Source organism: Malania oleifera, chromosome 3 (genome assembly GCF_029873635.1).
Source record: "Malania oleifera isolate guangnan ecotype guangnan chromosome 3, ASM2987363v1, whole genome shotgun sequence".
Classification (NCBI taxonomy): domain Eukaryota; kingdom Viridiplantae; phylum Streptophyta; class Magnoliopsida; order Santalales; family Ximeniaceae; genus Malania; species Malania oleifera.
Window position 1 is genome coordinate 120592270 of NC_080419.1, and position 72089 is coordinate 120664358.

Genomic DNA, 72089 nt, shown 5'->3' on the forward strand with positions numbered 1-72089 from the left:
TCATTTATTTTAAATAAGGGGTTTAGAAATAATTTATTTTAAATAAGGGGTATAGAAATAATTTATTTTGAATTTATGTGACAACCCGAATAAAAAATGGAATTTGAATAATTAAGAGGGAGAGAAATAGAAATAGAAACAGAAGGAGGTCATAGACTTCGTCGACGAATGCGTTTGGGAGGATACAAATAATTTTAAGAGATTTACTAGAGGACTCGTCGACGAACACAGGGAATTTGTCGACGAGGGTAGAAGAAAATTCGTCGATGAGGACTGAATTTCGTCGACGAGAAAATGCCGAGAGAGGTTATGAGGCAGCCTGAATTTCATCAACGAACACGAGGCTTCATCGACAAATTCACTGAAGGATTCGTCGATGAAGTGACGTGTCTCGTCGACGAATTTGGCAGTATAAATAGTGAAAAATCGAGATATTTTGTCATTTTCAGCGCCCCTCTCTCTCTCCTCTCTCTCTCTCTCTCTCTCTCTCTCTCTCTCTCTCTCTCTCTCTTCGATATTGGCCTCACCAGTCGCCGGATTGAAGATTTAAGGCTACCACGACACTCCTGGCGAAGTTCTCTTCGAGTTTTCCAGAACAAATTGTTGAGAAAACGAAGTTGGAAATCATCCCTGAGTTGATGTAAGGTTTTTTAAGCCAAATTATACTTTATGATAGTTATGGGAAATGATGTACGCATGAAAATACTGATATTTAATACTGGGAGTTTTGAGTTTCAGGGTATTGATCAGGAAATCATACGGGGGTTAGCCTAGGATATTTTAGAGGCTTTCTCAGTAGTCAGGTAATTGAATAAACTAAAGCAGTTAATTTCCATGTGAAATTATGATTAATTATGAGTAAATTTATTTTCAGAAAAGCATATGTTATATTTGTTTGTTACGAATGGAACGTACGATTGGGAAAATACTGCTATGATGTTAAGATATATAAGTATGTATAAGATGCTAGAAAATCTCAATTTTAAAATATAAAGTATGACTTTAAACAACACATGTGTGGCATGAATATTATTTTTACGTGAAATGCATTCTGATATGAAGGGTTAACGAACAAAACATGTATTTAGGTATTATGAAAAAATGAATTATGTTGTGATGATTTTGACAAATATATGATAAATGATTTATTCTCAGAATATATATACCTGAAACGATTTTGGCGCAAGGCCATGTATTTATGTTATCGGCACGAGACCATATATATGCTATCGGCACGAGGCTGTATTTATGTTATCAACACGAGACCATATTTATGTTATCGGTACAAGGTCGTATTTATGATATCCGCACGAGGCCGTATTTATGTATGATTTCGGCACGAGGCCATAATTACTATATTTTCGGCACGAGGTCGTAATGATGTTATATATATAATCATGTATTATATGTTATTACAACCGGAATGTTAGTTTAGTTCAGTTCAAGAGCTCGGTACCGTAGCTATATGTGTAGATCAGATATTTGCGTTAGATTAGTGCTAACCATCCCACGAGGGGATGGGAGATGGATAGTCGATGTGGCTTTCAGTTAGAGTGTGAAAGTCCACCTTGGATTCCGGACCAGGGCGTGGCGGGCTCATCGTACTTATAGACATATTTGATTCGGTAGTGGTCGGCTAGCCATTGTCAGGTCCCGCCTTCGGGCTGCACAACCCGTCATGGGGGGTAATACATGACACCAGCTAGCTATTCATCTTGAGTATATGTTTTCAGTATTATCAGTATAACAGATGTTTTATGTATGATATGATGATTTTTCAGTATGATATGATAAACGTTTATGAAATATAAAATGTACTGTATACGTATAATTGCATTAAACATTCATGTTACCACACAACTGTATTTAGTTTATTTTCTCTTACTGAGAAGTGTCTCACCCCCAAACATTAAATGATTTTCAGGAAATTCAGAAAGACTGGCGGGCCAGGGCCACCGTTGAGTGATTAGAGCTTCCCTACTAGAAGGGTAAGACGTTGAACTAGGATCTGGAGTTTTGTTATTTGATCCTAGTGTTATTTTTTACTTTTTGGAGATTGTATATAGTGACAGCATTTTGATGATATAGTAAACTCTGGTATTATGTCTTGTGGTTGGATGTTTGAAAATTTATTTTTACTGCTACTTAGGTTTCCACTATGGATGACAGGTGTTCTCGTTACTCACGAGTTTAGGTTGACCATTTTATTTATTACGCTACAGTTTGCATTAAGAAATTGAAGGTCGTTACAATTTATCTCACATTCAAGTCATCCTTTTCTTCCACAATTTTGCAAGACTCAAAAGGTAGTAAGTTCTGCATAGTTATAAATGTATTTTAAAATATATTTATTTATGTTAACAATTTCATATTCATGTTATCGATATTCAATTATTTGTGAAAAAATTGAAAATCAAATTTTATGATTTTCAGTTATTTGGTAACCTATTAATAGAAAATTGCAATATTCATAAATTATTTTTTAGATTAAATCATTCATTTTGTACTCATTTTAAATAAAAATAAAATAAAATGAACATATATAAAAATAAAATAAAAATGAAATGTTCTAAAATTTTTTTTAAAAACTAAACAATAACAAAATCCAATTAAAGTTTTTTATTTTACTATTTTTTAATTCTCATGTACAATAAGATTGTTCTTGTGAAGTAAACTTTGAAAATATAATAATAAAATAAAATAATTACAATAATTTTATTTTTATGATAATATATGAAAATTTTTATTATTTAAATTACATTATTTTAAATATTGTTTGACTTAAGGACAAATATGAGAATTTACTAACTAAAATTTTAATTTATTTTATTTAATAAATATTAATCAAATAGGTTGTTTGTCTCTAGTTTTTAATTTCTATTTTATAATTTTTTTTTATTTTCATAAATTTTTACAATGATACCAAACGATAAAATATTTAGTAAAAAGAAAATATCAAATTGTAAGTTACCCAAACTGAAGAAGGGGTAATAATTCAAAGGTAACTTGTTATTTAATTATAATAAAAGATGAAGATGCTTGAAACTTTGGGTTAAATGGGTGAGAATTTCATTAAGAACAATCTTGGACCTATTAGAAGAAGCTTGAACTACAAACTTTTCCTAGAGAACCAAAAGCCAATATCCACAATTTAAGAAGGGTTCAAATAGTTTTTCTTTTGCAAAGTTCCTAGATGAAAGTTTTTTTTTCTACATAATAAGAGCTCTTATCTTTGAAAAATCATCATTTATTTATTTATTTTTTTGTGTTATTGAGTCCAAAAAGATATGTTCTACTTAGAACAAAATATATCTTTCAAATAAGCAAAAATTTACAGACAACTTTTTTATAATCTATTAAGATGTTTTTGACACTTATAATATAAGCTATATAGTGCGCTATCTAGTACGAAAAAGTAAACTAGTTACCGTGATGAACAATAAAAATGGTAGGATTACTTAAAATAACTTAAAATGAAATAACGAGTAATAATTTAATAGTCTTGAACTTATTAGAAAAAATTATTCACAATCACATAAATTGACAAAAAGAAAATTCATATAACCTCCAGTCCAGTTAAAAATACCTTAAGCTTTAGTTGTTGTATTATTTTAATTATTCTTTCCCCCACCTCACTTTTAAATTGCGTATTTAGAGATAGTTAGAGAACTCATTCTTAATTAATAATAGGCCTAAAATTAGGCCACCATTTGAGATAATAAAAAAAGAGTAGATTTAAAAAATGTACAATTAAAATAAGTTGTTTCTATGAATTACAAGCTAATATTTGAATCAATTAGGTTCATGTAACGACTATTTATTTTTTTAAAAACATAGCGTCCCTTTTGTCATAGAAGAGATATCCGTAGCACAGTGACCAATAAAAATAAAAGAAGAAAAAAAGTTTATTAGCAAAATTCTATATTTATCAGAATCATTTTGAGAATATATAAAAGTTAAAGACCTTATAAGCAAAATCAGAGTCCTGTGCGCAGCAGACTAATAAAGACTCCGTCGATAAGCCCTAAAACCCCACGCCACTTTCTCTCTGTGAGCTCCGGCGAGAGCTCCGGACGGCGATTCGCAGAAATGAGCAGCTCATCGGATGAAGAAGAGCAGGCGATGAGGATTCCTCTGAGCCAGCGGCCGGGGTGGTCCGACGTGACTCCGGTCCCGCAGGACGACGGCCCCAACCCAGTGGTTCCCATAGCTTACAAGGACGATTTCGTCGAGACCATGGACTATTTCCGTGCCCTCTACTTCGCCGGCGAGCGCTCCCCACGCGCGCTTCAGCTCACCTCCGAGGCCATCGACATGAACGCTGGCAACTACACTGTAAAGCTGCCACACCTGTCTGCGTACCCTGATTCGTACCTCTTTCACTTCCTCGGGGAATTTTCTATTTCATTGTTTTAGTTTTTGGAGTTCATGGGATGTTTGATTCGTGGTTCAAAAATGGTTTTTTTCGAAAAGCTGTTTTTGGTTTCTCCAGGCAGTGGGTTGATTCCTTCTTCATTTCTGAGAAGGGAGAAAAAATGTATTCGTTAAGTTTCGCTCCACTTCTTTCTTTTAGTTGGAGCAGAGAAAGAGAAGGGAAATTTATTTCTCTCTCCTTTTTCTGGGTTGGTTTGCTTTACTAATTAGTGGAGAAGTGGAAATCTTCTGTTTTTTCTTCAATTGGTAGTAGAGAAATGGAAAGAATGAAAAAGAAGTGGAGACGGAAAGAGAAAAATTGCCGTTTTATTTTTCTCCTCTTCTTCCATCCACTTCTCTCCAACGCGACATGTGGTCAGCATGCTTAACTATTCAATTTGGAATTCTTTTTTTTGATCAAATGGTAAAAGTGTATATTGATCAAAGTAAGTATGTACAAATATTCTGGGCATACCCAGGCCAATCAAACAAGGTATTACACCAAATCGAAAATACATCCAAAAACCCAGGCATACCCAGGATCCAAAGAGAATCAGCCAATGTCAATACATTCAAGTCTAGGTATCCCTAGAAGAAATCATACTATTTCTTCCTCACATAACCGAAACAAGACAACTTTTAACAATCGAATTACATATTGACTAGAAACATATCATATTTGTTAAAAACTGCCGTGAAGGTGTGTCTTTGAATTACTTTGACTAGCTCCAAAAGAGAGATTGAATGTCCCTCAAATCTGAATTTGTTCCTAAAGTTCCAAATATAATAAACTGTTGCACCCAAGGCAATTTTTCGTCCAGCAACTTGAATGTTTCTGCCCTTTGCTTCCTTGTGCATCCATTTGACTGCAGCCTTGATGGTGGTCATACTCCTTTTTAAGCCTAACCATTCCCTAATGATCCTCCAAACCTCACCTGTAAATTTGCATTTAAAGAAGAGGTGGTCAATGGATTCTGTTTCTGTATTGCAGTAGGTGCATCTCTGGTTTGTCTCCACTTCTAACAGTTTATCACAAGTACGCAGTTTTCCTTTCAGAGTCAACCATAAACAAAAAGCATGTTTAGGTTGGGATCCGTTGAACCAAACTTCCTTTCTCCATGGAACTCTGGGCATTTTTTCTCTCTAGAATTCGTAGCATCTGTGTGAGCATAGATCCCACCCTTACATCAGCTCAATGGCACATCCAACACTCCCAGATTTGACAAGAAGCTGATCTCTAATCTCTAGAATTTTCTTGAAGAGCTGGGAATCCTCCTTCTTTGCTGTAATCCCCCAAATATTGTTGTTCTTTAGGTAATTATGGCGGATCCATTTAGTCCATAGGGAGTCCTTCTTGGAATGTATATTCCAAAGAGTTCTAGACAGTAAAGCTTTGTTCCAAGAGCCCAGATAAAAAATGTCGAGCCCTCCCTCATCTTTTGGAAGGCAGATGTCGTGCCAAGCCACCAGGGGTTTCTTCTTGCCACCCCATAAGAAGACCCTACACACCTTAATAATCTGTCTAAGCACATTTAAGGGGATAGGAAAAATGGCAAGCCAAAAACATTCCACCCCTTGAATGATAGAATTCAGAATTTCCAATTTCCCTGCATATGATAATGTGTTACCTGGCCATACCTTTAGCTCGTCTGAGATTCGATTAATTAATTGACTATAGTGAGCCGAAGTTAATCTTGAAGCCAACAATGGGACCTGCAAATAATGAAATGGATAGTCCCCTATCCTCATACCAGTAATATTTAGAATCTGCTCCAGTTCCTGATCTTTGATTCAATTTGGAATTCTTGAAATATCGCATGATTGATGTGAGTTTAGATTAAATACACCTATTGTGGTTGCTATTCACATCCTAACTTATCCGTGCGATACTGCAAGTGTTTTTGGTTCAATTTCTTGATCATGCTTTTAAATAACTTCAATATAATTAAGGATGATTGATTTTTGTTTTTGATTATCCAAAAGCTTGCAACATTGTTGATCATGTGAAAGAGACACAGTTGCAAACTATCCTTGGAATCATATTTAACTAAGACTCAATTAAATTCATTTAGCAATTCAATAATGCTATTAGAGTGGGTAGAATTATAAGTGAATTCTATTGAAAATTCTTTTGCTTTGTATTGCAAATGGAAATTTTTATTTGCTCATTGTGGTCCGCTCCGGACCCGGCATATGCGGGAGCTTTGTGCACCGGGCAGCCCTTTTTAATTTTCCCTATTTTATCCTTTACTTAAAAAAAAAAAAAATTTAAAGAAGGTTTCTAAATTGGGGCAGTATCAATATTTTACTCCCACCCATTCTCATCAATTTTGACCATTTTTGGTTAGAGTTGTTACTCCCAACAAAAATGCGCTTTTTTTTTGGAATTGTGATTCTTTTTAAGACAAAGCGTGGTTTACCCTATTTCTTTCTTTGCACACCAAGCACCAATATAACAAAAATGGAGAACTTCAAATGATATAATTTCAAATCCTTTCATCCGAGTAGTCTGTAGATTTTTAAAATAATGAACCTTGGTGTCCATGAAAATGAACATTTTCAGAGGTTTCCAGGGCTGAAAAAATTTCTGCATGATATGGGGCGATCGAGGAAGCTCTTGAGAAGCCTTTTGAGTTAGTATCAGGAGATTTGGGACTGAATTGATTGATGGAATATTTTTCTTTTTTGTAGGTGTGGCATTTTAGACGTCTAATACTTGAGGCACTTAATGTTGACTTGCATGATGAATTAAAGTTCGTTGAAGGCATTGCCAAGAGTAATCCCAAAAATTATCAGATATGGTGAGATACAATATCCAAATATTTTATGTTGCTCTATGCTTCCCTCTAACATTTGTGGGTTAAAGTTTAAGCTTTTAATAGAAATAAGTAGAGTTAGAAGCTGAAGCTGCGTGAGAGATGGTTTGTAGTTTGTACTCCATATGCCTGATGGGACCCCTGTATAATTTTTTTAGCCTCCAGGAACTGAAGGCAAACTCGAATAGAGCTTCTTTTCAAAGAGTACTTTTGATAAGATTTCCCTCAAGGTTTCTTTTTGTGTTGACATGTCAAGTGAACTGCATTGTATTTATTCTCTAATGTAAGTGGCTTGCAATGCCAGTTGCAATTGGGACTCCTTCCTCAATAATGAGTCATTTCCAACACGACCAAATGTATTCCCATCACTGTTGAGAAAAGGAAAAGGGAGCTTGCAAAACATATATTTTAGATATACAGCCTGGATATATAGATGCATGAGCGGTATGACGCATTACAGTACGGATCATGCATTCATGGCTTCAAGCTAAATGACCTGAAAAACAGTGTGTGGCTTGTGCAAGGGTGATGGTGTATTTCAATCATGTATTTTAGACACTTTGAAGATGAATGAACTTGGGAAAGAATTCGTCACAGGCTTACATAATTAGCTCAGAACTAGGGCTTACATAAACAAGAGACAAGCATTGCTTTAATAGATCACAGGCAGTCACATTAAAAGGATATTCTTCATTCTTAGTTGAGAATTTTTGGACCATACAGTAATTTAAAGGTTGCAGAAGGAAGTAGAAGGAACAGGGCTTGTAGGTCTGAAAGTTTTACTGTTCACTGCAATTGAGATTTCTTGTTCTGGGATGTTTGTTTTTGTTATGTTGAGCTTTTATTCTTAAATATCATTAATATTGTATATTTTCTTTATCCTTCTAAGCATATTTGTTTTATTATTTATCAAGGAGTATTCTGAATATTTTTACTTGCTACACAATGATTTGAAGGTTGTGAAATTTTATTTACTATTGCCAAATATGGGGAATCATTTTTTTGAGCATTATGAGCTCACATTTCTTCTCATAAATAAAATGCAAGAATATAATTGAGCAGTCCATGTGGATGGGATAGCTCTTAATTTTGATTCATTTGCTAGCAAGATGGCTCTGGTCATGTCATCCAGCACCAGGCTTGCTATATGCAGTTAATGGGTGATGTAAAAATAGCAAGTTTGTACCCACTTTAATTTTATTTTGACCATATAATTAGATTCAATTGAATAGGCAAAGATCCTGTGATGAAATTGACACAATTCACTTGATAAATTTCTTTTTTCTTACCTAGCTTTTCTTTAATTGCTCAGCAAATGTTTTGTCGTATTAGACCTTCTAAAGAACTAAAGTTTAAGTTGCAATTATTTATACTTTAGAGGCTTCTTTAGAATGATTTACAATTTATCATTTGATAGCTGTTTGCTCAATTTGTGTTTAAAACATTGTGAAAAACTTTCCCTCTGCAACCATATATAACATGGTTTTCTTTTTGTCTATTAGTTTACTTTGGAGGACTTCTTGTCCTCCTCCTGTTGTATCCTTTTTGATAGCTGTCAATACATTATTCTTATCCATTTCTAACATAGTTTTTTACGACACGTATTTCAATGTGCTATTAGATCTTGTTTGAATTCCTTTTTAAAGTGGCTAATTGTGTTATTGAGCAATAAAATTTAATAGTAATGGTTTGCAAATGTCAAGAAAGATTTTTGGTTTGCTAAGGGAATGTATCGTCCTCAAGAGAAAGGTAACTTGGGCATCTTTGACTTGATTGGTGGATATAAGTCTTTGTCCACAAGGTGGTTTTAGAGGGCCCAATACCTTGTGGTGTATGTTCCTTCTTTACTTTTTTTTTTGCGTGCTGTGCTTGCTTAACTGAGGATTTTGAAAACCTAATTGATATGTTTCTTTCCTTCATTTCCTATTGTCTCCCTCTTAATTTCCTTTATTTTTCCTTTAGTTTCTTTATTCCCCTTTTTTTCCCCATCCCTATTAGGTTTTGCGTCGCACAACTTGTAATATTTGTAGTTTGATAGTTGCAACTATAATCTAACTCATTGTTTCCTTCCTCTCACTTGTTACGCTATGTTTGGTACGCAGAAATGGAATGGAATGGAATGTCTATTCTAATATTTATTTTCATTCCCATATTTGGTGATATTTTTCAAAGTGGGAATACTCATTCCCTTGGAATGCTCATTCCCACGTCCCACCACAAGTGAGAATAGGGATTCCAAGTTGGGAGGAAAGCTGATTCTAACCTAAAGTTGGAATTGCCTCCATCTCCCTCTCCGACTCTCCCGATACTCCCTCATCTCCTCTCATCCCTGACTCTCCTTGATACTCCCCTCACTCTCTCTCTCTCCAGCCTTCCAGCTCTATCTCCTCTCTTTTCAGCTTCTCTTTACGGGGATGAACTTCTGGGAAATCTGGTTGGAAGTGGTGCATTTTGGACACAATGATTAGGGCTTTTCTTTGCTGTTTCGAGCTCTATTTGCGCTGTATAAAGCGATCAATTTGAGCGATTAGCAACTGGTTGTCTTCAGTTCAGTGGCGTTTTGGTTCTGCAAGTCGTGTGTGCTGATTTTCAGGTGGAATTTTGAATTGTAGCTTAATTCTGGGAAATACTTTCATTTGAGAAGTTCAAATTCTTCCAAATATATGTGAATGTGTAGAAAATATTGGAACCAATTTAGAGGTAAAATTCTCAAACTATCAATGCCTTAAATTGTTCTTCAACTGTGTAACATAAATGTTCTATGAGGATTTGATTCAGTGGACTCTGCCACATTTGGTTTGGTTTCTGTTAAATTCTGATATTTTTACATTCCTATGAACTGTTAAACAGAAGGGAAGTTAATAATTCATTTTGCACAGAAGCCAGCTAATTTCTATTTTGGTACCCACTTTAAATGACATTGTACTAACCATAAATGGTAGAGCTATTTGCATCAGTGCCCACTGAGTGAAATGCAAGTTTAGCATTTGCATTTACCAACTGCATATGTAGGTTTGTTACCAGAGTAAGTGAAACCAATGCTCAAAAAAAGACAGGCATTAGGCAGTGCAAACAGAAGACCTTAAACCAAACCCTACATGTTCGAGTGGACCTTGGAAGCATGGACATGGACATGGATATAGCACAGATGAAACAGAATGGGCACATTAATATGGAAACATCCATGTTGAGGCAGTATACATGCAATCAGTACAAGGCCAAAAGAACAGAATTGATTATATGTAATTAAATATTGAGTTTTTAACTTGACATCTGAGTCTTGCATAGAGGTTGGTGCTCGACTGTTTGATGTTCTTATATTACTATTCCCTGTTCTTATTTCTCATTCAGGTTTAATTGCCTACAAACCTGCAGCTATTCTGTTTCAGATGAAACAGAAAGGGCATAAATAGTCACACCTCGGTTAGGATAGCCTTGCAACCAAAAAAACCGAGGGGAAAGAAAAGAAAAATGAGAAAACAAGCAATTGAGAACAAAACAGAACTGCTTTCCTGTTAAAACACACAGAAGGAACATAAATTTTTTCTTGAGCTCTGCTCCATGTCACTAAATGGCTGCTTTTTTTAAAGTCTAGAAGCTGTAATATTGCCCAGTTGCCCAATAAACACACAGCTTTCACTTTCTATTATCCTTTATCATTATTTTTAGTAAAAAGAACTAGTTCATAGCTGACAGTTTACCACCACAGCATGCTACTCATGAAGACAGTAACTAAGCAGCTTTGTCCATTAGTATCAAGAACAACTTTTTTTATTAATAGTAGTATCAGAATTCATTGAAAGGACTTTAAGGAGTTTCACCCAAGTACAACTCTTAAAAGTAGTTGGAATCAAGGAGCTATCTATAAAAGAACCAGAAGTTTCTCCTTAACTAAAAATACAAATCAGAGAACCACTTCTCTTCAGCTTTTACAAAGAGCTTCAACACTTTCCAAGGTTTTTGCATTTCTCCTCTTCCGAATTAACATCAAAGTGCATTACGAAGTTCTTGTCTCAAATCTAAATCTGCATTGATCCCCTGCTGGTCTAATTGTTTTGAGATCCCTGTTTAGTTCATGTGGTCTATGTTTATGTGTCTGCTGCATGAAGATATTATCCTAACATGCTGGTCCAATCAGCCGATTGATTAATCAGTGAAGTGTTTTGTTTCATTACCTGTTGTGGGCATTTCAACAGGGCGCCAGCTACTATATTTTGAAATAATGCGTAATTTTGATGTATTTAAAGAGTCGTGGTGATTTCAGCAGTGTTAATCTCTTAATGCTTCTTGCTTTTGTTAGTTTCATCTCCATGATCATGCTAGAGATATACTAGCTAGTTATAATCAGGGCTGTGTTATGATAGGAACCCAGAAATGTGGTGAACTAGGGTCACCTGGCATGAGCCAGTATGATCTGATGGGTTGTCTGGGTTGGGCTGCCTCTTTTTAAAAAATATGGGCACTGGGCTATTCGAAAGAATGGAACCTTGAACCAATTGTTTATTCAGAAATGCCTCCAATTTTCAGTCCTTAGCCCCCAACTTGCAGACCAAATTAGTTTTGCTAATTGAAAATTGAAGTATAGGTGGGATGTACTTTTTATTTTAATTCTGGTTTGAGATTGAAAATCTTTCAGTAAGTATATATCTGACAGAATGGAATGATCATTCCATCCCATTCCATAGGTGGCTCTGAAAAAAATATCCATATATTATACAATCATTTGGTCCAAATTTTCTTAATACACGCCTAATATAATATCACGACAACGCACTTAATAAGTGTGCCGTTACTTGGAATACACAGCTAACTCTTGGTGGGGGGAAATCACTGCAGCCTCTTAGCTTATTCTGCCTCCACAGTGATGAAGACAGAAATCATCTATTCTTTGAATGTGATTCCACTATATTCATCTACAACCAAAGAGAAAAAAAAAAAAACCCAAGTCTTAAAATATCTAGACCACTTTCTATATGGGAAGAGGAACTCAAAAGAAAATCCTAATTGGGTAGCAACCCATCAGGAAGTGTTTTTTTGTCTTGGTATTTGGCTAGGACCTCAAAGCTTTTGGTTGTAAGCCTGGTGAGCAACTGCTTCTTCTTTTTTTTTAATTGTTCAATCACTTAAGTATTAACTCATATAATTAAGGACAAGGGCAAACATAATGATGATATGTTTAGGGAAACATTAGAATTTAATTATGATGTGTAAGGAAGCCTAAGAGCCATGATGAGATCCAGTGGCAGCAACAGCAGCAGTAGTTTTGCTTTTTGCAAATGCAATGTTTTCAGTTGGAAGTAGATGGAGATTATTGGCTATTCCTTTTACGGTCCTCTTGTCATATTAATATTTTGAGTTGGGAGTTACTCTGCAACTACAAAGTAGGATCATAAATTCATGGTTCTGTACAAGTGTTTGTGTTGTCCATTTTTTTTTGTTTTTATTTTTATTTTTTATAGCTATTATGAAGCCATAAAAAAGAGTTATTTATTAAATAAAGTGATTCTGGGAACATGAAACTGTAATGGTGAAGTGACATTGTCCCTTTGGTTGTGTCCTGCTTTGCTCCGAATGGTACTATTTGAATTGCTTACCCTACTGATCTCAATTTAATCTGTTGTCCCCCTTTTCTTCTTTTTCTCTTTTTTACACCAGAAAGTGATTATGGGAACATGAATCTGTAAGGGTGAAGATCATTCTTAGTCAGTTTTTTTATGTAGATATTGGTTTTATGTAGATAGGATTTTCTTTTTTTAATTTTATATGCTCGTAAAACATTTGAAATGCAGGCCTAGTAGAGCATTTGTGAGGAGGAGTGAGTTAGTTATGGTTTCTGGCATGAAAAGGGGTAGGGATAGGCCTAAAATAACTTGGAATGAGGTAGTGAGAAAGGATTTAATAGTTCTTAATCTAATATAGGAAAATGCTCTGGATCGGGTGAATAGGCGGAAAAGGATTCATGTAACCGACCCCACCTAGTGGGACTTAAGGCTTCTTCTTGTACTTAAAACATGTGATATTGATAGAATGAAATTGTTGGGATTTACTTTGTCAATTTTTTTCTTTAAAATTCTACATGTGCATTATAATTGAATGCTTTATTTTTTTTTCTTAGTTAAAAGTCGTCTTTAAAAGAGTTAATTTCTTTAAAAATATTAGTAGATATGTACATTTTAATGTATTTTTAAAAATTGATAAGTACTCCATTTCATTATTAATTATTTATGCCAAACATGAGAATGAAATGGAGAATGGGAATGCCCATTCCATTCCAGTGTGATTCTATGTTTGTCACAAACAGTGGAATGTGAATGGTCATTCTATTCCACTCCCCATTCCATTCCAATTTCCCATCCATTGCATTCTTATCCCATTCCATTCTTGCGTACCAAACATATTGTTATATGATTAGCTTGAGATCCCATATGAAGTTTCGGGATGATTTGTTGTAGTTCATCACTGTTTCCCTGAGCCTTTTTCATCTTATTGCACCACCATTTCCCAAGGCTTTATGGTCATACATGGCTACTTTATGATTTTAATTGTCTATTGATTGAATTATTGTTCTAAGTTGTCCAGTTGATTCTTTTCAACCAAATTTCAAATTGATTCTAAATTTCTGAGTTTTTAGGACATATGGTTACACATGTTGGGTGTAATGGATGACTCTTAATGGTAGATTTCTGTAGGCATCATCGGCGATGGGTTGCCCAGAAATTGGGAGCTTATGCTACTAGTAAGGAGCTTGAGTTCACCAGGAACATACTTTCTCTTGATGCTAAAAACTATCATGCCTGGTCCCATAGGCAGGTACATTGTTATGCTAAAAACATGATTTAATGCTATTCTAGGTCTTAAACAAGTAAATTTTATCATGACTTTAAGCATTGTTGGTTTAGATCCCTTCACTTTCTTTTTGAAGTGAATTTAAGATTGAAACGTGGACTTGTACATTCAGTGGGTTCTTCAAGCACTGGGAGGGTGGGAAGATGAACTTGAATATTGTCGGCAGCTTCTTGAAGATGACATTTTTAACAACTCTGCTTGGAATCAGGTATGTTGGATGAAATGCCATATGCCTATTGATTAGAACTTAAATCATATAGCAAACATGCAGAGGTGTGGTTATTGCTGTTCTTGCTAGCATTCCTTGTTATTGTGATCACTGTGCCCACCGGAAGCACTATCCAAATTCTCACAATCCCATTTAGTTGTCTAAGCTTTGTTGACAGGGCAACTCTTGTCCCAATTAGAATGTTTTTGTTTCTCACATGGTTAGCAGGTCATGCTCATTCCTGCGAGCATTGAGGGTCGCGTTCTTATCGAGAAAACAATTCTCATGTAAGTGTATGTCACTATAGCCCCGTTGATCCTGGATGACACCATGTGATGGAGTTTTGACATAGCAGATGCACGTCTTAACTAACCTCTTACTCAGGAGTGGTACATGACACAATATTACATTGCATCATCTATGGGGCTTCCAATCCAATATGGAATATCCAAGCAACTTTCATGGATGCCACAAGTTTGGCTCTAGGCTCTCCTTGGGGGCTCATTTAGGTAGGAAGCTCACCAAGTGCTCCCCTTATAGTGCCATTCTTAGTGTGGCAGGAAGAATCATTTATAGGTTTGAGGAGCCATCACTTATTGATGAGAATACCATTTGGATATCTATAGGAAAATGTGCTTAGGTCATATTGACGTCTAAGTTACATCCATTACACCTACATGACCAAATCCATGGTCTCCATGTGCTTCATGACACATCAATAAACCATCCAAGGCATGCAAGTCATGGACCTAGCAAGGTGAGACTGTAACATTCCCCTCACTCCATCTGTCAACGCCCTGGTTGATTAAAAGCAGCAAAGCCATAACTCTCAAGTATAACAACTTAGTTGAACTTGTATGTTCTCAATGAGCAAAGGCTCTCCAATCCAACTTTTTTTAACAAAACTTAGCGTGAATGCCACTCATCCAAACTCAAACCCTAGTTCCTGTAAGAAGATACACCCTGAGGAGACCAAATTGAAACTCTTTCACCCGACTTCCATATTTAGAGTCATTTTCCTCCAAAGCATGATTTATATTGCATGTTCCTCCAAGAAATTAGTTGAATTAATTATGAGCCACTACTCATCCAAATCACTTCAACATCAAATTCTCGAATTTATCTGTATCTTTTTGTTTCCTGTAATTTGATGAACATCCCCAATTTTCCACCCATTGAAACTTGACTTGGTATGCCCTTTGAATGGTGGCTCACTTGACGAAGTGTTTATTCAAGCAACTCAAATGAATGGTTCTTGCAACTCTTTCCACCACAAGGAGCTCAATTCTAGTTCCACTTGTGCTAAGGGAATAGGTGATAGTTTCATGCCTTTAAGACACTAAACTTTCATCCCTGGTTGCTGAGACTTTCCATGTTGTATACAAGTAAACAAGTCAAGCTGTGTCTACAAAATTCAAACTCAGGGATCAGTTTCTCCCAATTATCCTGGTGCTGTATCATGCCCCTACAGGATTTTTCTGCCCCTCTGCCAATGCGTGAAATCAAATTGAAGTCCTCATTTGTAAGCAGGCGGGCGTTCATTGTCGCACTTTGGTTCAAGAATACCACAAAGTGTATGGTGGCCACCTAAGAATACGAAAAAGCCCTCTTACCAACGCAATCTTAGAGCCCCCTGGCAAAGGTAAATTCAAGGTCCTGCAGTTATATAATGGACAAATGTTCATCTGTCAATTTCTTGAATGGGTCCTTGTGAGGTTCCACTGGAGTTCTAAATGCTAAATGCTTCACAATTGTTCTCTTCCATAGATCTGTGAATTTCATCTCTGACCGTGAATACGAGTTCTGTAGATTAATGAAAACAATTGGCCATTTCTATATAAGAATTTCACCTTGGACTATGGAATATCAGTGCCATGATGATCTCTGTTTATTTCATAGTTGAATTTCAAATGTCAACAGAATTCTATGATGTTACATCATACACTTGTCTGGGGGATCTGATATTCTCAAATTGAATTCAAATGTCAACAGAATTCTATGATGTTACATCATACACTTGTCTGGGTATCTGATATTCTCAAAGCATCCTAACATATGAGCATAACTTAGCTAATTTACACTGTAATATAACATAAATAATAGGAACGCCAAAATGACCAATACACACCAAGGGCGGATTTATCATCCCCAATCAATGTCTTTTTTCGGGTTTCAATTGTAGAGTTCATGCCAGTGCTTTTTTTTTGGTAACAAAAGAAGGTGACTTCATTAGAATAGAAAGAATATACAAAGAGGAGAATTAAAAATCCTCCTAAACAAAACAAAAAAAAAAGAATAAAACAAAATAGATTGAAAAACAGCCATCAGACTAGTAAAACTAGCCAACCGCATTGAATATGAGAAAACCTCACTGCTTTAAAACAACCAGATGCAACACACCAAAGTGAGGCTAAATAATGAATTTCTCCCATAACAAAGAGGAATTAAGCCATTTCCCTGCAAAAATTCAAGCTTTATGTTCCAACTACAAACCTCAGAAAACCGCAAAAGCCACACGCCTCCACAAAACAGCTGCTTCCTTCCTTCTATCAAAACCAGAAAAAGAGATGACTGGCAAATCTTCAATTGATTCCAGACAAAACCAACGTTTTTCCAAGAGACCAAAAAGCTTATTCGAAATATTCCAAGAAAAAGTGTAATGCAAAAACAGATGAGAAGCTGTTTCTAAACTATCAAGACATAAAAGCACACATTCGGAGAAATTGCCTTTGAAGGTCTCCTACTCTTCAGCAGATTGTCATGTTAACTCTATTAAAAGCTACCAATAAAATAAAAGCCTTGAGTTTTGAAGGAACTTTGCCCCTCCAAATAGTGCAGAGGAAAGGAGATATTAGCATCTGACAGAAGATCAATGAAAGATTTTCAAGAACTGGCCCACTTTAATACCACCTGTGTTAACTGGAAAATTTTCATGACCATAAGGATCACCTTTGCCCTGATCTGCCTTGATATCACCAAAAAAAAAAAGTGTGCTTGGGGGCCGAAAAGGCTCCTGAAGTTTTGTCCTGCTACATCAAAATGTATGAAAACAGGACTCATTTAGTGGTCTAAAACTTAGTTGATGGAGCAACTACTTTCCCAACTCCCAATGGTCATTGAGAAAACAAATCCCAAGTAGATAAAGGGCTGTGCTCATTTCCCACAAATCCCTCTTGCACCGTAGAACAATCCTCATGTAAGTGTATGTGTTGTTAAACTTCCTTAGGCTGAATCCATTTGTAGAGTGACATCATACATTACTCAAGATCGGACGCAAAAATTCAGAATTGTTCAATGGCCTAATCAATAAAAAGACATGTGATCTGAGGAAAAGCGGATGAGCGTCTCAACCCCTCACTCAAGAGTGATGTGCCACACACCATTTCATAGTGCCATTCATGGGATCCCAATCGTACATGGAAGCTCCAGCATCCCTCATGGATGCCAAGAGTCCGCTGCCAAGCTCTCTTTAGGGTGCTCACTTAGTGCCCACTGTAGGAAGCTCACTGCTATCAAGGGCTTTCTGTGTCACCTGAGATAGGAGGTCTGACGAGTCATACTCACATTACAAGAATGCCATTTGGATATGTATGAAAGTGCTCTTTTGTCTTGTAGACACCCAAGATACGTATATGACACCTCCATGTCCAATCCGTGGTTCCTATGTGCTTCATCATGATACACACATATCTGCCAAGGCTTCTATCATGAGCTTTCTGTGCAAGTCACAAGCATAGGAACACGAGATTACACCTTTCATCCTTCTAATCACAGTGAAAATCAACCTCCAGCAGCCACGAGTGATTTTAATGGCGGATTCTTTAAATTTGGCTTTTTTACTTTAATTTTTTAATTTCAGGGCTTGCATTTGCATAGATTGGTCTTTTTTATTTTAGTTTGCAGTAGACTTTAATAATTTATGAGCAATGCTGTGCAAATTCATTTTTAATATTCCGGAATCCTGATGTGGCATTCTATCATGGGTTGTCAATTTCTTAAATCAGCAAGTCCTTTTAAAAAGTGCAGCCTGCATCATAGCACATCAAGTGATTTCATGGAGTATCAGTTTGGAGTGAAGAGCATGAATAGCATTTTACAAATTATTTATTGATGCATACAATCTCTGAAATTTATATTATTTGGGTTGGAATTTGATTTTCGGATTGGTACTTTCCCAATTAAATAATTTGTAATGCATGCTGAAAAACCCCCACTCTCGCTTTGTTCCTTATTTGTGTATGTACACCCCCCCCCCCCCCTCTTCGTACATTGTCAATAAATGAAAAAAAAAGAAAAGAAAGACCAACATTGCTGGAGGTGGATGGAAGTCCACTGATAAAAAATTTGGCTTCCATGTCATCAGAACTACCTTTTGCAGAGAAATCCTTGGTGGAACTTGAATAATTTTATTTGCCTCATTTGAATTTATTTACTTATTTATTGATACTCAATGTTTTCATTGAAGGTACTTGATCAGATTTTCTGTTTATGTTTTGATTTTAATATGGGTATTCAGAAACTTGCAAATATTTGTTATTTATTTGGAGAATTTTTTAGGGCTTCCTACGATAATTTCAGCATACAGCATACAGTTTGGTTTCTTTCCCAAATTGATTCTTCCTCTTTGAATTATTTGGGAAAAAGTTTTTCAAAAAAATGTCATTTCACTAATTCCCAAATTTAGATTTGTCCTAGCAGTCTATGTCATAAAGACTTTGTGAACATGGGATTGGAATTTGTCTTAGTGTGTTATTCATGGAAACTCCAAACCAGATGACATGGGGAATGAAGAAAGCTCTCTGGAGTATTGCTGTTTTAGCAAATATTTAGTTTGTTTGGTTGGAGCAGAATGTTAGGATCTTTGAGGTTTCAGTTACTGTTGTTGATTTGGTTTGGAGTAGGGTGGCATTTATTGCATTCCTTTGTTTCTCTGCAAATGGCTGTAGAGGGATTTTTTTTTTTTCTGATATGCAAATGGATTGGAGATTTTTTTCTTCATAGCCTTGTGATGTTTAGTTTTCCCTTTGCTATTTTTTCCCCTTTCTTGGCTAGGAGATGCCTTACCACCCTTTCTATCTTTCTTTTTTTTTTTTTACCTTCTCATAAATTTCTTTCTGTTTCTCTGGATTTAAACATTAATTGCCTATTGTGCCTTTTCTTTTTTGGTTGGTATCCTAGAGACAATGAAGTATTTGTACCTTAGTACACTTGCGATTTGTCTGGTGGGTTAGGCGTGTGAAGGCAATTCAAGGGAAATTAAGAGTGTTTTTTCCCTTACCTTTTTGGAGTTGGTGTTCTCTCCCCTCTCACTGCCCATCCCTTTTGTTTTGGCATGAGTGCTATCCTCATTGTGACAAGGGAATAATCATTTGATTGTTTGTTTGTAACAGAGGTACTTTGTTGTAACAAGATCTCCTTTACTTGGGGGCTTGGAGACCATGAGGGAGTCTGAAGTAAATTACACAATTGAAGCCATTGGAGCAAATCCTGAGAACGAGAGCCCATGGAGATACCTGCGAGGTCTTTACAAGGGTGATGATCAATTATGGGTCAATGATCCCAAAGTGTCCTCTGTTTGTTTGAAGGTTCTGAATTCCAAAACCAACTATATTTTTGCTCTGAGCACTCTTCTGGATCTTCTCTGCCACCGTTTCAAACCAAACCAAGAGTTTGAAAATGCTGTTGGTGCCCTGACAACTTCAGACTCTGCACCACAGTCGAGCTTTGCAGAAATGGTTTGTTCTGTGCTGGTTTGCGTGGATCCAATGAGAGCAAATTACTGGAAATGGCGCAAAAGCAAGCTTCCTCCAGATCAATAAGTGATTCAGTTTGGATATTGAGTGGCTTCTTGTATGTTGTGAGATTGCAGCGATTTAAATTTTTACTTACATTATTTACCATAACTGTCTTCTGGGAATGCCTTTCTGGTGCTGTTGAAATCATGGTAGAGGTTTGCATCGTGCTGCTGCTTTTATTACTTCTCTATAATGTTTAAATGAATGAGGACTTGCTTCTTGTTTTGGTTGCTGTTAAACTTCATTTTGAAAATTATGTTCAATTAATCTCGATTTAGTGTAACAAGAAGTCTTCCTTTGGAAAAGACAATGTGACAAGTTATTATTAATCCCATGGCAATCCATCATTCAGCTGTAATTTTCCAATGATCATATTTATGGCAAGATGCCAAAGTTCTATTATTCAGCTAAACCTTAGCTGAAGCAGGAAAAAGAACATCCTTTAGGATGCGCAAGCTGTTAATGCATGATTATTTATTGGATGCAGTTCATGCAATTCTGCTGGTTCTTCTTAAATAAACATTATTTTTTCTGGGGTGGGGGGAGTGACTTTGTCACTCTCTTCTTTCAGTTCTTATGTTATGTAGATTTTATTTGTTAATGTCAAGACCTTGATATAATTACAGTTCAACACATTAGCATGCATATCATTGTAAGAGAGAATGTTTTTTTTTTGCAAATGTTAATTTTGATCTTCTAATAACAGCTATTTCCTCGGCTTTAATCTTCTAATCACATGTTAAGGTTACATAAGGTTTCCTGAAGTTCTACCAAGTAATAAGCGTCCTTATAATTCTACAAGGCTAATTTCCTTGCACAAAAACACAAGCAAAACACCTTCTCATACATTGCACATGATAAACATGATATACTGAGACAGGATTTTCTGACACCTGTGGAATTCGATTTGTACAACCTTTGGGACAAGGGCAAAACCAAACTCTGTTTTTTTCCTCATAAGATGATGAGATCAAAGCTTAACAGCAGCAGATTTTTCAGTGCTCGTGGATGGGCTTGACTTCTCTTTGAATGCAGATGGGCAGAAATCACTCACTCTGCACAAATCACAGCGTGGTCGGCGCGGAGTGCAAATTGTCTGCCCAAATCCCACCTGCTCAAAATCAATCCCAAACAAGCAACACAGTTTACCATGAGTGCCCCCTTGTTAACAGCACCATAACAATCCCATGCCATTAAAAGAACAACAAATGCAGAATCTAAAATTTGAGGATAAAAGGTTGCCAAAACAATTTACAGAAGACAATGGTGCAGTGCACTTATCAAGGGAGCCAAGGCAAAAGATGCATGCGGGAGCATTTTAACATCACAAACTGAAACAACTGATCAAATTCTAAAACCAAAATAAATTGTATTAGATAGCCAATATCATTCACCCAGCTTTTTTATGCAGCACATTAAATGCAAGTGAGACTGAGCAAACTTGGCCACCCGTCTACACCAGATTATTGTTGCACTATCCCATATTCCATCTGCAACAAACAATTACTTGTAACTTCGTACGTTTCTACATAGCACTTTGATATTGAAATGGTTGTCCACGTGTAGCAAGCCTTGCATGCATCATTTTTGAGATTGACATGATATAATGTCTCAAATGTGCCGTCTGAAAAAGAATTGGTGGTGGTGGATATAACCCAAGCTTAAAATTGTTTGTTGGAAGGATCAAAATAATGATCCTGGAACCTGTTTTAGTTTATGAATACCTGCACCAGTCGGTCCAGATTGCAGATATCTTGGGCAAGAAGAAACCCTCAGTTAAAAGAGTTTGATTTAGCCTTCCTAAACAATATAAAATCTAGAGGAAAGTGTGCCAAAAAATATAAACAAATATTTCTAGTAAGATCTAATAAATCTTTTATGGCTTTAACAAACATGCTCACATACAATGGTAAATTAACCGAACTTTAACAGTGCAATAACATAACATACTTTGTTATAGCATTTTTTTTTTTTTTTTTAACTCAGGAACTTAAAAAAGTTCTATATTAGAAAATGTATTAAAATTTTGCATATGAATATCCTAGTAAGTTTCTTACATATCACTAAATAATTTAAAAATAGAACATCCTAAAACTATGATTCAAGTCCACATCATGAATAAGTACTGCATTAACTTCACTGAATACTGTAATAAAAAGAAGTTGATAGTGTTAATGGTTATTTAGTCATTTAGCATTGTTAGAGTTTGGTTTGTAACAAGTGTAAGTTACTAAGGGTATTATGGTCATTCCAATTGTACTTGACATATATTATAAATAGAGAGAGAGACCTATCGTTGAGTTTAGGTCTTCCTTTTTCCCCAATTCTTCAACATGGTATCCAAGCATGATTCTGGAACCTAAACTCTTAAGTGTTACTACCACCATCAAACCAAAGCCTGAAACCTAAAATCTGCTGCATGTCTATCTTCATAGAAGATTTTTCAGTGATACTATAACCCTAGAAAACAGCCAGCAGCAGCAGAAATTCAGACCAGTAGATGGAATGTTCTGGGCGACACTGCCAATTCAAGAACATCAAATCCACTATAGATTTGTCAAAACCAACACCATAGCCACCCACAGACACTGCTGATCTATCCCCCACTGAAATCTCACCTCCAGGCAGTGTCCCATGCACCCTCATGTGTTGGACGAATGCTGCCAGGACCGACCCCGTGCACCAGTGCGTGAAGCCACTTTCAGGCATGGTTTTGACATGAACTGATCCAGCAGTAATCCAATCTCTCTATTAATTTTTGGTCATTTTCGTGATGTTTTTTGCCCAAAGATCTCACCTTTTTTAATTCCTCAAGTGCGGCACCCAAGGAATGGTTGTTTGATGCTTCATGAACCAGTTTATTGATGGTTACTGAGTATAGTGGGTATGAAACAGTGGGAATTGTTGTGTATTTTGATTCAATGATCTAATTCCTTCCACATATCAAAATATCAAGCTGTTGGACATGTGTTTTGCTCAAAGATACAATCTTTGTTTAGCCATGCACAAGTGGTAATTCGTCAGTAGTTGTTCGGTGTTAGTAACAGTCCTGGTGACTTTCTTAGAGCAGTGACGGTGCTCATAAGATGTTTTTTTGTGAGGCTATGGCAGTGTTATATATTGATGATTTCTCCATGGCAGTTTCAGTGGTTCACTTCTCCAATTGTTTCAGTGCATTGAGTTGCTTTCTTAGGATTGTGTTTGAGTTTCTTGGTGCTGCGGCAGACTTGTATTGATTTACTTGTGACTTGTTCACGGTTGGTCACCTTGTTCGTGGTTGTTCCAATTGTTCCAACAATTAATCTTATGGCCATTGATATGAGTTTGTGAATGTTGGTATGGAGTTTGCAAATCCCAAAAATATGGTTCCTTCGTTAATCACTTGTTTGAGTGAACCGCATACTGTGACTATATCAGAGGAGTATTCAAGGTTTCTACACTATCAGTTGTCTCAACAAGACATCTTCTCACATTGTGTCTTTTGCTCAAAAAGCTAATCCTATAGGTATCCTTCCTACTAGTCCTTGGGTTATCTATTCTACTGCCACTGACCATATAACAAGTGCAACCACTTCTTTTCTAATCTCCAATATCCTAAAAATCTACCTTGAGTTACCCTTGCTGATGGGTCCACTATTGCTGTTAAGGGGATAGGAACAGTAAATCCTACTCCTTTCATTTCTATTTCTTCTACTTTATACATTCCTAATCTCCTATCAATCTCATGTCAATAAGTAAGCTTACAAAGTCACTAAATTGTTCTGTCACATTCTTTCATGATTTTGTTGTTATTCAGGATCTGAAGGCGAGAAAGACAATTGGCACAGGATGCGAGACTCATGGACATTACCACTTTAAGTCACCTTCTCCACCCATTGCCTACACAGTCGAAACTACACCACTTCAAATCCATTCTCGCCTTGGTCATCCATCCTTGGACAAGTTGAAACAACTGGTTTCTACATTAAGTTCTATGTCTAATATTGAGTGTGAGTCATGTCAATTGGGCAAGCATCATCGTGTTCCCTTTACTTCCCGGGTCTACAAACGAGTGGTTAGCCCTTTCATTCTAGTCCATTCCGATATATTTGGGGTCTTAGTTGTGTCACATCAAAGTTGTGGTTTCGATACTTTGTTACATTTGTTGATGACTACTCTAAGATGACTTGGTTACATTTAATGAAATATTGTTTTGAGTTGTTTGATATCTTTTGTTCCTTCTGTTCCCAAATAAGGACTCAATTTAATATGCCAGTTAGGATACTTCGTAGTGATAATGTTGAGTACTTTAGTACCCAATTCTATACTTATATGACTAGCTTTGGTATGATTCATCAGTCCTTTTGTGCCCACACTCCACAACAAAATGGGGTTGCAGAGTGGAAAAACAGACATATTCTTGAAGTCATTCATACCCTATTATATCAAATGAATGTCCCCAAAGTTTTTTGGAGTAATGTTGTGCTCACAGCTTGCTCCCTCATCAATAAAATGCCATCCTCTGTCCTTGGCGGCAAAATCCCACATTCTGTTATCTTTCCCAAGGCTCCTTTGTTCTCCCATCCTCCTCGTATATTTAGTTGTGTCCTTTGTCCATAAGTTAACTCCAGGAATGGATAAGTTGGATCCTCATGCTATCAAATTTATCTTTTTGAGCTATTCCTATATTCAAAAAGGATATCGATGTTATAGTCCTACTTTATATCGATTTTTTTCTCTGCTGATATCACCTTCTTTGAGTCTACGTCATACTACTCTGATTCCTTGAGTTATGTTGATCTTAATGAGTATCTTCCTCTACCTTGCCTTCCAAATCCAAAGCTAGTATCTATGCCCAATCATCCTACAACTTCATCCAGTTTGAGTCCTTCTCATTGCTTGAATCATCCCAATTTGTAGGTATACACACAGCGACTCAAGGGAAGTTCTTCCTTCAGCTTCTACTACTGTGACTCTAGTTCCCTTGTCGGATGACCTTATTCCCCATGATGTTGATCCTCCTATAGCTGTTCAAAAAGGCAAATGCACATGTACTACCATCCGATCTCTAATTTCGTTTGTTATGATTTCTCGTCTCCCTCTTATTACTGCTTTGTTAATACTTTATCTTCCGTTGCTCTTCCAAAATCTATTTTTTAAGCCCTATCCCATTCTAGGTGGAGGACAGCAATGGTTGAAGAGATGCGTGCACTACATGATAATGATACTTGGGATTTGGTACCTCGTCCTCCTGATAAGTCTGTGGTGGTTGTCGCTGGGTGTACACTATGAAAGTCAATTCTGATGGTTCTGTAACTCGTTTAAAGGCCCACCTGGTTGCTAAAAGGTATACTCAGGTGTATGGTTTGGATATTGAGACACATTCTCTTCGGTCGCTAAACTTGCCTTAGTACATTTGTTCATTTCTTTATCCACCACTTGTCATTGGCCTCTACATCAATTAGATGTGAAGAATGCTTTCCGACATGGTGATCTTCATGAGGAGGTATATATGGAGCAACCACCTGGGTTTGTTGCTTAGGGGGAGTCAAGCTCAATATGTCAACTTAAAAAATCATTGTGGATTAAAACAGTCTCCAAGGGCATGGTTTGGCCATTTTAGTGTTATAGTACTTGAGTTTGGCCTTCATCGGTGTGCAGTATATCACTATGTTTTTTATCGTCATACTCCATCTGGTAGGATTTTTCTTATTTCTTATTGTGTATGTGGATGACATGTGATCACTAGTGATGATGATCGGGGCATCCAAGACCTAAAGCTTTTTCCTACAGAGTTAGTTTCAGACCAAGGACTTGGGACCATTGAAGTACTTCTTGGGTATAGAAGTATCGAGATCTTGTACAGGAACTATATTGTCACAAAGAAAGTATGTTCTTGATATTTTAGATGAGACGGGGCTATTGGGATCCAAACCTATCGATATAGCCATGAATCCCAATAGTAGGTTAGTGCCAGATATGGGTGATTTGTTGCCTGACCCAGGTTGGTATAGGAGATCTGTTGGAAAGTCGAATTTTCTCAAAGTCACCCAACCAAATATATCCTTCGCAACAAGTGTTGAGAGTCATTTTCTCGATTCCCCGAGAACAAGTCATTGGGATGTAGTAATTCGAATTTTAAGATATTTCAAAGGTGCACTAGGGGGAGGTCTTTTATTTTAGGATCAAGGTCACACTCATATTTAGGGATATATAGATGTAGATTGGGCCAAGGGTCACCTTCCGACCGAAGATCCACAGCCAGAAACAAACTGTGGAGGCCAAGTCAAGTGTTGAGTTAGAATACAGGGCCATGGCACACACTACATGTGAACTAGTTTGGCTAAGGAACATGTTGAAAAAGCTAGGTTTTCCACATTCTCAGCCTATGGAGTTGATGTGTGATAATCGAGCTGCTATTCATATTGCCACCAACTATGTCTTCCATGAGCGGAAAAGGCATATTGAAGTCGATTGGCATTTTATTCGAAAGAAACTTGTACAGAAGCTCATTACAACCATTCATGTGAAGTCCGAGTTTCAGCTTGCTAATTTGTTCACTAAAGCCTTGGGAGGTGCTCGTGTGAAACAAGCTAGAAGCATATGATATATATGCTCCAACTTGAGGGAGAGTGTTAATGGTTATTTAGTCATTTAGCATTTTTATTAATTGTTAGAGTTCAGTTTGTCATAAGTGTAAGTTAGTAAGGGTATTATGGTCATTCCCATTGCACTTGACATATATTACATATATTATAAATAGAGGGAGAGACCTATCATTGAGTTTAGGTCTTCCATTTTACCCAATTATTCAATTGATAGATTTTAACTTCACTGAATACAATAAGGGAACAGAATTCAATAGAAAAGAAAAATGGCAAAACTCAAACAGTTATTAAAAAAGTTGCACGATAAAAAGTTATATCTCTATGTAATATTCTTAAATTCTTAATTTTTACTATATTATCTAAATAACAACAATAAAGGAAAACTCATAGATCAAGGAATTTTTTGTTCTATGTTGGTTTTATACTCACAATAGTAAAATTATCTAAAGTAGAATAGTTTTGCATCAAATAGTTCTTTTTACATACATAATAAATAGACAATTGTTGATTACTGGCATAATCGAATGCAAGGAAACTGCAATTAGTATTTTTTTTATATACATTTTTTATTAATTTCCCAAGCCCGTACAAAACAAATAGGCAACTAATGCATTGAAAAATAAAACAGTCCCAACCTCACATCAGCAAACTGCAAACTAACTCATATACCCACACTCAGAAAATAACAGTTACTGATATACTTTATGGATAATTTAAAAGGAACCTGAGTGAAATCTTAAAATTTTTAAATGGTAAAATGGGAAAACAAAACTAGGATACCATTCTGGCATTCCCTTAACCGTGTTTTTGTACAGGGGTATATATTTAAAAAAATGTGTACCCAAATGCAAGAATGAATGCAAGTATGTTTGTCATGTGTATGCATGTATGCATACATCAATGTATAGATGAAAAATCAATCATACCAAAAGAGGGTTAATTGGAACCCATTCTTCCTTAGGAAGCCACTGTTGCAACACCACTCTTGTTTCCTCAGGAGACGAAGTTTTCTAGCCAGAAGTAAAGGATTAGCAACTGATGCAATGCCATTCCTTAACAAAGTAGATAAATAAATAAATAAAAATTAAAAAAAAGAAGAAGAAAGGGTACAAAGTTCAATTGAACACTATCATGTCATTAAGAGGAACCAACATATTCTATCAAGCTTTAGTGGCTCACTCTGATGAGCATATAGTATTCAAATTCAAAAGCAAGTAGCAAAGTGAGTATTAGGATTGTTTGGCAGCATTTATGGAGAAGGGCTGAACTTATAAAGTGCTGAATTAGATAACTGCTAATGATAAGTGCTGAACTGGCTAAGTGCTTAGGGTCAGGAGAGTTCTTGGCTCTCTGAAAATAAGTTTTGATAAAAATAACATAAAATTTAACACATTAAAAAAATAAAATTATTAATTTATGTTAATAACACTATTACCATTAGTTAAATTTACATTTTTTCAATTTATATTTCCTGAGTTACTAAGTTAAACCAGATCCAAGCCAAGCAACTCCATGCAGTTTGCCTGTTCGCCGCCCCCCCCCCCCCCCCCCCCCAAAAAAATATTACAGACCCCATTCTGTATCCAATCCAAATTCATTTAAAGGTATACAGGTTGGATCCGGCAGAGATCCTGAAGCATGAGGAGGAAGAGGCAATGTCAGGAGGCACAATTTCCTCTCTCTCTCTCTCTCTTCTGTTCATCGGCAGCAGATCAAATGGGTCTTCAGAAGATGGGAAATGGCAATGGATGAGACTGCATCTGGCAGGCAAGGAGAGGACCCATCATGGTGGCCGCATTCAGAGGAGGATAAGAGGGCTTGGGGAGAAAGAGAGAAGAATATTGTTAAAAATTATAATTATGCTGCCGTGCATGAACAGTGCCACTTTTAAGATGCAAAAAGCAATATTTTTTTGCTTCTCTAAATCCACTTTAAATAGTGGTTCTTTTTCAGCACTTAATAAGCACTTTTATAGGAACATGCCAAACACCATTTTTTTGCTCAAGCACTTAGGTGATAAGTGTTATAAGCACTTCTTTTAATGCTGCCAAAAGGTATCTAGGGCATATGGATAAAATTCATAAAACCCAAAAGTGGGTGGTGAGGGAGGTGGAGGGGGAAAAAGAGAGTGCATGTCCATGTACAGAAATTTTCTTGAATGTCAACAACACATGGTACAGAATCTGATCTAACCAGCAGTTGTCCCAAAGTTTAAGACAACCACACACTTTCTCAAAGACAGCTATGAGTTCCCTACAAGAATAAAGTGTGCAATCTGCACATGAATATGGGTGAAGCTCCATATAGAATGCAATTCACATAAAAATTGCCTACTAGAAATTAACTCTAGAAGCAAACACAACCGTCAGATCAACACTGTCCTCCAGGCAAATAGGATATAGATAGCAAGCAATCCACAGCCCATTATTACCGTTAATGCCTATGTTCTTAGGTCAGACCAAGAAAATAAACAATGCAACTGGGGAGCATATTTGTTTTGTTTAGAAATTTAGTTAATATTACTGGATTATAATTCCATTTTGGCAACAATTTTGATCCTGCTACTGGGGCGCATGTTTTGTTTTGTTTAGAAACGTAATTAGTATTACAGGATTATAATTCTGTTTTGACATCAATTGTGGTCCTGCAACATCAAAGGCTACCTGTTTCGTGCGTGACCGTGACACCCACCCAAGCCGATTGCAAATGCGGTGCACATGAGTATCCACACAGATCCCTTGAACATTGTTCCATGCCACATTCATTACCTGTATCAGTGAAGGTGAAGGAATAAGAAAATGTAAGATGCTAAAGCAGTATACAAATTTATAGATGCAATAAAATTAGTGTTTACCAAATGAGCCATCTTGGGACCTATCCCTGGTAGCAAGAGCAACTCCTCCAATGAACTGGGTATGTCTCCATCATACTTTGTGAGACATATTTGCGCAATTTTCTTCAAGTTGGAAGCTTTTCTTGAGTAAAATCCAACCTAAATGAACCCAAAAAAAAGAAGAAAAAAATGGAAAAGATGCAGAAGCCTTAACACAGCAGACTGACGAAACCTCAGAAGGGTTCATAAGTCAAGAGTCAGGTACCCGTATCCCACCAACTCAGATATGAAAGTATTTTCCAACAGGTAAAAAACTAAAACCATGGCACAAGTGATTTCCAAGAATGCATACTGGGTAAATCAAGTTCCTAATTGCCATTTCATCAGCCTTATCTATAGAATCAGGATCAAGCAGACCATTTTGAAGGAGACGCTGAATTGCCCCTGCATTTCAGAAAGAGCTCAGTTACTGAACGGTATTATGAATATAAACTAATAATTGAATTTTACATACAGCAACTACTAAGTGTGCACCTAACATATACATACATACATACATATATATATATATATATATATATACACACACACATTATGATAAATATGTGCATACAGATTTACAAGCTATAGAAATATGCTAAGCTTTACCCATTTTAATGTTACATTAAAGAGGATTCAAATGCAGTGATATTGAATTTACTTGCTTCCACATCCACAAAGCAGAAGTTCCTTGGACAAATTTTAGTAAAAACACTGTTTAAGAAATTAAGTACTGATCTGGTGATAGACCTTCTCTTTTTTCAACAGGAAGTGAGTTTACTTTAAAATAAACTAAAATTCTAAATCAAATTCTAGTATAGTTTCCCAAAGCTTCCACATGACCTGTAAATCCATTACCATAGTATGAAAGGATTTCCCCATTTATTCAATCGCTATATTATAACTGTATAGAAGCTTTCTTATTAGACTCAGGACTAGTTAAGTCTTGGCACAAAAGAATTTCCCAAATATTAAATTTGCCACATAAATTGAATAATCAAGAAATTTTTTATCTAGGTTTTCAATAATAAGTCTAATGCACCAACACATTCAAATTTATAAATCAAGCAATGGCCTGATGGGTCTAGCAGAAAATAAAAAAGGAAAAAAAATCCCACCCAGTTATCGAACATCAAATATATGACTAAGCCCCTAAAAGGAGAAAAGAGATACTTGGGATATAGAAACACTTTCTAAGGACAAAATTAATAATCCAGAACTTGCCATGTGTTACATTATCCTTGGTTTGACTTGACAGAAGTGAAGATGCCAAGACAGCAAATCTTCTTTCCTGATAAAGATATAATAAGGCCAGTAAATCCACCAATCATCCTTCAGCCAAATAAATAAAAACCCACACTAATTAAAGCATTAAAGTTTGAGACTCAACAGGGACCACGCATATAAAAATATTGTGAGAATCAATGAGGATAGTTTTACATTTTGACATTTGGCAGATGGGAGATTGGAAAATAGTATCACCTAATGACAACATATAAAGGAATACCCTATTTAATAAAATTTAAATTTACTTTTGTTTAATGGAAGGGACTTAAATTGAGATTAATGAAGAGAATGAGAGAGTTGTACAGCTAACCCCAAATAATTTCAAAAGTGACAATCAACAAGGAAGCAAGAAACGGGTATCTAAAATAACCTCAAAACAAATCAAGGAAATTTTCACCTAACAAAAGAAGAGGATCGAGATTGTACTACGTAGCAAAAAGGGATTCCTGCTGCCAACCCTGAGCAGTTGGGACAGCTAAGTTATATGTCTTAAGAACACATAGCAATGAGTATGAGAAACATGTTCACCATACATCAGGTCTATGTTGCAAACTGGAAAATCAATGCTAAGCCGCACCAAAAAACAATACCAAGTTTGTTGACACACCACAACAAGACATTTCCAACTTGCACAAGGTTTCAAGATGACCATATAGTTATCAGGGTTAACACCTTCCAGGCCCTAGCCCATTAAGAAGATGACTTCTCAACTTGTCTGTATTGTACTGATATGCCATGCAACATATAATATAGCAGCCTGGGGGATTCGTAACCAATAACTCTTTTTATATTAAAGAAAACAATATATTAAAGAGAGAAAGAACACAATTAAGGGAAAATAAGAAATCTACCCAAAGAAATAAGGAAATAAACACTATTTTTTCTATAACCAATAACTTATTTGCATGCCAGAACCTGCAAAAACATTTGAAATATCCTCCAAAAAATAAGTGCTTGTTTAGAGCAGTTTCCTATCAGCCTTCAAAAGTGGTAAATTAAGAAATTAGAATTATCTAGATATGTAGTTCAATAATTCTCATTTTCATAATTTACCACTGTCAGATACTGTTAGGAAGTTGCTCTAAACAAGCAGAATACATTTGCAGGGCATTTCAAACGTTTTTGCATGTTCTGGTGGGCGAATAAGTTGTTTTTCAACCACTGCCACACAAGACTGATCCATAAAAAGCTGCTGATACTCTGAAAGTCCCCAGTCCAGTTTTTACTTGGCTGCTTGCATTTACCGCATTGGAGAATTAGAAATAGAAAGCCCTTCGAAAATTGCTTGCTAAGCCTGATGATGTTGTTTTAAGCATTCTGGAGGAAATAAAATGCCACATATCTAGTTGTGGGAGATTCAACAGATGCTATCAGCTAGCTTCTTTGTTCTCTTTGTGACAGTTTCTTCTGTAACCCTTTTAAGCTAATATACTCTTGCTAGTCTTAAAAAAATCCACAACAATACCTAAGATATTGATATAGACAAAAAGAAAAAGAACAAATTCAAAACTCAATAAACAGCACAAAAATAACTTCTCCATTATGCCCAAGCTAACCATCACTGGCTTGAAGAAGATACTTACCTTGGGAGGAAGAGAACTGCCAGCTTTCTCGCATCCCATAGAGTCTACCGGTGCATCTTCAGAAGACCTCATATTGCGGATCCCTTCAAGAACCTTTTCCCAATGGGGAGGTGATTGACCTGAAGCAAATAAAAAGTTGAGTCAAGCTTCCTGTCAGTGTTGGACAAAGTATCCAACAGCAGAACAGAAGTTCATAATTATTATAAGATAAATCAGCACACCTATATGAGAAAATATGAACCCATTCTCCTCACTAATGGATTCTTTCTTCTTTTCTTTTTTTTTGGGGGGGGGGGGGGGGGGGCATGAGGAATGTAAGATATATGCCAGACAGTTGGAACCTATCAGCTAATCCATCTACAAGTTACCCAATCAGATGATAGTCATTACTTCTGTTAGTTTCTCCGTGATCTACTAACTGTAATTGTAAGTTATCAACCAAATAGTAGAAAACAGTAAGAATTGGGTGTAGGAGTTCACTAGTCTTGATGCTCAATTCCAAAGTTCACAAAATCATCTCAACATACTGGAATACATGATAGAGGAATCTTCTTGCTATTATATTACACGGTTAAAGAAGCATCCATTAGGCTTCAGTTTAAGAGATCCAATTCCAATTTCCAATGCATCTACCACATGCTTCACCATGAGAACTGAAGTAGGAGAACTATAGGATACATTGGCATGGGTGCTGTGATATATTCCTTAAAATACAATTTGTTCAAGTTAACACAATATGCTTTCTGCAAATGATGTTTGACCTTGAGTTACAGTAAAGTTCATCACATGTCAAAAACACAATATAAATGATTCCATCTTCCCCAAACCCAGAGAAGTTCCCAACTTGTGCCATGCTTTAGACTGTTCTCATTATCAAAACAGAATTTACAAAGCAAACCTGTCTTTGGTTAACAGATCTTTTGAAATAAGAAAAACAACTCTTCTAAAGATGTTTTGGCTCCCCTTTTTGGTTTTTCTACAACGATGCTTTGTCTTCCTTGTATTTTTTTTTTTTTTTTTCTTTTCTCAACGGATTTTCTTTTTTTCTATCTTTAGAAAAGTAACAAACTATCCACAAAAAATAGTTTATTCAAAATATATCAAGAAAAGCTAAGCAATTGAGACCGTCTCCTTAATCGAAGCAGGGTTCCTTCTAAAACTTCACAAGGAAGTTATATTTGGCCTATGCTTCATCTCAACCCCAGTAAGCAGTTTAGGCATCAACTTCTAGAACTTTTTCTGCACGCTGATAGTAAGTTTACGTGAACGGCATATTCAAACTCATTTTTCCTCCTTTCCTTGGCTTCAAAACAATAATTTACAAATGGATTGACACGAAAAACTAGAAGAATATGCGTACATCATATAGCTTGTCCACATACCTATCAGCTTAATAGAGGAATCAGCTTCAGTGTCCAACACAGGCACATCAATAGCAGGTTCAGACTTCCCTGCATAGCCATGTATGAGAAAAATGAACAGATCAGTGGAAAAAACAAAGATTCCATTAATCTAAGTTGCTAGAATAGATGATTTATAAATAGTTTTAACTAGATAGTGCAAGAAGAGCATGTCGAGGAATCTCTTTTCTTCCCTTCTTTTTTTTTTTTTGATAGAGAGAGAGAGAGAGAGAATTCATTACACATTTGCATTGTAAATGAACAGTTTGCATAACACTAAAACAGATAAAAGAATTTTTAAAATTGAATATCAATAACATAAATTGACGTAAACATGCACATTCTCATTCACCTACTGCATGAAAATTGAAAAGATCCGTTCCTGTGCCTTCTTTTTCTGGATACTCAAAATTATACATGACAGACTCCAATGATTCTTGAACATAATTTTCTCCAGTTGGAAATGTTATTGTCCAAAATTAAAATCTTTAAGAAATTTTCTGAATGGATTTTCAACAATTTTTTATCAATTTAATAAAATTATTTTCCATTATCTACACTCAGACTCTCAATTCAGATACAAGATTTCAACATTTGATCAAGTTTTATGAAGCAGTTTCCCCAATGTCATTCAAAATTTTGCCATCCACGGTAAAACACCAGTTTCTTTGTATCCCATTATTTGAATTTAGTCATATGCCTATAGTATATGCACATATGAGGGTTTTGTGTTGGACCATCTCATTTCTGGGGCCTAGCTAAATCCTAAGCAGTGTGCACTGCAGAAGACCAACTCAGAATCTGTTCAGAGTATAACCGCCAATGTCCCAATCATTGTGTGTGTGTGTGTGTGTGGATATAAAAAGAAGAAATTTCACTAAGAAAGAAAGGATGTATAGAAGAAGCATAAGAAAACCTCCTAAGAAGAAGAGAGAATAAAGAAGAAGAAAAAAATACAATCAAAAAAACAGAGCCATCCAGACACGTTTTAACTTTGAGAAACACGCCCCCTTTAAAACAACCAGCTGCAAAAAGCCCATAACAAGGCCAGAGACTGAATCCTATCTCACAGGCACAAGCATTCCGATCAAATAAAATACCACACAAAACAGCAAAGCACCGACACCTCCTCAAAGTCAATATATCTCTACTCCTACCTAATCATGTAAAGGAAATAACCCCTCCATTAATTCCGGGCAAACCCACCTCTCTCTGAAAAGACAAATAGCTTATTCCAAACCTTCCAAGAGTAAGAACAATGCAAGAAAAGAATAGAGGCAGATTCTGAACCATCAAAACAAAGAATGCACGGATACAGAGTTATCAAACCTGAGAAGACCTCCTGCTCCACAACAGACTGTTGGTGTTAACTTTATTAAGGAAAACCAACCAAATAAAAGCCTCTGTCTTCTCGGGAACTTTGGCTGTCCAAATTCTAATGATAGAGCACAAAGGGGATGTTTTGACAAATCAAATGCTCAAAGAAAGATTAACAAGAATAATACCCTAATCAATCTAGAACCCACCATCAAATGTCCTTCCTAATGGAAGGACGACAACCCTCCAACAAGCTCAACAAAGAATAGAGTTCCTCCACTTCACCAGCATTAAGTGACCTATGAAAATTGAAATTCCAAGATAAACTATCCATGTTAGTGATCAAAAGAATGGAAAATAATCCCATTATGCAACTTGCGGATATTTCTCATGTGGCTCCCCTGCTAGAAGGTTTGGAGGACATATATATATTCTGAGGAAGGGGGTTTGGATAAAGACTTGGAAGTGACTAGTCATTATAGGGACGGAATTTTACCCAACCCTGTAGAGCAGGTTGGTGCAAAAGATGTCAAAAAAAATTGTTGAATAAGATGAGAGGGTGGCTGGCTGATGCTGAAGGGAATGAAGCTTGCATGGATGGTGATCAAACTAAAGCAAGGACAGCATGAATTAGCAAAGCTGCAAAGTTCTGTCAACTAAGATGGGAAGGGCTTAAGGAGGGGTTTTATTAATTAGAGCTTGTTAGATTTTTTTTCTTCTTGCTTTCAGGATCTCATGACCTCTCTTAGATTGTATTTTCTCTTCTCATTCTTAATAAATTTCTTATTGTTCTAATTTTATTTTTAAGAAAAAAAGCACAAAATCACCCTCACAAAAAGGGGTGCAAAAACCATTACCCACAACAAATTTGGTATAAGGGATAAAGAGAGCATATAGCTGCAAAACACACCTCCAAGGACTCTCAAAGTTACGTCTTACTCCCATATTTACACTGCCAAACCCCTCCTCCTCCTTAGACCTGCAAACCACCTCCCAAATGAAAAAATGGTCTCTATTCTCCCCAACCCCAGACCAAAGAAAATACCCCATGGCTTTCGATGCTCCAAGCTTTGAAACTCTAAACATAGACAAAAAATGAAGAGGGAAAGACAAGACTATATGAGGATGATATGACCACCTACAGAAAAAGAGTACCCTTCCATCCATCCAGACTCTTCCCCACACACCCCCTCCCCCAGCAGTTTTTTTTTTTTTTTTTTCCTAATAAGAAAAGAAGATCTAAAGGAAAAAATGATATGATAATCTAGGATCAGCAGTCGCAAGTCGCAGGTCTATTTATCCATCAATTCGCAGAACATCCTTGCATAGTTGCTATTTATCCACTCCATCATTCTCAAAAAGATAAATCCCCTCCAATCCTTCCATCCGAGATGGCAGCATATAAACGAGGCCCAAGTATATCAGAATCAGAACATATCCATATTGTTGCCAAACCTCATCAAACAGCAACTGCCATCATGATTAAACTCCCTAACAACTTCACTGTCACTATGCAAGACATCCCCAGTTTTTTCTTCTCTTCTCCACTGCTAACCCTCTCACTTAAGAACACTTTTGAATATTTGGATCTTCAACAATACATAAATTTCCTCCTGCATCTCTCTTTAAAATTTTTGTCTTTACCCCACAGGAATAATAATTCTTCTCTTCAAGTCTTTTGTCTCATTTCAACGCCCATTTGTACTGCCTTCAAACGAGCATGAACCTTTTAGCCCCAATACTTGTCAGGGTTGGTTACCTTGCCAATAGACTTTTCCTCACAACATTAATTTTCCCCTGAATCTCGCTCACACATGCTTCTTCGCCCTTTGTAACCCACCTCTCTTCAACTGCCACCACTGATTGATACAGAACTAATTTTGAAGAAGGAAATTTGACTCAAGCCATGGGTTTCCAATTAAAACTATTATGTGATTTTTGGGAATGGTTGCTAACAGGAACATGTTGTAAAGCTTGAGATGGAAATTAGGCCTGGTTCGAAGAAGGTAATCGAGAAGTAAATTCCTTCCTCAAATTAAAATTGGACCAAGTGCCTTGATTATGTTGGCTATAATTTTTTGCTTGAATTGAAGGCTCATTTAAATTTTCCTTATTTTGGGCACAAAGGGCCTTATTAACCCCCATTGACACTTGAGCCTATTCCAGGCGTGAACAGGAAGAAACACAATCACCCACCCAAAATATGACCCAAATCTAACACAATAGTGAGATTTGGGATTCATAGATTCCATCTCAACACTCACAAATCAGCAGCCACACCAATGTCAAAAAAGATGAACAATCAAAAATAATCAGGAAAATCACGTACTATGTGAAGCATCAACACAACCACGGACAAGGTTAACAACTCACTGATGGATATAGCACTGCCATAGCCTCACAACTGGACATACGAACACTGCCACTGCTCCAAACAACCCACAAAGAAGCCTTCACAAACCCCAAACAGAGATTAACGGAGTACCGTGAGTGCATGGTCAAAAAAGGTTGGATTTTTTAGCAAAAAACAGGTCCAACAGCTTGATAATATTGTCTAGAGAAGGAATTAGAACATGGCATAGGGAAAAAAAAAAAAAAAAAACGTGGCTAGAAACTCACACATGCGCTGGCACGTGGGGTAAGCACCGCCAGCATTTGGCCGGCGCATGGCGGCACATGGGAGCTCCTCCAGCGATGGGGTTTTGTGGGCTTAGGCTTCAGAGGGTTCTGTTTTTGGGTATATGGTTGGTTTTGTGAAATAATGAAGGGTGGAGGTGGATCTAGGAAGGACAGCTGCCCGAATGGCTTTTCCGGCGATGGCCTAGAGGAATAGGGTTTAGGTTGGATCATGCTCTGAAACCATGTTAATATTATGATTAAAATGAATGACCTAACTTGAAGATAGGTCTCTCCTTCAATTTATAATACAAATTAAATACATTCTAATGACAATAATACCCTTACTAACTCTCCCTAACTAATATACTAACACACTTAATAATAATAAAACTAAAAGACATAAATAACCTCTAACAGTTAGTATACCTAACTGAGGCTTGCTGGGTTGTCAAGGGTCTCAATCTGTAACAATCACACTTGAACAAACAAATGTGAGACATTCTTCAAGGGATTGAGAAATATAAGGGCCCATTTAGTTGTGGAAAACATTTTCATATTTCCATTTTTTAGTTTTCCAAAGAACTATAAAAATTTCAACTTGTTTTTCTTTTCTTTTTTTCATATTTTTTTTGTTTTCTAAGATTCTTAATTAAAAGGTAGAGAATAAAGAGTTTGTTTAGTTGCACAAAATATCTTTCATTTATAGATTTCAAAACAATTAAAAAAAAAAAAAAAGACAACTTGTCTTCCAATTTTTCAAGAAATTTATAAGGTAAAATATGGGATCATGGATTTTGGGGCTTGGATTTCGAGTTGTGTGGATTTGGAAGAAACTTGATGCATAGCCCACACAAATCAAGTCCAAGATCTGAACTCCATCCTCTTATATGCAAGGAAGTTAGAAATCTGGAAAATAATCAAAATATGTTTTCCAACTTTTTTATATAAATTTAGAAAATTGGAAAACAAGGTGGCATTGCTTCTCACATGTGTCCACAGAAATTCATGTCCCACGTAGCTTGCTTTTTATTTCCTCTTATTCGGTTCAAAGTAGGTAATGGCAAAAATGTCTGCTTTTGGGAGGATGTGTGGTTGGGGAGTCTTCATTGGAGTTGAAATTTCCTCATTTATTCAAGCTTACTTTGCTTCATAATGCTCCCATCAGCTCCTTCATTTCTTATAAGGGGGCTCCTTCTTCTTGGGATTTCCAATTCTTTAGGAATCTCAATGAAAGAGATGCAGAAGAGCTCACTGGCCTTCTTTATTTACTGACCATCATGTTCCTACCATTCATGAGGAGAGAAGAGTGGGGGAGGGTGAGCCCTTGGGTGCATTCGCTTCTAAATCCTTTCAATCTCACATTTTAAAACCTCCCTCCCCCAACCTTGTTCCTTGGAACCACATTTTTCAGAGGGCTAAGATACCAGGGAATATTAGAGCTTTGGTTGGACTGTGATCCCGGAAAGGATTAACACGCAGGATTTGCTTCAGAGGAGAAGGCCCCACAAAGCTCAGAGTCCTAATATGTGCTTCATGTGTTACGCAAGCAACGAAACAAATGCCCATCTTTTTGTCAAATTTGCTTGATGACCCTCAATCGAGTGGTCCTTTTCTTATATAGAAGTCATTTTCCATAATTACAATATATCCCTTATTATAGTATCTCCTAATTACAACAATGGTATATATCCCTTAATTACAATATCTCCTAATGACAGCATCTCCTAACATTAAGCATCCTAATTACAGCATCTCCTAACATTAAGCATTGACCCCTAATTCAGGAAAGATATTTACAGATTTGTTTCCTAAATAACTATACAACAATTTATGGTAGGTTTGAAAGATTTGTTTCCTAAATAAATGTAGAACAATTTATGGTAAGTTTGTTGTCTATCCTACTAACATCCCCCCTCAAATTGATGTTGGTCAATCAAGAAGCATCAATTTGCCAACAAGAAACTGATGACGTAGTCGTGTCATAGCTTTGGTGAAGACATCCGCTATATGAAGGTTGCTTAAGACATGTGGAAGAGAGATAAGCCGAGCATCGACAACTTACCGAATAGAATGGCAATCCACCTCGATATGTTTGGTACGCTCATGATAGATGGGATTTGTAGCGATTTGAATAGCACTCGTACTATCAGCATGAAGAGGAGTGGGAGTAGACTGAGGAAAAACCTATTTCAGCAAGTAAGCCATGGAGCCACACAATCTCCGAGCAGGCTGCTGACATGGCACGGTACTCTAACTCGGTCAAAGATTTGGAAACACGATCCTCTTTCTTACTCTTCTAAGAGATAAGGGAATCGCCAAGAAACATACACCACCCAAAGATAGGCCGATGAGTATTAGGACATTCGGCTCAGTCAGCATCACTAAAAGCCACAAGGCGAAGAGGAGTATTAGTAGAGAAGAACGAGCCATGGTGAGAGGAATCCAGAAGATATCAAATAATTTGGCGGACCGCTGCAAGTTGAAGGTGACGAGGAGACTACATAAATTGACTGAATTGCTGGACAGCAAAGGAGATATCAGGCCGTGTAATAGTGAGATAATTGAAACTACCAACTAACTGTCAAAACACCGTGGGATCAGGAAGGAGATCCCCCTCCTCACGTCGATACTTAACATTCACTTCCAAAGGGGTATCCACTAAAGAGGAGTCCTGCAAACTAGACAAGGAAATCAAGTCCTCCATGTATTTATGCTGATGCAGGAAAACCCAGGTGAATCGGACTAAACTTCCAAATCAAGGAAATACCAGAGAGGACCAAGATCCTCCATGTGGAAGGAATCATGAAGATGCTGCTTGAGCTTATCAATGAGAGCAGAATCAGTCCCAATGATGACAATGTCGTCAACATAAACCAAAAGAAGAATGATACCAACAGAAATCGTACGAAGAAACAACAAGGAATCATACTAGCTTTGGATGAAAGAAAACCGAAGTAAGGTAGCCCGGAACTTATCAAACCAGGCCCGGGGAGCCTGTTTCAAACCATATAGAGAGCGCTTCAGCTTACACACATTCAACGTCGACGAGGAGCAGAGGCTAGGAGGAGGTGTCATGTAAACATCTTCTTGTAAATCACCGTGAAGAAATGCGTTCTTCGCATCCATATGGCAAAGGGACCATCCCTGAGAGGCTGTAATGGCAATAATAGTACGCACAGTGGTCATTTTAGCGACAAGAGCAAAGGTCTCCTCATAGTCAACCCCATACTCCTAGTGGTTACCAAGGGCGCAACCAAACAAGCCTTATAACGGTCCACAGACCCATCAGGCCGAAGTTTCACAAAAAAAAAACCAACTTACACACAATTAGCTTGATATGAGAAGGACAAGGGACCATGAACCAAGTCCGATTTTCTTGAAGAACTTGAAGCTCTTCTTGCATAGCCTTTCTCCAACACTCATGTTTATCAGCTTGTGAATAGGAATTAGGAATCGACATAGTTGATAAGGTAGCAGTGAAGGAGGTATAAGGGAAACCATACCTATCCAGTGGATGAGAACCACGGCCAGATCACCGAGGAAGATGCAAAACGGGATCAGGATCAGGTGGCATATCAAACTCAGGAAGGGGTAGAGTTTATTGAAGAACTTGAAGCTCTTCTTGCATAGCCTTTCTCCAACACTCATGTTTATCAGCTTGTGAGTAGGAATTAGGAATCGACATAGTTGATAAGGTAGCCGTGAAGGAGGTATAAGGGAAACCATACCTATCCGGTGGATGAGAAGCACGGCCAGATCACCGAGGAAGATGCAAAACAGGATCAGGATCAGGTGGCATATCAAACTCAGGAAGGGGTACAGTTGGCCAACGGCGTTCATACACAAAACCGTGCTTGAAGCGTTCAGGAGAGCATATCAAATCATCAAAGTGAGGAAGAATAGAAACTGCAGGAGATGATGTAAGAAAACTAGGAAAGAAACATTGATGCTCAAAGAAAACGACATTACAAGATATATGAAATTTATTGGAGTAAGCATCATAGCACACAAATCCTTTTTGAGATAAGTTATATCCCATAAAAACACATTTTACAGATTGCGCAGAGAATTTGTGACGTTGATGCAAAGGTAGATGCACAAAACTGACACGGCCAAAAGTGTGTAAGTCAAGAAAGCTAGGGTGCTGTTTATGCAGACGATAGTATGGAGAGTCGAAATTTAGCACTTTCGAAGGCAGCCTATTAATCAAATATACTGCTGTAGCTAAAGCTTCAACCCAAAATTTAGGAGGAACAGAAGATGCGAGTAACCAGGTCCTAGCAACATCTAACAAATTTTTTGTGCTCAGCCACGCCACTCTATTGAGGTGTATAAGGACACAAGCGGTGAGAAACAATTCCATTGTGACAAAGAAACTCAAGAAATTCATGAGACATATTCTCCACCAGAATCAGATCATAAAGTATTAATGCTAGTGGTAAATTGATTCTGAACATTTCTAGAAACGATTTGAAAACAGCAAAGACTTCAAACTTATAGCGCAGAAATTATACCGACTATAGTCATCTATGAATGTCACAAAATATTTATAATGAGCATGAGAAATGACAGGTTTAATGCCCCATACATCACTATGAACTAGGTCAAAGCAATTCTTTGCCCTACTCGCAGAAGAAGGGAAGGGAAGAATCTTACTTTTTTCGATTTTACACAGAACAATCAAAAGACAATGCATGAGGCAAATAAGAATCTTTTTTTCCCAACAAACCAGAAAGAATTCAGATTGTTTGGATGGCCTAAACGTTTATGCCATACTTCACAATTATTGGAAACAGTAGTACAAGCCAAAGAAATGATACTAGGAATGGAAAAGTATAATGGAAACTGTCTCCCAACTTTAAGCCCCTTCACTATTGTCCTCCTTGACACCGGCTCCTGCACATGAAAACCATCACGAGAAAACTGAACATTATAATTATCATCCACTAATTGTCCAACCGAGATAAGACTCGTAGAAAGCCGGGTGATACAAAAATACTAGCAAGTGATGGTGCAATATCACCAACCCCAGTAATCAGTAAAAGATGGCCATTAGCAACTTGAATATTAGAAGAACCAGTGTACTTAACGAACTTTGCTAAGCATATCAGGAGAACTGGTCATGTGATTGGATGCAGCAGAATCAACAAGCCAAGATTGAGAGGGTATAGTACCCTTACCTTGCAGCCCTAAAGCGGAAAATGCCAATACAATTATTTGCTGCACCATTTCTGGTGTAAGGGCAGGTGTAGGAGCAGTGGAAGGTGACACTGGAACGAGATTTTGAGGGCAAGTTACCCCATCTGAAGTGTGGCCAGTAGCAGTAGCATGATAAGCATTCACGGGTCGGTTTTGAGGACGTGTTCGGCATACTTTGATTATGTGCCCCTTCTTTTTACAATAGCTGCAGAACTATTTAGCACAATGGGCAGCATTTGCCCATAATCTTTGCAACTGTAGCACTGAACTGTACGCATGTCTCGACCCCTCCCCTTGCCTTGAGCAGCGTATGCAACAGCATTCTCTTGCAGAAGCGAAGATTGAGTGAGAAGACAATGTTCCTCTCGAAGAAGTGCCCCTTGTCAAAGAAGTGCCCCAAAACACATGTCAAGAGATGGTGAAGGATCCTTGTGCATCAGGTTGGAGCAAATAGACTCGAATTCTGGCCTTAGTTTAACTGGCCTCTTTTTCTAGCTTCATGGACTGCTTGAACAACAGAGAGAGACTCGGCTGACACATTGGCATACACAATCTCGGAAAACTCAGCCCAAAGATTCTGAAAACCATAGAAATATTCCTGAACAGAGAGTCTTGAAAATTCAAAGATGTCCTCTTTGACCATTACCCAAAATCTTGAAAAAAAGCCATAGTGAAATCGTTTGGGCCTAGTGCTTTGTCCCTACCCATATCAAATATAGCCCTCCTTATTTCCCCCAAATCAGATGGGCTCTCCAACCACTTGGCCACCTCTTCCCCAATAGGTTCCAATCCAACCCCTCCACCATCGATCTATTCTTGCACTCACCTAGATACAATCCTTTCCATAAATTTGTAACCTCCTCCCTTACATGATTATGATCTCTCACCACTTCCCTCAAATCAAACTCCACCTCCTTAATGAAACTCTTCCTTCTCCTCCTATTAGCCAGCCAATGGAAAAGCCTAGAATTACAATCCCCTTCTCGAATCCAATTAATTCTAGACTTTTGACGCCAACTCCTTTTCTCCCTCATAAGTAGCACCTCCAGATTGTTATTGAGACGAACCCTTCCAGCTCTATCCTCCTCCCCTAACAAACCACATTCGTCCAATCTATCCAAACCTCTAATCTCCATCAAAATTTCACTTTTCTTTCTCCTAATATCCCCAAACACTTCTTTGTTCCAAACTTCCAAATTTTCCTTCATAAATTTCAACTTCCTAATCAACTTAAAGCCTGCCCATACCTAAATGTGACACTCTCTCCACCAAGCTCTAATAGAATTGCGAAAATAAGGGTGCAAAAGCCACATGTTCTCAAATCTAAAAGGAGTTGGACCCCGTTATATAGGATTCAGCTCCAAAAGAATCGGGTAGTGGTTAGAAGTGGCCTAACCAAATTCTCTTGAACAATACTAGAGAAAAGGTCCTCCCATGCATCAAAATACAGGAATTGTGAGTCGAGGCCTGTCTACCCTAGAAGCCACCCAAGTGAAACGGCCATTGTTTAAAGGAATACGCGTAAGACCACTCCTCACTAAAAGAGTCAAAGAGTCTCATGCTACAAGTCACCCTAGAGCCCCTAAACTTCTACTCCCTAGAGGTTCTAATAACATTAAAGTCACCCCCACCACCTAACACAGATTGCAAAGCTCGTACAGACTAGCCAGCTCTATGACAAAATCTTCCCAGTGGGAATGTTGAGTAGGACCATAAACAGAGGTAAACCACCAAGCCCCTACACCTTTAATCTCAAGTAAGACAAGTAAAAAGAACCAGAAATGCTATCTTTGTGCATAGTTAACCTAGTGTCCCAGACCACTAATTGGCCTCCCAAGCTCCTAAGGATGAGGAAACCCACTCCTCCAAAATAATCCTAAGACAAGAGAATCAATCTCTCCTAATTTTGTCTCTTGAAGAAACAAAATATCACGGTTGATTTTATTCATCAAATCCTTGACCATTCTTCTTTCGTTTAATCCCCCCAAGCCTCTAACATTCCAAGACAAAATCTTCATTTGGAGACATTACCAACCCCCAAAAATTACCCCTTTTCTCATAGTTCACCACGGAAGCTAACGTAACTAGTTCCCAGATCAATTTATTAGCTTTTTTTATTATAAAACTTACAAAGTGCAACTAGTCACATTCCATGTATATAAGTTGACCTCTCTAATGATTCATTGACCAGCATGAAAGAAAATTTTAGATACTTTATGTTCCACTTTCTTAAAAGGCCCTTGACACTTTGACTTAGCTAATAACCTAAGGAAGCTGTTAAATATTATTTTGGTCATTTAGCATTATTAGTATGTGCTAGAGTCATGTTAGCAAGTGTGAGTTAGTAAGGGTGTTATGATCATTAGCATATACCTGACATGTATAGTAAACAGAGGAAGAGACCTATCATTGAGGTGAAATCTTCCATTACCCAATTATTCAACATAGTATCAAAACAAGATCCAACCTAAACCTGCTGCCAAACCAAACCCTTAACCTGATCTTCCTATGCAAATCTGCCATCATAGGAGGATCATCCGTATCTTTAGAGGTTAGAAACATGTCCAAAAGTCATCAAAAAACACAGCAGTTGCCAGAAAACTTTCAGGACACCGCTGCTTTCTTCAAAATCTCAATAACTCTTCCATATTTCACAAAACCAACACCAAAACGATCAACAGAACCCACAAATCTGTAGGAGGGTGTAATTTTGTCGCTATAGGACCACCCAATAGCTCCCCCACATAGGTCAATCACCGGCAGGTCCATCCCTATGCACCAGTGCATGAAAGCATTTTTTTGCCCACTTTTGCCTCTAATTTCTTCCAAAATGCTTTAAATCGTTCCATAGACCATAATATCAAGTTGTTGGTCATGGTTTTGTCCAAAGATTCAACCTTTTTCGATCATTCACTCGTGGTAATTCGTTAGTTATTCTTCGATATTATGAAAGTGATCAGTTGGTGCCTTGTGGCAGAGGCAATGTGTATAGGCTAATTTCTGGGGGCTGCGGAAGTGCTTTGTCCAATTATTGGTGACTCATTCCATTGTTTGTGGTTGAATCAATGGTTTGTGGTTGTTTCGGTCAGTCTAAAAGTTCACTTTTGGAATTCCAAAAACATTTTATTCACTGTATATTTCTAATCTGCTATTGTATCAACGTTGTTTCTGTGTTGGAATGGCAAAACCAAATCCCAAAGTATGTTTCCCTCCTCAAGCACTTGCTCAAGTGAACAGCATATTATAACCATCTCAAAGGAAGAGTACTCAAGGTTCTTATGGTATCAGGCATCCTTCCATCTTTTGCTCAGAAGGGTAATCCTACAGTATGCATGTCATCTAGTATCTCAACCCCTAGTCCTTGGGTTATCAACTCCGTCATCACTGATCATATGACAAGTGTAACCAAGTTCTTTCCTACCCTCCAATATCCTGAAAATCTTTCTCAAGTTACCCTTCCTAAAGGGTCCACTACAACAGTTAAGGAATACCAATGATAAATCCTACACTCTCCCTATCTTTTTCTTGTGTTTTGTACATTCCTAAATCCTACTTAGAAAGCTTACAAAGTCAGTAAATTGTTTTGTAACTTTATTTTCAGACTCCGTGGCTATTCAGGATTTGAATACGAGGAAGACAATTGACACAGGACATGAGGCTGGTGCACGTTACTACTTCAAGTTGCTTTCTTCTCCCCTTGCCTGCACAGCCGCTGCTACACCACTTCAAACCCATTGTCACCTTGGTCATCTGCCCTTGGACAAGTTGAAACAGCGAGTTCCTACCTTGAGTTATGTGTCTAATCTTGAGTATGAGCCTTGTTAATTAGGAAAACATCATTGTATTCCCTTTGCTTCCAGAGTCAATAAATGAGCAGTTAGTCCTTTCATGCTAGTCCATTCCGATGTTTGGGGTCCTTGTCATGTCAAGTCGAAACTGGGGTTCTAATACTTCGTTACATTTGTCAATGACAACCAGGGTGACTTGGTTGTATTTAATGAAAAATTATTTTGAGTTGTTTAATATCTTTTGCGCCTTTTGCTCCTTTTGTTTTGAAATAAAGACTTAATTTGATATGCCAGTCAAGATACTCTGTACTGATAATGCTAAAGAGTACTTTAGTACCTAATTCACTGCCTATATGACTAATTCTAGTATGATCCATCAGTCATCTTAATCCCACACCCCACAATAAAATGGACTTGTAAAGCGGAAAAAAAATACATTTTCTTAAAGTCACTCGTAAACTATAGTATCAAATGAATGTCTCCACAGTTTTTTGGAGTAATGTCATGCTGACTGCTTGTTCTCTCGTCAATAAAATGCCATTCTCTGTCCTTGTAAGTAAAATTCCATATCCAGTTACCTTCCCTAAGGCTCCTTTGTTCTCCCTTCCTCCTTGTACATTCAGCTATGTGTGCTTTGTCCATCAGTTAACTCCAAGAATGGATAAGTTGGATCCTTGTGCTATTAAATTTTTTTGGGCGATCCTTGTGCTATTAAATGTATTTTTTGGGGCTCTTCCTATACTCAAAAGGGATATCGATGTTATAGCCCTACTTTACATTGATTCTTTGTCTCTACTAATGTCACCTTTTTTTAGTCTACACCATAGTATTCTTGAGTTTTGTTAGCCTTGATGAGTCCCTTCCTTTGCCTTACTCAGATCCTAACTTATTATTTGTGCCCAATCCTCCTATATCCTCATCCAGTTTAAGCCTTCTCAGCTTGGATCATCCCAATTGCAAGTACACACACGGCGACTCAAAGGAGGAGAGCCTCCTCCAACTTCTACTTATGTGCCTCTACTTCCCTCACCAGAGATCCTATTTCCAATGATGTTGGTGCTCCTATATCTGTTCTTGAAAGGTACACCCAATTGTACCCAACATCCAAGTTTTAATTTTGTTTGTTTACTTGTCACCTTCGTATTACTATTTTGTTAGTACTCTATCATTTATTGCTCTTCCTAAATCTATTCCTAGAGTCATATCCCACTCTGGGTGCAGGATTACGATAGTTGAAAAGATGCATTTGCTCCATGATAATGATACTTGAGATTTGATATCACTTCCTCCTAATAAGTTTGTTGTTGGTTGTCATTAGGTGTACAATGTGAAAGTCAAACCTAATGGTTTTGTGGCTCATTTGAATGTCCGCCTTGTTACTAAGGGATATACATGTAACGAGCCAAGCTTGATCAAGGCATTATGCTTGCCTTTGACCAATTGTTTTATGTGCATGGGATGGATTACCATCATGCAAATAGTAGTATAGGCTTTGTTCATTGAGTGTGTCAATGCCTTTGTGTTAAATGGGAGTACGACTCCTTGGTTAGTTTTATGTTTCCTAATGCCAAAACTAGAATAGCACATAAAGCTTTTTATGGGAGGATAAGTGTTCATCAGTCATTGTAGAACTCATTAGCATTTGTAAACATGTTTAGCCTACTTGCCTCCCTCTCTAAACACATGTTGCCTACAGAGGTGTTGTTAATGAATTACATTGCTTCAATGTCTACCATGTGATTATCATTTGCTTACATTACTGCTTATTTGCTTCTGCTAACTTTGCATGTTGAGAACGTGTTCTTGTGGTTAATTGCGGTATACTTTGGCCAACTAGTCAAGCAAGAGTGCTTAAACTAGTGTCGCACGACACTTCACAAGGTGTGGAGTGTTTGGCCCATAACACTCAAGTGTACGGTTTGGATTCAGACACATTCTATTTGGTCGCTAAACTTACCTTAAATACATATGCTTAGGGGTGGCAAAACGGGTCAAAACTCAATGGGTGACCCGTGACCCACCCGTTTAAATGGGTTTGGGTTTAGTTTATACAAGCCAACCCATGTATAAATGGGTCAACCCAAAACCGACCCGTTTACAAACGGGTCAATTCAGGTTCGTATCAGGTCACCCGTTTATTTGGCTCCTATTCCTATATATAAACCCATTAACCCACTAACCCTATTGGGAATGCCATAAAACCCTAATTCCTACAGGCTGCGGCTACCTCCTGCTATCCTATCCACATTTCCACTCCTCCACAGGCCCCAATTCCACTCCACTGTCGTGCATGTGCGCCCTTGCCCAATCTGCCCAGCACAAACGCCATCTCCCTCACCCTCTCACGCTCGGACAGTGGTCATTCAACTCCTTCCCTCACAGATCAAGCTCCCTGATGATCTGTTGTATTTGTTCGGCATTTGTTTCAGCCTTCGGGTCCCAGACTCCCATTCTTAGAGATGCAAATGCAAATCTACTCATACCCGTTTACATTTTAGGTGGGCATTCGACTCGTTCCCTCACGGATCAAAGCTCCCTCACGATTTGTTGTAGCTGTTCGATGTTCATTTCGGCCTTCGGGTCCCAAACTCCCAGTGCCAGAGACACAAATGCAGATCTACTCGTACCCATTTACATTTTATGTTTTTTTTATTTAGATATTAATAATTTATAAATAAAATGAAGTGTTTTAAAAAAAATCATTTTATATGAAATTTTTTAAAAAAATTAAAATAAATAAATTATATTTTTTAAATGGGTAACTCATGACCCGCGGGTTTACATGGTTGTGACCCGTTTATAAACGGGCCTACCCGAACCCGTTTACGACCCACTCAGACCTGGCTTGTGAACCTGTTTTGCCACCCCTACATATGCTCATCTCCTTAGCCACTACTTGTCATTAGTCTCTACATCAATTAGACGTAAAAAATGCTTTCCTACATAGTGATCCTTAGGAGGAGGTCTATACGGAGCAACCTCCTAGGTTTGTTGCTCATGGAGAGTCATGCTCAATGTGTTGACTCAAGAAGTCATTATATGATTTAAAAGAGTTTCCCAGATCATGGTTTGGTTGATTCAATGTTGTAGTACTTGAATTTAGCCTCCGACAATATGCAGTATATCACTTCGTATTTTATTGTCATACTCCATCAGACAGGATTTTTCTTATTGTGTATATGGATGATACTGTGATTACTAGAGATAATGATCAAGGCATCCAATATCTAAAGCTTTTCCTACACACTAAATTTCGTTCCAAGGACTTGGGACCATTGATGTACTTCTTGGGTATAGAAGTGCAGAGATCTCATATGGGAACCGTCTTGTTACAAACAAAGTATGTTCTTGATCTTTTAGATAAGACTGGGTTGTTGGACCCAAAACTGTTGATACACCCGTGGATCCCAATAATAAGTGTCAGATATGGGCGATTTATTGCCTAACCTACGACAATTCTGAAGGCATGTTGGAAAGTTGAATTATCTCACAGTCACTCAACCAAACATATTTTTCGCAACAAGTGTGTGAGTCATTTTCTCAAGTCTCCTATAACAAGTCATTGGATTTAGTAATTCGCATCTTGAGATCTCATGGGTACGCCCAGGAGACGTATCTTATATTAAGACCCCACACTCATATTCCTACATATACAAATTCAGATTGGAACAAGTCACATTCCAACAGAAGATCCACAACTAGGTATCGTATTTTTGTCGGTGGTAACTTGGTTTCTTGAAAGACTAAGAAACAAGCTATGATGGCCAAGGCAAGTGTTGCATCAGAATATGAATCATGGCTCACACTACATGTCAACTTGTTTGGTAGAATAAAATGTTGAAAGAATTGGGTTTTCAACATTCTCAGCCTTTGGAGTTATGTGTGATAATCGAACTACTATTCATATTGCCTTCAACTCAATCTTCCATGAACAAACAAAGCACATTGAAGTTAAATTCCACTTTGTTCAAGAGAAACTTGTGCAGAAGCTCATTACAACTACTCATGTAAAGTCTGATTTGCAACTTGCTAATTTATTTACAAGCCTTGGGAGGTGCTTGAGTTAAATTCATTTGTAACAAGCCAGGAGCACATGATATATATGCTCCAACTTGAGTATTAATGGTTATTTTGGTCATTTAGCATTATTAGCATGTGCTAGAGTTATGTTAGTAAGTGTGAGTTGGTAAGGGTATTATGGTCATCGGTTTTTACTTTACATATAGTGTAAATATAGGGAGAGACCTGTCATTGAGGCGAGGTCTTCCATTTTACCTAATTATTCAATAGAAGCAAATGAAACTTCAAGGCTGCAAAATTGCAATTCAACTGCATGATAATATTTGAAAAGATACACAATAATAATTCCTCAATTAACAAATATAAAGGCTTAATTTGATTGATTCAACTAGCTTCATCACAGCAAATTAGGTTGGCTATGCAATTGTAATTAACTACATATTTTAATGCCAGCTTGCTCTATAGGAACCATCTAAACAGCAGCTAAGTAAAACACATGCCTAATTATATTCATAAATATCAAACCCATATGAATTACCATCTGCAGCTACATTAAAAAAAAGTTTCATCCAAGCAATGAGATTGCCATTTCAGTTTCACCTGCTGCAGCTGGCATAGTGATAGCATAAATTGTCTTTTTTTTTAATGGAAAAATAAATTTCATTAATAGGGAAAGAATTTACAAGGAGGGAACATAAGAAATATCCCCCAAAAAATTGGTTCAAACCTGAAAAAAAAAAATTAAAAACAAAAATCAAGCCAACCATTTTAGGTAGTTGTACCGCCAAATCATCCCCTCAGCTTTATGCATGGCAGCTCATTGGAACAAATTTTTTTTTTCAAGGATGAATGTCCAAAAATGTGAACGTATGCAAATGAGACACTACCAAAGACAAGGAGTTACTTGACTGGGAAGATCCATTGACAATTCCATACGCAAACTCTTCAATATCAGGTAGGGAACAAAGCTGCGCACAATAAATTGACCACAAATTAAATAACTTATTGTTACAACACAATATGTTAACAAGTTAACACTGAACTAGTTTCAAACATTCAGTTTGGAAGCTAATTCAGAAACAGAATCAATGTGAGAAAGGTTACAGATGTTCAATGATGTTCAAAATCATGCAACAAGAAATAGCTTCAAACAGCTGCATTTAAAAAGCATTGAAGCATGTCGGTGTCAGTCTGATTTTTGCTCAGTTCATTTTTTATTAATAGTCCTGTGTAGGAAGAGCAGCGATATCAATTCTTACATTGACCAAGAAAAGCCAAATTGAGAATTCAAACAAATATGAACGAAATGTTAATAAATATTTTGAACAGACTTAAAATATTAAAAAATAAAAATAAAAAGAAAACAATAATGCAAATATCAGCAAAACAAAGCATTTGAAGCTTCCAATATCAAAATTCTATGTCAAACGTAAACACAAAACTAATACAGCACCAGCAAAAATGTCTACACTATGCAGTGGAACAAGTTTAAATACAAATCTTAAGAATAAATTGCACACATTTCATTGGGATGTTGCACATATCAACATTTTCAAGTATGAATTTATTTAAGTTAATCGTTAAAATTGCACCTCAATTCAAATCAGTTAAATCTCCAATATACACTGTAAAAAAAAAAAAAAAATTGAAATGATGGATAAAAAGCCTGAAAGCTAAAACTTATAGACAAACAAGATTAATATTCGTGTGAATTTAAAATTGAATGCTAGACTACCTAAAAGATATGAACACACGCGAATTAGCTACGTAAGCATTTTGACAGACATTGTGTGTGCAGCATATACATATAGAGAACAATGCAAAGCAATCTGACCCACATAGCTCCACCCAAAACTGAGAGCTAACGGAAGAAAAAGGGGGAAAAGAAAAGATATGGCGCCTTAATTTCACAAAATATCAATATTGCATTTCAAATAAAAATAATCCATAATAACAGATCAAGAAAAAAGCAAATAATCTGCAACAGAAAAGAAAAAATTAAATTCATTGGGCACTGAAGGAGAAAAAAAGGAAGTTCAAGAATTTCAGCATTTTTCTCTCCAATCACACACTGCAAAAACAAAATTATCTTTTCCCAAACATCTTCATGCACCATCAAATACACATTTTTGCGCATCATCAATTACAATGCGGCCAAATGCATGGACAAAAAAATTGAACCCAAAAAAACATACCCCACTCCATGCCAACCATGTTTCCTTGCAGTATTTCTGAACTGCAAACCTTCAAAAAAAAAAATCTAGCTCTACAAACTGCTTTATATTCATTTTAATAATCTCATCTCTCCCTCAGTCCCATAGAAATATCACAAATAAATAAACCTAAAGTAAGCAAAAAAAAAAGAGCATTAATCCAAACAGGCACTCACACAAAAATTTGAAATTTTCAAATTAGAAACATGCACACACACATCATCAACAAGGACAAAAAAAAGGCTGTGATTTTTTCAGTGTGGTGATTGGTTTAAAAAACTTACACACGGTGGTGTAGCATTGGACTCCTAATAGGTCCAATTTTGCATTTTTTTTTTCCCTTTAATTTGAAACCATTGTATTTTGTTCTTCATGCAGCAGCCTCCAAACCTCCCAGCCACCCAAAAACTCCTCTCTCCCTCTCTCGTGGTTGGCCATCCGCTCAGATTCTAGTAAGATAGCTTTCCCCACACAATGTCCCACTTTCAATTTTAATCATACCTAAGGGGGGGAAACGTGAGATGTTCTAATTAAGAGAAAAAGTATCATCAACCAAAAAAATTATGATTCCCTTACTGTGCCACAGTGTCACAAACCGCCACCACCCAATTGCTGCTATCCAGGTTTGATAGTGTTGGTGCCTTCCGTCACAGGGTAACAAAGTCAAGGGATAAGAGAGGGAAGATAATGAGTATATGTTAGCCTCCAGGTATTTGTCACCCTATATGTAATCTTCCTGAGATTTGTATTGTAAATGTGAACTTCTCAAGTGAATGCTTGTATTGTTGCCTCAGTTGAATATTATAAGTAGACCCTTGAACTTCCGTGGTGCTTGTTTATTGTTTGTACTTTTTATGACTCTTGCCTACATGAATTTGTGGTTGTGTATAATATCGAGCTTCTTGTTACCACTCTGGTTCATGGGACTAATGTGATGCTCATGCTTGCAAGCTTGAACTTGTGAGTGTTCGCTGAGAAAACCCACAAAAGCCAAAAACTGAAACAAACTGACTATACAACCTCACACCCAAAATAAGCAAGCCAAACCCGTTCAAGATCCACCACCGCACCTGACATTCGTGTGAGGAGCGAACCAGACTGTTTAATATAAGCTATGGATCATAAATGCTTGCTACTCAGCTCGGCTAACCACACCAATGTCATTTGTGGCAACTGCAAAGCTATTAAGGAAAATGGAAAATAGAAATACAATAACTTGTGCTAACATGCATAAGTTATGGACAGCTAACAAGTTCACAGAGTAATTAAGTTCAAGAAAATGAACTTATCTGGAATTAGTAACTTTCTAAAAGAAGCTTCAAGACATATCAAATGACAAATATAGATCGAGTAGCATAAGCACCCACTGTTTATAGCGCACATATCAAACAGAAAAAACTAAAACAAACCCAATATGACATGAATATTGAGCTAAAAGATAAAAAATAAATAAAACAAGTCTCTGGAAATAAAGAGAGACAGAGACAGAGACAGAGAGAATAACAGAGAGGGGGGACAGACAGGGAAGAGAGAATGAAAAACCGTACTTTCTGGTCGCGAGCTTCTGTGTCAGGCTCCTTCTCTAAGATTTCTAGTGTCTTCTTCACTCTCTTTTTCCTCACAAAAACCTTAACCTCTGGCGCAGAAATGCCATTGGAAGATTCGGAACCTGAAAAAGATGGGGAAATTTGAGAAATGGGGTTGGCAAGGGAGCAACATTAGTATTATTTCAAGAGGAAATACAGGTTTTCTCCTCACCACCCTCTGACTTTGTGTGGGAAACCTTGCGTTTGGATTGAATGATTCTGGAAGAAAATCTGGGCGTCGACATCATGAAATGTATTCGACCTAAACCAAGCGGAAGCACAGAAATTCTCAGGACGGAAGACAACATGGGTGTTTGGATTGGAGGAAGAGAAGAACGATGAGATAATAAAAAATTATTGTTTATTTTTCCAAGACAACACGAAGTTATTCTCTTTTTCTTTTTATATTCTCAAAATACTCCATATAATTTCTCGATGACTACTCACCTCATTAAATTAAAATAACCTTTCAACTCGTTTTATACTATTCATGTTCAAAAACTGCCCGTAAATTTACAACTATCCAAAACATTCCTCTAATTCTTGTCAGTTTCCTTTTTATCTTTCTAAAATTAAAAGAATAGAGAGTGATGGAACACGCATGCAGTGTCTGCTGTCATGGTTCAACTGTTTTCATACCGTTGTAAAAAGGTCGTGCTGTGTTAGTTAAAACACTCTTGTTTAACTAGTTAATTTATCGTTTACTAACATTCATCCACGAAACACTTTCATTAGCATTCAATCAAATGGCAACGGAAACAGTAAGCATTCATAAAAATCATGGCAAGTAAGCAGTAGACATTGAATCTACGTAATTCATTAACAACACCTCCGTTGACAATGTGTGTTTAGCGAGAGAGGCAAGTAGGCTAAATACGTTGACAATAGTTAGTGAGTTTTACAATGATAGATGAACATTCACCCTCCCTTAAAGAGTTTTTTAGGCTATTCCCACTCTAACACTAGGAAACATCAAAGTGATTGAGGAGTCATAGAAAGACACTACTAGTAAAAAATAACCCTACACTAGTATTTACATGATGGAAACTCATTCTAAGCGCACGAGACAATCGGTCACAGCCAAGCATAATGCCCTAAACAAGCTTAACTTGTGACATTCTCCCCCACTTATTCAGTCGACGTCCTAGTAGACTTTGCCATTGGGTACACTTCAACCTTATCCATGAATGGTTTCATATCTTCCGCATAAATCCAGTTAATTTCTTTATCATCAAGGCATTCCCACTTCACTAGGAACTTTTGTCGCTTCTTCATTGAGGATACGAATTTTTTGTCTGCAAGGATCTTTTCAACTTCATGTCTGTCAAGTTGCACTGTCTTCAGCTCTACTCTGTTGGACTGACTTCTGCTCAAGTCATTGGTGTCGGCGTTGAATGGCATAAGGCAGCTTACATGAAACTGCAGTCTTCTCCCCTGATCTGCCCACTTCTTCATCTGCTTAGAAGTTTTCTCCAGATAGGCACGGGCAAACTTTGCATTATGTCTCCATTCTCTAGTGAAAATGTATGCCCTGGGACTCTTTCGTCTGTATGGCTCGGCCACTATGTGAAGTAACAGCGGCTGCTGGCCTATAACAAGCTCAAAAAGGCTTTTGTTGGTTGTTGAGCTCCTTTGGGCATTACCACAAAACGAAGCCACATCAAGTAGTTGCATGCCATTCTCCTGGTTGTCGTTGATAGAATGGCACAAGTACTCTTCTAGTAACTCTCTGAATTTCTTAATCTATCCGTCTGTCTGTTGATGATAACTCGAAGAGATGTCAGTATGTGACCTGGATATCCTCAAAAATTTTGTCAAGAAGTTGTCAGTGAACATTAAGTCTCAGTCACAAACAATAACTTGGGGAGCACCCCAATATTTCACAATAGTCACAAAGAACAATTATGTCATCTCCTTTACCGAACAGTACTCTGATGCGGCCATAAACGTACCAAACTTCCTCTGCTCCCCCTTGTCTAATTGGCAAATGAGACAAGTCTGGGTATAATGAACCACATCATCCCATATGTGCGGCCAACAATACCTCTTCCTCAGTAGTTTTGTCATTGGAGTCATTCTCCACAAATACCCCTCAACGAACTTCCTGCAATATCTAGTAAGGCCAAGAAAGGAACGCAACTCCTTCACTGCCGTGGGGATCTTCCGTTATTGAATCATCCTTAGTTTCTCCATACCCTTTTGGATACGACCTTGTTCAACCACATGACCAAGGAATTTGTTGATCCATTGAGCAAGAGAGCACTTCTCTTTCTTCACATATAGACTATTTCCTCTCAGCCTGTCAAACACCTTCCGTAGATGCTCTTCATGTTTCCTCTAAAACAACACCAATGCTCCCAATGGTGCTTTGGAAGGGCAAACACATCCCGCTTCCAATTCATCAAGCTATTTCCCCAACTCTACTATCTCTACAGGAGCCATCTGACATGGCCCTTTAGCAGGTGGTTTCACTCCTGACAACTGCTCGATCTTCTACTCCACAGTCTATTGTGAAGGCAAATTGTGAGGTAGCTTATTTGGCTTCACCTATGTATACTCATCCAACACCGCTTGGATGGTCGTAGGCACCAGCTTTTGGCCTACTTCTTTGTCTAGCACCACCATGGCTAGACATGTATGCTCACCATTTCTCAATCCCTCATTGAGTTGTATGGCTGAAAGGGACTTCCCGTCGTCTTCTTTCATCGCAACGACTTGCACTATGAACGAGTGATCTCCCATCAAACATAGGGAACCAGCCGAAGGCATCAACACTGCCCTTGTCCTCCTTAGGAACTCCATTCCTATAATGACTAGAAAGTCATCCAATGCTACCGTTGTGAAATTCCCATGACCTTCCCACTATCCAAGCTTTACAGCCACTTGTTTGGCTACTCCTGGTGTAGGTTGGGCTACAGAATTAACTATTTTCATGCGTCCTGTATCCTTCTCTAAGGATAAGTTGAGTCTTCGTGCTTCCAATTGCAAAACATGTTGACCTGATTGGTCACACCCAGTTTTGATTATGACAAATACTCTTGGTACTAATGGTTGCACTAAGACTTGCATGCAGGTTCATTGTGCACGTGTATTTGGACTGAAAGACATACCATGATGGTGTGCGGTGTTCATGCCAAATAATGAAGTTTTTTGTGTTATATGTATTTATCTTTTTCATTTATGTGTTATATGTATTTACCTTTCGTTTTCTTCATTCTGGGATGTAATATTTATTATAAACTGTACACCCTATGGCCTGTAATATTTTGCATCGTGCATGATAGGTAGGTATGCTCAAATTGACCTTAGTTGGACTTTAGGTACCTACACGGACCATAGAAATACCTTAGAGATCACCCTTCGGTTGACCAACACCGGATTTTTTCAGTGTCCTAAAGAAGGTCTAAAATGATCATAGGATCCACATGCAAGCTTAAATATATATGCTCATACGAATAAGGTTAAGGTATAATAGACTTAGAACCGAAATGTATGAAAAATACATATTTGGTTGACCGAAATTGAAAGAAATATTTCTCTCTGTCGAATGAACCGGGACCTGGTCAACAGATTAACCACAGCCCGGTCGAGCGAACTCACCTAGTTTATTTATACCCGGTCGACCGAACTCCCTTGGAGTCAACATAATTGACCATCTGGTCGATCGAGCACAAAATGCATATCAACACCTTAGTCGACCGAGTTCCCACGTGTGGGAACTCAATAGTCTGGTCGACCGACTGAAATAGTTCAAAATGCCCCCGATCGACCGAATCGCGCAAAAGGAAAAATTGCCCTTAGACTTACAAGTTCGGTCGACCGAACTTACAGTTCATTCGACCGAACTTACAGTTCATTTAATGCCCAGTCGACCGGTGCTCTCGGGTTGCCCCATTATTTTTACTAGGGTTAATATTTTTAAACGGGATTAATCATATTAAAATATATTAAAATTTTCCTAATAATTTCATATGTGTCCTGAACAGTCATATTTTTTGGGAAGTTTATATATACCCCCTCATTTGGAAAATTAGTAAGAGATTAGTAAGATCATTAAGGTCAAAATTCTCTCAAATTCAAAAATCATTTTATAGCCTATACTACTCCCATACACTTCTAAACTTCACTTTCTTTGATCATTCAAGTGTTGTGAGTATTTCTAAAGTGCTTGTGTCTAATCTAGCTTGCTCATACTCTCATCTGCTATATTGCTTGATTGATTTTATTTTAGAGTATAGCCTTAAGTTCTTCCATTTATTTTATTTGATAAATCTTATGTGGGAAGACTTGGAAGGTTTTGGTTCTTGCATTGTCATTTTAAAACACCTAATGTAGGAACCCGACCCGGGAAATATAAATTTAATTAATTAAATAAGGTGTAAAAAGGTAATTAAGCAGACCTCGTCGACGAATCTAGAGTTCGTCGATGAAGTCTTTAGTACACTCGGTGACGAGTTTCAAGGGCCCGTCGATGAGGAGAAGCCGTGGGGCTCCAAAAAAATTGAAAATCTCAGGCTCGTCGACAAGGTCATGGTCTCATCGATGAGAAGACTATAGGGCTTGTTGACGAAGGCGCCATTCGTTGACAAGAAAAGGCCGAGTTAAGGGGTTATAAATTGATTTTTCCATTACTTCTCACCTAAGAAAAATCGAATTCTCTCTCTATCTCTCTAGAAAATCCACATACTCGCTATCTCTCAAGATTTCAGCGTTATACATTGTAGGAATCGTAAATCTGACATTACCATGAGAATCAGGGGAGGATTCTCTACAAGTTCTATAGATCAAATCGTTGGTTAGGGCGTTTTCAGGTTTTGGCTCGGAATTGAGGTAAGGCACCGTTTCCAATTCTGATCCGGTAGTTTTGTAGGTAACGGAGTTATGAGTATGTTTTATACTGGGGTTCATAGGTTTTGACACTCAGTTGGCTATTTAAGGACTTTGGAGTTCGGGATTCATCGTTTGGGGAAAAGGTAAGGGGATTCAGTTTATGTCAGTTATTTTGAAAATTGGATTTAGTGGAATTACGGTCCATAGTCCAGTGTGCATTTTGAATACTCATTTGGGGAAATCTGGCATGTAAAATTATGGGTTTTTCATGTTACAGTTTTGGGAAAAAAGGGGCGACGGGCTGCATCGCTGGTTTGTTGGTAAACCGTGTGTATATGATGATTTATACTATGTAATAGGGATAGTCGTGCCTTGACTTTATTTAAACTATATATGTTTGGAAAATTATGATTTGTGGATTACCAAATGGGTGTGGTATGTTTGGTTATATGAGCATGCATGGTTGTTTTTGTGAAAATGCAATGGGAACTAGGTTCCGAATTGTTCCATTTACAAAAGAGTGTCCGACTCTATATCCGTGGGCGTATGAAATCGCTAGGCCATGTTTGGAAAGAGTGTCCGGCTCTATATCTGAGGGCGTGAGCCTTACTGGCAGATAACCGAAGGGTGTGGATCCACCAGTTAGTCACGGCATGATGCCATGGGAGCCTAGGGTTCACCACGTGCTAGGGACGCAGCGTACAGCGGGTTGGCTATGGGTCGACGCTGGGTATTGTGGATCGGCTACGAGCCGATAGGTTTGAGGACACCGTGTTGATTGATCATGTGTGGGTGCATTTATGCACAGTGCTGGAACTGTTTTGTGAAATATGAATTGCATTAAACTGTGTCTGTGTTTTGTATCATGAGAACACTTAAATGCCACACGCCGATATAACCTATATCTGCCTTACTGAGAGGTGTCTCACCCCTGCTGTACGTACATATTTTTTCAAGTCCTTCGGGTAACTGGAGCTAGCTTCTAGGTGTAGGAGCATAATGGTTGGTATACTGCGGGATGTACCTAGGTAAGTTATAAGTTTGTGCTGGGTGGTCTTTCGGGAGTTTTGGTTGCCACCTAGGCTTGTACTGTATTTTGTGGAGGTTGGCTCCTTTGTATAGACTCTAGTTTAGTACTGATTGTGTATAAAGATTTTTCTTCTGCTGTGTATCTGGTAAATTGTGTTGTGTATAGGGTGCTTGGGAATCCCACGGGGTCGGACCCTTACTCATTGTTCCGTATCTTGGATGTGTTGTACGATACAAAGATAGATCTAGGTTACTTTATCACTCCTGGGTCCCATTATCGAGTTCGGGGCGTGACAACTTGGTATCAGAGCTAACCAGGTTGATTAGGTCTTATAGACTTGGTTAAGCTTAGTTGTATGTACATACCAGAGCATAGGATGTGGAAAATTGGTAGAGTTGGTTGAGAGTTGTTTTGTTGCTAGACTGGAATTCATTTGCAGTGTTCTATGTTTTTCCTAGAAAGATGATTTCAATAAAACCACGGCAAACCATTGATGACTTTCATGTTGGTGTGATAGGACTGACCTGGACCTAACGAGTGGTAGTTAACATGATTAGGGTTAGATAATTGTGTTAACTGTATGTGTTGTAGGAATCTTGATAAAACTCTGCTATGTGTCCAAAATGGAGCCCAAGGATAATAACCTAGGGAGTAGCTCCGAGGGGATGGCGAGTGATAAGTCTCTTTCGGTGCCTTGAGGATTGACGAGGCAGGTCTTGCGAGAGATCGGGCGGAGTGTCAGAAGACGCGAACACTCTTATACTTCTACGGGGTATATCATTGAGAGATTCACATGCATGCATCCTCCGACGTTTTCAAAAGGACACAACTCGACATTAGTGGAGGACTGGGTCGAGAAAATTAAAAAGATTTTGGAGGTCTTGCACTACACGGATAGACAGTGAGTTCTCTATGCCACCTTCTAGTTGTTTGGGGAGGCAGGGCATTGGTGGTCTACAATGAGTCTATTGGAGAAGCAAAGGGCCGATTTTGTGGAGATGACGTAGAGTCGATTCAAGGAGGTGTTGTTTGACAGATACTTCCCGGCTTTCGTACGTGATGCTAAGGCGGATGAGTTTTCTGCTCTAACTCAGGGGAGCATGTCGGTGAAGGGGTATGTTACTTAGTATATAGAGCTATTCCGTTTCGTGTCATGTTTGATCTCGAGTGAGTACAAGAAGACTCGGAGGTTTGAGAAGGGCCCGAGGAAGGACATCTGTAGAGTAGTGGGTATGTTTCAGATCTGTGAGTTCTCGGTCTTGGTGGATAAGGCCACAGTGATCGAGACTGGTATTTGAGAGGACGAGGTGGATTAGGAGTCGGAGAAGAGGCCAGTACCTTCTGGTTCTCAGTCTGGATCTCGTCAGGGATCGTGGAAGATGAGGAATAGGGGCTCAGGGTATCACCAGAATACCGAGCGCTAGGGTTCTCATGCGAGCCAGTCTAATGATCATTGTACCAAGTGCCACAGATGGCATAGTGGTGGGTGCCAGTTGTTCAGGGGTAACTGCTACAACTGTGGCTAGTCAGGTCACATGGCTCAGGACTGTTACGCACTGAAGAGGGGTATGCCTTCTTCAACTCATAATCGAAGGAGTAATCAGGTATCTTGGGGAACTCACCAAAAGAACACAGCTCCAGTGAGAGTGTACTTGCTTACCCCAGGGGATGCTGAGCATGCGGGGAATGTGGTGACAAGTACGATGATGTTACTTTTAAATAGAGATGTGGTTTTATTTGATTTGAGTGCAACCCACTCCTTTATATTTATTAATTTCGTGAAATTGTGTGGGGTGGAGAACCAAGTCATGGATAGAGGGTTGTCTGTAGTTACACCAGCTGGGGGTATATCATTTTGTGGGAGGATGTTAGTGGACTGCCTAGTGGTGATTCAGGGGAAGTTACTACCAGCGAACCTTGTAGTATACGACATGTCAGGATTTGATGTTATATTGGGCATGGATTGGTTGTTCTCCAGTTATGCTGTGATTGACTACCATAGGAAGGTAGTGGTATTCATACCTCATGGGGAGCAAGAGTATGTGTTTGTAGGATCGTGTGTGCGTTCGACGCCATAGGTTCTATCAGCATTACAGGTTAGGAGGTTACTCTTTGACGGGTGTCAGGGGTACTTGGCTTGTGTGAAGGAATCACTACGTGATGAATTGAGACTCGAGGATATTCGGGTGGTCAACGAATTCTCGGATGTGTTTCAAGATGATTTACCTAGTTTACCTCCAGACTGTAAGGTGGAGTTTGCAATAGAGTTGCTGCCTAGCAAGGCACCGATCTCAAAATCTTCGTACTAGATGGCTCAAGCGGAACTTCAGGAGTTAAAGGAGCAATTGCAAAAATTACTGGACAGGGACTTTATTTGACCTAGTGTGTCGCCTTGGGGAGCTTCAGTTTTATTTGTGAAGAAGAAGGCGCATGTGCATTGATTACCGTGGGATTAACAAGGTGACTATGAAGAATCGCTACCCTTTGCCTCGTATAGATGATCTCTTTGACTAGTTACAAGGGATGTAGGTCTTCTCAAAGACTGACCTACAGTCGAGGTATCATTAGGTGAGGGTTAGATTTGAAGATGTAGCAAAGACTGCTTTCCGTACCAGATTTGGCCATTACGAGTTTTTAGTCATTCCTTTTGGGTTGACGAATGCTCCGGCGGTGTTTATGGACCTTATGAACAAGCTTTTCTATGAGTACCTGGACTGGTTCGTAGTGGTGTTCATTGATGACATTCTGGTATACTCGAGGAGTTCGAAAGAGCATGATAGTCATTTGAGGTTAGTATTACAGATTCAGTGGGAGAAGAAGTTGTATGCTAAATTGAAGAAATGTGAGTTCTAGTTGAATGAGGTGGCATTCTTAGGCCATGTGGTGTTCGGTGATGGTATCTCAGTTGATCCTAGCAAGATTGAAGTTGTGGTCAACTAGGTGAGGCCGAAGAGTGTGCAGGAGGTTTGGAGTTTTCTAGGACTGGAGGATTATTATCATCGATTTGTAGAAAGGTTTTCTAAATTATCTGAGTCTTTAACTCGATTGACCCAGAAGAGGGTGAAGTTTGAGTGGACCAGTGATTGCGAGTAGTGTTTTCAAAAGTTGAAACTCCGGCTGGTTACTGCTCCAGCGTTGACTATTCCTTCAGGGGATAACGGTTTTTTGATTTATAGCAACGCGTCTCTAAAAGGGTTGGGGTGTGTGCTTATGCAGTAGAGTAAGCTAATAGCATATGCTTCTCGGTAGTTGAAAGAATACGAGAAGAATTACCCTACGCACGATCTAGAGTTGGCTGCTATTGTGTATGCATTAAAGATCTGGCGACACTATCTATATGGTGTGCAATGCGAGATTTTCACCGATCACAAAAGCCTCAGGTACTTCTTCACGCAGAAGGAGATGAATATGAGGCAAAGATGGTGGCTTGAGTTGATCAAGGACTACGACTGCACCATCAGTCATCACTCGGAGAAAGCTAATGTGGTAGCCGATGCGTTGAGTCAGAAGTCGAAACATGTAGTTGTATCTATTGTTGTAGCTCGGCATCACATTAGACGAGATATGGAGACCATGGGTGTAAAGTTAGTTCTTGGTGATAATCAGGGGTTTTTCTTGCTAGCCTAGTGGTCCAGCCGACTTTATTTGAGCATATTAAGGTCGCGCAGGCAAGTGATGCAAAGTTGATAGAGGTGATGGAGAACGTTCAGCAGGGGTTGGCTACAGAGTTTAACATCTCTAAAGGAGGTGTACTAAGGTTTAGAACCAGATTATGCATTCCAAACGATGATGAGATCAGAAGGTTGAATCTAGAGGAAGCGTATCGTTCTTTATATACGATACATCCTGGTAGTACGAAGATGTATTGTGACTTGCGCGAGACCTTCTGGTGGTCTGGTATGAAGAGGCAGATTACTCAGTTCGTGGAGCAGTGTCTGACGTGTCAGCATGTGAAGGCTGGCGGGGCCGTTGCAACCCTTAACTATTTCGGAATGGAAATAGGAGCATATCTCTATGGATTTCGTTACCGGATTGCTGCCAGCTTTTCATGGGCAGAATGTCATTTGGGTGATCGTGGATAAATTGACAAAATTTGCTCATTTCATATCGACAAAGGTTAGCTATCCTTTGAATAGGTTAGCAGAGATTTACGTGCATGAGATAGTTAGAATGCACGGGGTACTAGTATCCATTGTGTCAGATCGAGATCCAAAATTTGTTTCTCGATTCTGGACGAACTTGTAGGAATCACTAGGACGAAGCTTACTTTCAGTACTGCATTCCGCCCCCAGACTGATGGACAGTCAGAGAGGACAATACAGATCTTGGAAGATATGTTGCGGGCTTATGTGTTGGATTTCGGTGGTAGTTGGATACAGTTCATGCCACTAGTAGAGTTCGCTTACAATAACAGCTTCCAGGCTAGTATTGGGATGGCACCTTTCGATGCTTTGTATGGTCAGAGGTGTCGATCTCCTCTGTGTTGGATTGAGGTTGGTGAACGTCAGGTGTTAGGACCTGAACTTGTGCAGAAGACTTTTAAGAAGGTAGGTTTGATTTGGGAAAGGATTGAATTAGCTCAGAGTAGGCAGAAAAGTTATGCAGATGTTCGCCGCCGTGAGTTAGAGTTCGAGGTGGGAGGTAAGGTATTTTTGAGGATCGCTTCGATGAAAGGGGTGATGAGATTTAGGAAGGGCATGCTGAGTCCGAGGTATATCGGACCACTCGAGATTCTGGAGCGAGTGGGTCCGGTAGCCTACAGCATCGCCCTACCTCCAGCACTTTCGAGGATCCATGATGTGTTTCACGTATCCATGTTGAAAAGGTACGTGTTGGATTTGTCGCATGTTATTTGTTATAAGGATTTGGAAATTGGGGATACCCTTGTGTACGAGGGGGTACCTATCTAGATTCTGGACTATAAAGTTCAGAAGCTTCGTACTAAGGATATACCTTTGGTGAAGGTATTGTGGCGGAACCATGAGGTTGAGGAAGCTTCTTGGAAACTTAAGGCAAAAATATGCTCGAAGTATCCACAGTTGTTTTGAGTTATAAGTATTACCCTACTTTGGGTTGGGATAGGTGGTTGGTCGTTAGGAGTATGTGTATATGAACTCCTGAGACAGTGTATATATGTAATATCGGTATTCCTCTGCCATAAGTGAGGGAATGTATATGATATAATGGGGCTATGTTATTGTAGTCGCCAATTTCCTTTCTAGAATTGAGTATCCATTTGATTGTATGAATGAGTTTTTATATGAGAGATTGCAAATTTTAAGGATGAAATTTTTGTAAGGAGGGGAGGTTTTAGGAACTCGACCCGAGAAATATGAATGTAATTAATTAAATTAGGGGGCAAAAGGTAATTAAGCAGGCCTCGTCAATGAATCTAAAGTTCATCAACGAAGTCTTCAATACATTCGGCGACGAGTTTCAGGGGCTCGTCGACGAGGAGAAGTCGAGGGGCTCCAAAAAATTTGGAAACCCCAGGCTCGTCGATGAGGTCATGGTCTCATTGACGAGAATACTATAGGGCTCATTGACGAAGGCGCCATTCGTCGATGAGAAGTGGTCAGGTCAAGGGGTTATAAATTGATTTTTCCGTTACTTCTCAGTTAAGAAAACTCGAATTCTCTCTCTATCTCTCTAGAAACTCCACATACTCGCTATCTCTCTAGATTTCAACTCTATACGTTGTAGGAATCGTAGATCTGACATTACCATGAGGATCATGGGAGGATTCTCTACAAGTTCTGTGGATCAGATCGTTGGTTAGGGCGTTTTTGGGTTTTGGCTCGGAATTGAGGTAAGGCACCGTTTCCAATTCTGATCCGGTAGTTTTATAGGTAACGGAGTTGTGAGTATGTTTTATACTAGGGTTTGTAGGTTTTGGAACTCAATTGGCTGTTTAGGGACATTGGAGTTCAGGATTCATCGTTTGGGGAAAAGGTAAGGGGATTCAGTTTATGTCGGTTATTTTGAAAATCGGATTTAGTGGAATTATGGTCCAAGGTCCAGTGTGCATTTTGAATACTCATTTGGGGAAATCTGGAAGGTAAAATTATGGGTTTTTCATGTTACAGTTTTGGAAAAAAAGGGGCGACGAGCTGCATCGCTGGTTTGTTGGTAGACCGTGTGTATATGATGATTTATACTATGTAATAGGGATGGTCATGCCTTGACTTTATTTAAACTATATATGTTTGGAAAATCATGATTTGTGGATTACCAAATGGGTGTGGTATGTTTGGTTATATGAGCATGTATGGTTGCTTTTGTGAAAATGAAATAGGAACTAGGTTCCGAATTGTTCCATTTACGAAAGAGTGTCCGACTCTATATCCGTAGGCGTCTGGGGTTCGCCATGTGCTAGGGACGCAGCATATAGCGGGTTGGCTACGGGCTGACGTCGGGTATTGTGAATCGGCTACGAGCCGATAGGTGTGACGACACCGTGTTGATTGATCATGTGTGGGTGCATTTATGCACAATACTAGAACTGTTTTGTGAAATATGAATTGCATTAAACTATGTGTATCAAATGCCACACACTGATATAACTTGTATCTGCCTTACTGAGAGGCGTCTCACCCCTGCTGTACGAACATATTTTTTCAGGTCCTTCGGGTAACCGAAGCTAGCTTCTGGGTGTAGGAGCGTAGTGGTTGGTATATTACAGGAAGTACCTAGGTAAGTTCTAAGTTTGTGCTGGGAGGTCTTTTGGGAGTTTTGGTTGCCACTTGGGCTTGTACTGTATTTTGTGGAGACTCCTTTATATAGACTTTGGTTTAGTACAGATTGTGTATAAAGACTTTTCTTCCACTGTGTATCTGGTAAATTGTGTTGTGTATAGGGTGTTTGGCAGCCCCACGGGGTCGGACCCTTACTCATTGTTTCGTATCTTGGATGTGTTGTATGATACAGGGACAGGTCTAGATTACTTTATCACCCCTGGGTCCCCATATTGGGATCAGGGCGTGACACCTAAACCTATATTTTTTGTGTGAAAATTCATTTTCAAAACTTGTATTCAAACACTCATTGTGCTTAGATCATTGAGAATATTTTGTTGAGTTTGTTTGAATACTCTAACTAGCATATTTGAAACCTTGATCTGATTTTGTGATATTCGCATACTGTGTTTCAAATCTTGCTTTGATATACACTCTAGATTTGGACTGATAATCTATACTTATTTGAGTGTTTGCTTGAGCTATACTAGTGTACATATCTGCTTGTGTAGAAGCATATTTGCATGTACAAATTTTATACACATTGGTCGTATTCCAAGCGTGGGCCTGAAGAGGGAGACTAGCCCTGTTGAATAGTCCCGGACTGGCCTAGACTCAGTTAAGAAAGCTAGGTGCACCATCCTAGTAAGGTGTGTTGGTTGAGGTTAGCCCCTTAATTGACTTGGTTATAATCGGTGTTGTTCTACTTGTTTAAGTGAGTCGTAGTGGAATCCCAGTGCTGGTGTAGCCAAGGCGGGAACGTAGGCAATTTGGTCGAACCGCGATAACATATTGCATGTATTGTTTACTTCTCACACTTTACTTTTATTGCACATATATGTTTATTTGTTGATTGCATATACTGACCCTAGGCTTGTGTAATATTACTGTTGAACTAATTGACTTAGGTGATAATTTTTAAATACCAATTCACCCCCATATTGGGATTGCATCAAAACTAACAAAACAAATTTATGAGTAGCCCCCGTATCCACCACAACGCGAGTACTCTTCTCATTTATCCTCAAGTCCACAAAATTAACCCTTTTGCTTGTGTAAATTTTGGTGCTCTTGGCTATTTTTCTAATGTGCTCACCAGCCGCATTGAACCTACCCTCGAGGCATTATCCCGTTCCTCCTCGCTTTATACCATTTGTCCCGAAGTGGAAGCTTGTAAGGCATTGAGTAATCCTTTATGTGACACTCACTCACTCTATGAGATCCACCACACAAGTAGCACGAAATTTTCCTATTCTCCTTTCCATTGGGTGTGTTAAACCCTTGAGACGACGAAACTTCCTTTGAGGCTAATGATTTAGAGTTGGCTCTCCCACTTTTGGGTTTGCCTTTCTTGAAAGACTTTCCACTGTTTCCCTCTTTGCCAAACCGTTTGGACGAAGCGATATCATCACCAATGTGACGCCCCGATTTGTCATACCATTTTTTTTTCATATACACAAAATATATATAAATATCACATATAACCATAAACTGGACATGTCAACCACTGATACCATAATACATAACTCGACTCAAAAGTGGGTACTTGGTTTACAATCATATCGATTCACAACCCTAATAGCGGAAGTCATTTCAAATATATAAACATACATACCACGACAAATACACATACATACCACAACGAATACACATACTAGAGTTGTAACAACGAAAAAAAAATATTATTATTATTATTAATTAATTAATTATTATTAAAAAAATTAATTAAATTAGGAAATTTGAGGATTGTGGGTATATATATATATATGTAAGTATATAAAAAGTATAAAGTAAGGATAAAGGAAAGAAAAAAAAAAAGAAAAAAGGAAACTTAGTGCTTAAGTTCCTAGAGCAAGCAGGAGAGGAAAGAAGAAAAAAAAAAAAAACTCTCTTAGCTCACGCTCTCCACTCTTCCTCTCTTTACGATTTCGCGGTGGATTCTCGCCCAATTGAAAATCCGAAAGTACCACTAGACTCAATTCTCTGCCACCGACATATCTACCAAAGTAGATTTTTCATAGGAGCAACGTGGACATATCTCCTCGGGTAAGGCAAATTCTCATTCTTGCATCAATTTTTCTTAAATTTTAAGTTAAATTGATGATCGGACACCACCACGAGAATCTAGGGACGATTCTTTACAAATCTAGCGGAGTGGATTTCTCGTGGGATCGTTGTAGGAATAGCTCCAAAACTAGAATAAATGAGTTATTTAAAAATTAATTGTTATTTAATTAATGTAAATTAGGAAAGGTTAAAATAATATTTTATTGGGGTTGATTTGATTGAATCGGGGTTCAAGTGAGCGCCGCGGGTGTAATTTTGGGAGCCTTGCAGGTGTGGTTCAAGGAATCAGGTAATGGGGAATAAAATTATATTAGTATTTTATTAAGATGAACTGGTTATTTACGAGCGTATGAAATTTATAATTTATCTATACGATTTTTAGAACCATTTGAGTACTAGAAAATGATGATTTTGTTTAAGGTTTATATTTGGGATAATTGCATATGATATTAAATTCATGTGACATGAGAACAATTTTTTCTAATAAATTGAATATAAATTATTGTAGCATTTGGATTTGCATATGGAAATGTATTGATCTGTTGAATTATTGTGTGGGAATGTATTGATTTGTTGGATACTTGTGTGGTAATGCATTGATGCGTCTATGTGAACTAACTGGTGTGGTTATTCGTATGCATCTCAATATAACGTTGGCGTGAGGAGGTTGTTATATTGCCTAAATATAAATCATGATATGACGTTGGCAAATCGAGGAGCTCGTCATATTGTCATTTATATGAGGTAGGACATTAGCAGGTCGAGGAGCTTATTCTATTGATGTACGACGGGTAGGTCATGGGGATTGGATACTGGTGAATGGTAGTGTCTATGTGGGCTATGTGTCGCGGAAGCTGGAGTGGTGCCTATGTGGGCCACGTTATATCCTGTATGGATAATGACGCTTATGTGGGCCATGTTATGCATCCTGTGTGGATGGTGGCACTTGTGTGGGCCATTTTATGTACCCTGTGTGGGTAGTGGTGCCTGTGTGGACCACGTGTAGATAAGAAGTACGTAGCATATTGTGAATGCATGTGTGTGCATGCGGTGAGGTAAACATACCACCGAGGGCTTGCTGAGAAAGGCGAGTACTCTGTTAGGCAGTTTTTTGGTATCAGTGCAAATGGATGTTACTTGTATGGGCGGGTAGACATCCCGATCATCAGAAACCTTCGCCTTTAAAATAATAACGATGTGTGTACTGGCGGCGAGGTAATACTTCGCTTGAGGGCTTATTGAGTAAGGTGAGTGCTCTGGTAGGTAGTTTTTAGTACTAGAGCAGAGGGAAGCTACTTGTATGGGCGGGTAATCCTCCCTATCCTCAGGGACTTTCGTCTGCATAAAATTATGTACTTGTGCATATTGGATATATGTATGATATTAGATGTCGGGGATGTTATTAATGGTACATTTTCTCAGTTGTTATTGATGTTATGTGAGAAGCAGTTTATTTTAATATGTAAATATTAAAATTCATTTGTCACATACTGTTATAATTTATTCCACCCTTACCGAGAAGTGTCTCACCCTAGTGGATTAACAACTTTTCAGGTTCTCATGGAGATCGGGTTTGAAGGCCTAGGCTGAGATCGTATTTGGTGGTTCTTTTTTGGGGGTATTGTGATATACTAGCATATATACGGATATATATTTGTACTGAGTTATGTTTAAGTACTGGTTGTGGATATGGATATCTACGTGTTGTAGTGTTCGTTTTTGGATTGTTATATAGAACCCTGGTATTTATTTGAGGTCATTTATTTATATTTCGCTGCGTGCATGTTAATTATGGTATCAGAAACAAGTTATTGGAACATGTGGCACTCGGGACCCACTTGGCGAGTTCGGGGTCTCGCATTGGGGTATCAGAGCATTAGGTTATAGATTCTTCAGACTTTAGGATTGATTAATACCAGAGTATAGGTACGAATAAGGATAAGGATAGGAATGGGTAGATTAGGATGTTGATAGGAGATTTTGAGTTTTGTTTTGTAGCTTAGAGGCTGAAATCCCTTGATGGACTTGTGTGAGTTTCTGAATCTGGTCAGTTTCATAAAACCACTGTAAATCCGTTGACGGTGATGTTTCTGAGCAGATAGACTGGAACTCAGAATTAAAACTTGAGGGTTAAGTTGATTTGAGGATAAGCTAGTTGTTTGATGTTTTAATTGATGATTTAAATGTTAAACTGATTCGTTGTACTTCAACTATACCAAATGTGACATGAATGTTTTAAATTCACTTTTGTCCTATCCACATAATGGATTCTAGGGGAAAGGATGTTGATGTTGGAGAGGGGAATGATGATTAGGAGCTACCAGTGTGGGAGCGATCGATACCTCCACTCTATTACGGGGTTTAGCTCGATAGGTTCAGGAAGAAATTAGGCGAGATTCGAAAGGATGGAACTGCCCACCTGTGAACCAGAGCTGTTTGATTGACCAATTTACTTGCCTGAAACCTTCTGCATTTGTGGGCAGTATTGAACCACTCGTAACGGAGAGTTGGGCGCAAGAAATGGAGAAAATGTTGGCAGTATTACCTTGCACTAAGGCACAAAAGGTTCTCTTTGCTACCTTTAAGCTAACAAAGGAGGCTGAGCGCTGGTGGCAAGTAGTGAAGCTGTTGGAACAATAGAAGATAGTACCCATGGATATGATTTTGAGTCAATTTAAGGAGTTTTTCTACGATCGGTATTTCCCTGCCACCACCAGGGCTGCAAAGGAAGAGGAATTCTTCCACCTGACTCAGGGGCAACTTACTATGAAACAATACGCTGTGAAGTTCTTGGAGCTCTCCCGTTTTGCACCTTTTATGGTTCCAGATGAGTTCCAGAAGGCAAGGTGGTTTGAGAGGGGATTGAAACCAAGAATTCA

The 72089-nt window shown here is 38.1% G+C and overlaps 2 protein-coding genes across 3 annotated transcripts; one reads left to right on the top strand and one right to left on the bottom strand.

The window, feature by feature from the left end:
* The first annotated feature begins 3964 nt into the window (after positions 1-3964).
* Positions 3965-20436, top strand: LOC131151741 (protein farnesyltransferase/geranylgeranyltransferase type-1 subunit alpha). Its single transcript, XM_058103138.1, has 5 exons — positions 3965-4335; positions 7105-7214; positions 13919-14039; positions 14188-14283; positions 19674-20436. The coding sequence occupies exons 1-5, from the start codon at positions 4090-4092 to the stop codon at positions 20100-20102; spliced, it is 1002 nt and encodes a 333-aa protein (XP_057959121.1). The 5' UTR covers positions 3965-4089; the 3' UTR covers positions 20103-20436.
* A 328-nt stretch (positions 20437-20764) lies between these two features.
* Positions 20765-54975, bottom strand: LOC131151739 (endonuclease III homolog 1, chloroplastic-like). 2 transcript variants are annotated; one of them, XM_058103136.1, is made up of 11 exons: positions 54722-54975; positions 54511-54632; positions 51655-51718; positions 33790-33858; positions 32408-32526; positions 30762-30828; positions 29851-29942; positions 29520-29657; positions 29329-29433; positions 27592-27675; positions 20765-21189 (listed from the first exon to the last, which is right to left on the bottom strand). In XM_058103136.1, exons 1-11 carry the CDS (start codon positions 54855-54857, stop codon positions 21049-21051), a joined length of 1137 nt encoding a protein of 378 aa, XP_057959119.1. In that variant the 5' UTR covers positions 54858-54975; the 3' UTR covers positions 20765-21048. The 2 variants fall into 2 exon arrangements, with proteins under 2 accessions (XP_057959119.1, XP_057959120.1); XM_058103137.1 differs by lacking the exons at positions 20765-21189; positions 27592-27675 and adding an exon at positions 27906-28482 and having other exon boundaries at positions 54722-54948.
* Positions 54976-72089: the final 17114 nt, after the last annotated feature.

Excerpts from the sequence above, each read along its gene's own strand:
- LOC131151741 (XM_058103138.1), top strand. The coding sequence starts at position 4,090 with ATGAGCAGCTCATCGGATGAAGAAGAGCAGGCGATGAGGATTCCTCTG. Across the intron at positions 4,336-7,104 it reads TGAACGCTGGCAACTACACT|GTGTGGCATTTTAGACGTCT; the intron begins GTAAAGCTGCCA and ends TCTTTTTTGTAG. Across the intron at positions 14,284-19,673 it reads ACAACTCTGCTTGGAATCAG|AGGTACTTTGTTGTAACAAG; the intron begins GTATGTTGGATG and ends TGTTTGTAACAG.
- LOC131151739 (XM_058103136.1), bottom strand. The coding sequence starts at position 54,857 with ATGTTGTCTTCCGTCCTGAGAATTTCTGTGCTTCCGCTTGGTTTAGGT. Across the intron at positions 29,658-29,850 it reads TTAGGAACTTGATTTACCCA|GTTGGATTTTACTCAAGAAA; the intron begins GTATGCATTCTT and ends GGGTTCATTTAG. Across the intron at positions 27,676-29,328 it reads CACGGTCACGCACGAAACAG|AAAACTTCGTCTCCTGAGGA; the intron begins GTAGCCTTTGAT and ends ACTTCTGGCTAG.